The sequence below is a fragment of the Electrophorus electricus genome, chromosome 5 (assembly GCF_041902795.1).
Source record: "Electrophorus electricus isolate QZ-2024a chromosome 5, ASM4190279v1, whole genome shotgun sequence".
Lineage (NCBI taxonomy): Eukaryota > Metazoa > Chordata > Actinopteri > Gymnotiformes > Gymnotidae > Electrophorus > Electrophorus electricus.
In genome coordinates, this window is record NC_137501.1 from 38514172 (window position 1) to 38585311 (window position 71140).

Below are 71140 nucleotides of genomic sequence, written 5' to 3' on the forward strand. Positions count from 1 at the left end.
TAAATGTGGTGCGCGGCGTAGAAAAGACGCGCGTAGGACGTATTTGCGGCTTAATATCTTTGGGCTCCTTGGGAGTAGAAAGTCTGTTCATGGCTCTTTGGAAAGGGCTGCGTCTCCCCTGTAATCGCATTCGAGTGGCACGCGGATCGGAACCATCGTTATCACGCTACGATTTTTTTATGCCGCCAGGCACGGGCCGAAAGCGTGGCAGGTGGCGTTCGTTAGGGACAGTGATGGAGGTGATGCGCACCAAGTTGCAGGCCATTTGGACTTGGCCCGACCTAGATGTGAGCGTTCAAAGTCAGCGCGTTTGTTTAAACTTTCTCCTCCAATTCGTTGCAACTGCTCAAGCGTTTCTCGCTCATCCGACTGGAGCGTAACGATTTATCTGTTAATATCTCTGGTCTCCTTGGGAGTAGAAAGTCTGTTCATGGCTCTTTGGAAAGGGCTGCATCTCCCCTGTAATGGCCTTAAGCGGCACGCGGATCGGACCCACCGTTATCACGCTACGATTTTTTAAATGTGGTGCGCGGCGGAGAAAATGCGCGCGTCGGACGTCATTGCGGCTTAATATCTCTTGTCTCTTTGGGAGTAGGAAGTCTGTTCATGGCTCTTTGGAAAGGGCTGCATCTCCCCTGTAATCGCCTTCAAGCGGCACGCGGATCGAACCCACGGTTTTCACGCTATGATTTTTTTAAATGTGGTGCGCGGCTGAGAAAATGCGCGCGTCGGACGTCATTTCGGCTTAATATCTCTTGTCTCTTTGGGAGTAGAAAGTCTTTTCATGGCTCTTTGGAAAGGGTTGCATCTCCCCTGTAATCGCCTTTAAGCGGCACGCGGATCGTACCCACCGTTCTTACGCTACGATTTTTTAAATGTGGTGCGCGGCGTAGAAAAGACGCGCGTAGGACGTCATTGCGGCTTAATATCTCTTGTCTCCTTGGGAGTAGAAAGTTTGTTCATGGCTCTTTGGAAAGGGTTGCATCTCCCATGTAATCGCCTTTAAGCGGCACGCGGATCGGACCTTCCGTTCTTACGCTACGATTTTTTAATGCCGCCAGGGACGGGCCGAAAGCGTGGCAGGTGGCGTTCGTTAGGGACAGTCATGGAGGTTATGCGCACCGAGTTGCAGGCCATTTGGACTTGGCCAGAACTAGATGTGAGCGTTCAAAGTCAGCGCGTTTGTTTAAACTTTCTCCTCCAATTCGTTGCAACTGCTCAAGCGTTTCTCGCTCATCCGACTGGAGCGTAACGCTTTATCTGTTAATATCTCTGGTCTCCTTGGGAGTAGAAAGTCTGTTCATGGCTCTTTGGAAAGGGATGCATCTCCCCTGTAATCACCTTCGAGCGGCACGCGGATCGAACCCACGGTTTTCACGCTACGATTTTTTTAAATGTGTTGCGCTGCGGAGAAAAGACGCTCGCCGGACGTATTTGCGGCTTAATATCTCTTGTGTCATTGGTAGTAGAAAGTCTGTTCATGGCTCTTTGGAAAGGGCTGCATCTCCCCTGTAATCGCCTTTAAGCCCCACGCGGATCGGACCCACCGTTCTCACGCTACGATTTTTTAAACGTGGTGCGCGTCGGAGAAAATGCGCGCGTCGGACGTATTTGCGACTTAATATCTCTTGTCTCCTTGGGAGTAGAAAGTTTGTTCATGGCTCTTTGGAAAGGGTTGCATCTCCCATGTAATCACCTTTAAGCGGCACGCGGATCGGACCTTCCGTTCTTACGCTACGATTTTTTAATGCCGCCAGGGACGGGCCGAAAGCGTGGCAGGTGGCGTTCGTTAGGGACAGTCATGGAGGTTATGCGCACCGAGTTGCAGGCCATTTGGACTTGGCCAGAACTAGATGTGAGCGTTCAAAGTCAGCGCGTTTGTTTAAACTTTCTCCTCCAATTCGTTGCAACTGCTCAAGCGTTTCTCGCTCATCCGACTGGAGCGTAACGCTTTATATGTTAATATCTCTTGTCTCCTTGGGAGTAGAAAGTCTGTTCATGGCTCTTTGGAAAGGGCTGCATCTCCCCTGTAATCGCCTTTGAGCGGCACGCGGATCGGACCCACCGTTCTCACACTACGATTTTTTAAATGTGGTGCGCGGCGGAGAAAATGCACGCTTCGGACGTCATTGCGGCTTAATATTTCTTGTCTCCTTGGGAGTAGGAAGTCTGTTCATGGCTCTTTGGAAAGGGCTGCATCTCCCCTGTAATCGCCTTCGAGCGGCACGCGGATCGGAACCATCATTATCACGCTACGATTTTTTAATGCCGCCAGGGACGGGCCGAAAGCGTGGCAGGTGGCGTTCGTTAGGGACAATCATGGAGGTGATGCGCACCGAGTTGCAGGCCATTTGGACCTGGGCCGGCCTAGATGTGAGCGTTCAAAGTCAGCGCGTTTGTTTAAACTTTCTCCTCCAATTCGTTGCAATTGTACAAGCGTTTCTCGCTCATCCGACTGGAGCGTAACGCTTTATCTGTTAATATCTCTGGTCTCCTTGGGAGTAGAAAGTCTGTTCATGGCTCTTTGGAAAGGGATGCATCTCCCCTGTAATCACCTTCGAGCGGCACGCGGATCGAACCCACGGTTTTCACGCTACGATTTTTTTAAATGTGTTGCGCTGCGGAGAAAAGACGCTCGCCGGACGTATTTGCGGCTTAATATCTCTTGTCTCATTGGGAGTAGAAAGTCTGTTCATGGCTCTTTGGAAAGGGCTGCATCTCCCCTGTAATCGCCTTTAAGCGGCACGCGGATCGGACCCACCGTTCTCACGCTACGATTTTTTAAACGTGGTGCGCGTCGGAGAAAATGCGCGCGTCGGACGTATTTGCGGCTTAATATCTCTTGTCTCCTTGGGAGTAGAAAGTCTATTCATGCCTCTTTGGAAAGGGTTGCATCTCCCCTGTAATCGCATTTAAGCGGCACGCGGATCGGACCCACCGTTCTTACGCTACGATTTTTTATATGTGGTGCGCGGCGGAGAAAATGCGCGCGTCGGACGTCATTGCGGCTTAATATCTCTTGTCTCCTTGGGAGTAGAAAGTCTGTTCATGGCTCTTTGGAAAGTGCTGCATCTCCCCTTTAATCGCCTTCGAGCGGCATGCGGATCGAACCCACGGTTTTCACGCTATGATTTTTTTAAATGTGTTGCGCGGCGGAGTAAATGCGCGCGTCGGACGTCATTGCGGCTTAATATCTCTTGTCTCCTTGGGAGTAGGAAGTCTGTTCATGGCTCTTTGGAAAGGGCTGCATCTCCCCTGTAATCGCCTTCGAGTGGCACGCGGATCGGACCCACCGTTCTCACGCTACGATTTTTTAAATGTGGTGCGCGGCGGAGAAAATGCGCGCGTCGGACATCATTGCGGCTTAATATCTCTTGTCTCCTTGGGAGTAGAATGTCTGTTCATGGCTATTTGGAAAGGGCTGCATCTCCCCTGTAATCGCCTTCGAGCGGCACGCGGATCGGACCCACCGTTCTTACGCTACGATTTTTTAAATGTGGTGCGCGGCGTAGAAAAGACGCGCGTAGGACGTATTTGCGGCTTAATATCTTTGGGCTCCTTGAGAGTAGAAAGTCTGTTCATGGCTCTTTGGAAAGGGCTGCGTCTCCCCTGTAATCGCATTCGAGTGGCACGCGGATCGGAACCATCGTTATCACGCTACGATTTTTTTATGCCGCCAGGCACGGGCCGAAAGCGTGGCAGGTGGCGTTCGTTAGGGACAGTGATGGAGGTGATGCGCACCAAGTTGCAGGCCATTTGGACTTGGCCCGACCTAGATGTGAGCGTTCAAAGTCAGCGCGTTTGTTTAAACTTTCTCCTCCAATTCGTTGCAACTGCTCAAGCGTTTCTCGCTCATCCGACTGGAGCGTAACGATTTATCTGTTAATATCTCTGGTCTCCTTGGGAGTAGAAAGTCTGTTCATGGCTCTTTGGAAAGGGATGCATCTCCCCTGTAATCACCTTCGAGCGGCACGCGGATCGAACCCACGGTTTTCACGCTACGATTTTTTTAAATGTGTTGCGCTGCGGAGAAAAGACGCTCGCCGGACGTATTTGCGGCTTAATATCTCTTGTCTCATTGGTAGTAGAAAGTCTGTTCATGGCTCTTTGGAAAGGGCTGCATCTCCCCTGTAATCGCCTTTAAGCGGCACGCGGATCGGACCCACCGTTCTCACGCTACGATTTTTTAAACGTGGTGCGCGTCGGAGAAAATGCGCGCGTCGGACGTATTTGCGGCTTAATATCTCTTGTCTCCTTGGGAGTAGAAAGTTTGTTCATGGCTCTTTGGAAAGGGTTACATCTCCCATGTAATCACCTTTAAGCGGCACGCGGATCGGACCTTCCGTTCTTACGCTACGATTTTTTAATGCCGCCAGGGACGGGCCGAAAGCGTGGCAGGTGGCGTTCGTTAGGGACAGTCATGGAGGTTATGCGCACCGAGTTGCAGGCCATTTGGACTTGGCCAGAACTAGATGTGAGCGTTCAAAGTCAGCGCGTTTGTTTAAACTTTCTCCTCCAATTCGTTGCAACTGCTCAAGCGTTTCTCGCTCATCCGACTGGAGCGTAACGCTTTATATGTTAATATCTCTTGTCTCCTTGGGAGTAGAAAGTCTGTTCATGGCTCTTTGGAAAGGGCTGCATCTCCCCTGTAATCGCCTTTGAGCGGCACGCGGATCGGACCCACCCTTCTCACACTATGATTTTTTAAATGTGGTGCGCGGCGGAGAAAATGCGCGCTTCGGACGTCATTGCGGCTTAATATTTCTTGTCTCCTTGGGAGTAGGAAGTCTGTTCATGGCTCTTTGGAAAGGGCTGCATCTCCCCTGTAATCGCCTTCGAGCGGCACGCGGATCGGAACCATCATTATCACGCTACGATTTTTTAATGCCGCCAGGGACGGGCCGAAAGCGTGGCAGGTGGCGTTCGTTAGGGACAATCATGGAGGTGATGCGCACCGAGTTGCAGGCCATTTGGACCTGGGCCGGCCTAGATGTGAGCGTTCAAAGTCAGCGCGTTTGTTTAAACTTTCTCCTCCAATTCGTTGCAATTGTACAAGCGTTTCTCGCTCATCCGACTGGAGCGTAACGCTTTATCTGTTAATATCTCTGGTCTCCTTGGGAGTAGAAAGTCTGTTCATGGCTCTTTGGAAAGGGATGCATCTCCCCTGTAATCACCTTCGAGCGGCACGCGGATCGAACCCACGGTTTTCACGCTACGATTTTTTTAAATGTGTTGCGCTGCGGAGAAAAGACGCTCGCCGGACGTATTTGCGGCTTAATATCTCTTGTCTCATTGGGAGTAGAAAGTCTGTTCATGGCTCTTTGGAAAGGGCTGCATCTCCCCTGTAATCGCCTTTAAGCGGCACGCAGATCGGACCCACCGTTCTCACGCTACGATTTTTTAAACGTGGTGCGCGTCGGAGAAAATGCGCGCGTCGGACGTATTTGCGGCTTAATATCTCTTGTCTCCTTGGGAGTAGAAAGTCTGTTCATGCCTCTTTGGAAAGGGTTGCATCTCCCCTGTAATCGCCTTTAAGCGGCACGCGGATCGGACCCACCGTTCTTACGCTACGATTTTTTATATGTGGTGCGCGGCGGAGAAAATGCGCGCGTCGGACGTCATTGCGGCTTAATATCTCTTGTCTCCTTGGGAGTAGAAAGTCTGTTCATGGCTCTTTGGAAAGTGCTGCATCTCCCCTTTAATCGCCTTCGAGCGGCATGCGGATCGAACCCACGGTTTTCACGCTATGATTTTTTTAAATGTGTTGCGCGGCGGAGTAAATGCGCGCGTCGGACGTCATTGCGGCTTAATATCTCTTGTCTCCTTGGGAGTAGGAAGTCTGTTCATGGCTCTTTGGAAAGGGCTGCATCTCCCCTGTAATCGCCTTCGAGCGGCACGCGGATCGGACCCACCGTTCTCACGCTACGATTTTTTAAATGTGGTGCGCGGCGGAGAAAATGCGCGCGTCGGACATCATTGCGGCTTAATATCTCTTGTCTCCTTGGGAGTAGAATGTCTGTTCATGGCTATTTGGAAAGGGCTGCATCTCCCCTGTAATCGCCTTCGAGCGGCACGCGGATCGGACCCACCGTTCTTACGCTACGATTTTTTAAATGTGGTGCGCGGCGTAGAAAAGACGCGCGTAGGACGTATTTGCGGCTTAATATCTTTGGGCTCCTAGGGAGTAGAAAGTCTGTTCATGGCTCTTTGGAAAGGGCTGCGTCTCCCCTGTAATCGCATTCGAGTGGCACGCGGATCGGAACCATCGTTATCACGCTACGATTTTTTTATGCCGCCAGGCACGGGCCGAAAGCGTGGCAGGTGGCGTTCGTTAGGGACAGTGATGGAGGTGATGCGCACCAAGTTGCAGGCCATTTGGACTTGGCCCGACCTAGATGTGAGCGTTCAAAGTCAGCGCGTTTGTTTAAACTTTCTCCTCCAATTCGTTGCAACTGCTCAAGCGTTTCTCGCTCATCCGACTGGAGCGTAACGATTTATCTGTTAATATCTCTGGTCTCCTTGGGAGTAGAAAGTCTGTTCATGGCTCTTTGGAAAGGGCTGCATCTCCCCTGTAATGGCCTTAAGCGGCACGCGGATCGGACCCACCGTTATCACGCTACGATTTTTTAAATGTGGTGCGCGGCGGAGAAAATGCGCGCGTCGGACGTCATTGCGGCTTAATATCTCTTGTCTCTTTGGGAGTAGGAAGTCTGTTCATGGCTCTTTGGAAAGGGCTGCATCTCCCCTGTAATCGCCTTCAAGCGGCACGCGGATCGAACCCACGGTTTTCACGCTATGATTTTTTTAAATGTGGTGCGCGGCTGAGAAAATGCGCGCGTCGGACGTCATTTCGGCTTAATATCTCTTGTCTCTTTGGGAGTAGAAAGTCTTTTCATGGCTCTTTGGAAAGGGTTGCATCTCCCCTGTAATCGCCTTTAAGCGGCACGCGGATCGTACCCACCGTTCTTACGCTACGATTTTTTAAATGTGGTGCGCGGCGTAGAAAAGACGCGCGTAGGACGTCATTGCGGCTTAATATCTCTTGTCTCCTTGGGAGTAGAAAGTTTGTTCATGGCTCTTTGGAAAGGGATGCATCTCCCCTGTAATCACCTTCGAGCGGCACGCGGATCGAACCCACGGTTTTCACGCTACGATTTTTTTAAATGTGTTGCGCTGCGGAGAAAAGACGCTCGCCGGACGTATTTGCGGCTTAATATCTCTTGTCTCATTGGTAGTAGAAAGTCTGTTCATGGCTCTTTGGAAAGGGCTGCATCTCCCCTGTAATCGCCTTTAAGCGGCACGCGGATCGGACCCACCGTTCTCACGCTACGATTTTTTAAACGTGGTGCGCGTCGGAGAAAATGCGCGCGTCGGACGTATTTGCGGCTTAATATCTCTTGTCTCCTTGGGAGTAGAAAGTTTGTTCATGGCTCTTTGGAAAGGGTTGCATCTCCCATGTAATCACCTTTAAGCGGCACGCGGATCGGACCTTCCGTTCTTACGCTACGATTTTTTAATGCCGCCAGGGACGGGCCGAAAGCGTGGCAGGTGGCGTTCGTTAGGGACAGTCATGGAGGTTATGCGCACCGAGTTGCAGGCCATTTGGACTTGGCCAGAACTAGATGTGAGCGTTCAAAGTCAGCGCGTTTGTTTAAACTTTCTCCTCCAATTCGTTGCAACTGCTCAAGCGTTTCTCGCTCATCCGACTGGAGCGTAACGCTTTATATGTTAATATCTCTTGTCTCCTTGGGAGTAGAAAGTCTGTTCATGGCTCTTTGGAAAGGGCTGCATCTCCCCTGTAATCGCCTTTGAGCGGCACGCGGATCGGACCCACCGTTCTCACACTACGATTTTTTAAATGTGGTGCTCGGCGGAGAAAATGCGCGCTTCGGACGTCATTGCGGCTTAATATTTCTTGTCTCCTTGGGAGTAGGAAGTCTGTTCATGGCTCTTTGGAAAGGGCTGCATCTCCCCTGTAATCGCCTTCGAGCGGCATGCGGATCGGAACCATCATTATCACGCTACGATTTTTTAATGCCGCCAGGGACGGGCCGAAAGCGTGGCAGGTGGCGTTCGTTAGGGACAATCATGGAGGTGATGTGCACCGAGTTGCAGGCCATTTGGACCTGGGCCGGCCTAGATGTGAGCGTTCAAAGTCAGCGCGTTTGTTTAAACTTTCTCCTCCAATTCGTTGCAATTGTACAAGCGTTTCTCGCTCATCCGACTGGAGCGTAAAGCTTTATCTGTTAATATCTCTGGTCTCCTTGGGAGTAGAAAGTCTGTTCATGGCTCTTTGGAAAGGGATGCATCTCCCCTGTAATCACCTTCGAGCGGCACGCAGATCGAACCCACGGTTTTCACGCTACGATTTTTTTAAATGTGTTGCGCTGCGGAGAAAAGACGCTCGGCGGACGTATTTGCGGCTTAATATCTCTTGTCTCATTGGGAGTAGAAAGTCTGTTCATGGCTCTTTGGAAAGGGCTGCATCTCCCCTGTAATCGCCTTTAAGCGGCACGCGGATCGGACCCACCGTTCTCACGCTACGATTTTTTAAACGTGGTGCGCGTCGGAGAAAATGCGCGCGTCGGACGTATTTGCGGCTTAATATCTCTTGTCTCCTTGGGAGTAGAAAGTCTGTTCATGCCTCTATGGAAAGGGTTGCATCTCCCCTGTAATCGCCTTCGAGCGGCACGCGGATCGGACCCACCGTTCTCACGCTACGATTTTTTATATGTGGTGCGCGGCGGAGAAAATGCGCGCATCGGACGTCATTGCGGCTTAATATCTCTTGTCTCCTTGGGAGTAGAAAGTCTGTTCATGGCTCTTTGGAAAGGGCTGCATCTCCCCTTTAATCGCCTTCGAGCGGCATGCGGATCGAACCCACGGTTTTGACGCTATGATTTTTTTAAATATGTTGCGCGGCGGAGTAAATGCGCGCGTCGGACGTCATTGCGGCTTAATATCTCTTGTCTCCTTGGGAGTAGGAAGTCTGTTCATGGCTCTTTGGAAAGGGTTGCATCTCCCCTGTAATCGCCTTTAAGCGGCACGCGGATCGTACCCACCGTTCTTACGCTACGATTTTTTAAATGTGGTGCGCGGCGTAGAAAAGACGCGCGTAGGACGTATTTGCGGCTTAATATCTTTGGGCTCCTAGGGAGTAGAAAGTCTGTTCATGGCTCTTTGGAAAGGGCTGCGTCTCCCCTGTAATCGCATTCGAGTGGCACGCGGATCGGAACCATCGTTATCACGCTACGATTTTTTTATGCCGCCAGGCACGGGCCGAAAGCGTGGCAGGTGGCGTTCGTTAGGGACAGTGATGGAGGTGATGCGCACCAAGTTGCAGGCCATTTGGACTTGGCCCGACCTAGATGTGAGCGTTCAAAGTCAGCGCGTTTGTTTAAACTTTCTCCTCCAATTCGTTGCAACTGCTCAAGCGTTTCTCGCTCATCCGACTGGAGCGTAACGATTTATCTGTTAATATCTCTGGTCTCCTTGGGAGTAGAAAGTCTGTTCATGGCTCTTTGGAAAGGGCTGCATCTCCCCTGTAATGGCCTTAAGCGGCACGCGGATCGGACCCACCGTTATCACGCTACGATTTTTTAAATGTGGTGCGCGGCGGAGAAAATGCGCGCGTCGGACGTCATTGCGGCTTAATATCTCTTGTCTCTTTGGGAGTAGGAAGTCTGTTCATGGCTCTTTGGAAAGGGCTGCATCTCCCCTGTAATCGCCTTCAAGCGGCACGCGGATCGAACCCACGGTTTTCACGCTATGATTTTTTTAAATGTGGTGCGCGGCTGAGAAAATGCGCGCGTCGGACGTCATTTCGGCTTAATATCTCTTGTCTCTTTGGGAGTAGAAAGTCTTTTCATGGCTCTTTGGAAAGGGTTGCATCTCCCCTGTAATCGCCTTTAAGCGGCACGCGGATCGTACCCACCGTTCTTACGCTACGATTTTTTAAATGTGGTGCGCGGCGTAGAAAAGACGCGCGTAGGACGTCATTGCGGCTTAATATCTCTTGTCTCCTTGGGAGTAGAAAGTTTGTTCATGGCTCTTTGGAAAGGGATGCATCTCCCCTGTAATCACCTTCGAGCGGCACGCGGATCGAACCCACGGTTTTCACGCTACGATTTTTTTAAATGTGTTGCGCTGCGGAGAAAAGACGCTCGCCGGACGTATTTGCGGCTTAATATCTCTTGTCTCATTGGTAGTAGAAAGTCTGTTCATGGCTCTTTGGAAAGGGCTGCATCTCCCCTGTAATCGCCTTTAAGCGGCACGCGGATCGGACCCACCGTTCTCACGCTACGATTTTTTAAACGTGGTGCGCGTCGGAGAAAATGCGCGCGTCGGACGTATTTGCGGCTTAATATCTCTTGTCTCCTTGGGAGTAGAAAGTTTGTTCATGGCTCTTTGGAAAGGGTTGCATCTCCCATGTAATCACCTTTAAGCGGCACGCGGATCGGACCTTCCGTTCTTACGCTACGATTTTTTAATGCCGCCAGGGACGGGCCGAAAGCGTGGCAGGTGGCGTTCGTTAGGGACAGTCATGGAGGTTATGCGCACCGAGTTGCAGGCCATTTGGACTTGGCCAGAACTAGATGTGAGCGTTCAAAGTCAGCGCGTTTGTTTAAACTTTCTCCTCCAATTCGTTGCAACTGCTCAAGCGTTTCTCGCTCATCCGACTGGAGCGTAACGCTTTATATGTTAATATCTCTTGTCTCCTTGGGAGTAGAAAGTCTGTTCATGGCTCTTTGGAAAGGGCTGCATCTCCCCTGTAATCGCCTTTGAGCGGCACGCGGATCGGACCCACCGTTCTCACACTACGATTTTTTAAATGTGGTGCTCGGCGGAGAAAATGCGCGCTTCGGACGTCATTGCGGCTTAATATTTCTTGTCTCCTTGGGAGTAGGAAGTCTGTTCATGGCTCTTTGGAAAGGGCTGCATCTCCCCTGTAATCGCCTTCGAGCGGCATGCGGATCGGAACCATCATTATCACGCTACGATTTTTTAATGCCGCCAGGGACGGGCCGAAAGCGTGGCAGGTGGCGTTCGTTAGGGACAATCATGGAGGTGATGTGCACCGAGTTGCAGGCCATTTGGACCTGGGCCGGCCTAGATGTGAGCGTTCAAAGTCAGCGCGTTTGTTTAAACTTTCTCCTCCAATTCGTTGCAATTGTACAAGCGTTTCTCGCTCATCCGACTGGAGCGTAAAGCTTTATCTGTTAATATCTCTGGTCTCCTTGGGAGTAGAAAGTCTGTTCATGGCTCTTTGGAAAGGGATGCATCTCCCCTGTAATCACCTTCGAGCGGCACGCAGATCGAACCCACGGTTTTCACGCTACGATTTTTTTAAATGTGTTGCGCTGCGGAGAAAAGACGCTCGGCGGACGTATTTGCGGCTTAATATCTCTTGTCTCATTGGGAGTAGAAAGTCTGTTCATGGCTCTTTGGAAAGGGCTGCATCTCCCCTGTAATCGCCTTTAAGCGGCACGCGGATCGGACCCACCGTTCTCACGCTACGATTTTTTAAACGTGGTGCGCGTCGGAGAAAATGCGCGCGTCGGACGTATTTGCGGCTTAATATCTCTTGTCTCCTTGGGAGTAGAAAGTCTGTTCATGCCTCTATGGAAAGGGTTGCATCTCCCCTGTAATCGCCTTCGAGCGGCACGCGGATCGGACCCACCGTTCTCACGCTACGATTTTTTATATGTGGTGCGCGGCGGAGAAAATGCGCGCATCGGACGTCATTGCGGCTTAATATCTCTTGTCTCCTTGGGAGTAGAAAGTCTGTTCATGGCTCTTTGGAAAGGGCTGCATCTCCCCTTTAATCGCCTTCGAGCGGCATGCGGATCGAACCCACGGTTTTGACGCTATGATTTTTTTAAATATGTTGCGCGGCGGAGTAAATGCGCGCGTCGGACGTCATTGCGGCTTAATATCTCTTGTCTCCTTGGGAGTAGGAAGTCTGTTCATGGCTCTTTGGAAAGGGTTGCATCTCCCCTGTAATCGCCTTTAAGCGGCACGCGGATCGTACCCACCGTTCTTACGCTACGATTTTTTAAATGTGGTGCGCGGCGTAGAAAAGACGCGCGTAGGACGTCATTGCGGCTTAATATCTCTTGTCTCCTTGGGATTAGAAAGTTTGTTCATGGCTCTTTGGAAAGGGTTGCATCTCCCATGTAATCACCTTTAAGCGGCACGCGGATCGGACCTTCCGTTTTTACGCTACGATTTTTTAATGCCGCCAGGGACGGGCCGAAAGCGTGGCAGGTGGCGTTCGTTAGGGACAGTGATGGAGGTGATGCGCACCAAGTTGCAGGCCATTTGGACTTGGCCCGACCTAGATGTGAGCGTTCAAAGTCAGCGCGTTTGTTTAAACTTTCTCCTCCAATTCGTTGCAACTGCTCAAGCGTTTCTCGCTCATCCGACTGGAGCGTAACGATTTATCTGTTAATATCTCTGGTCTCCTTGGGAGTAGAAAGTCTGTTCATGGCTCTTTGGAAAGGGCTGCATCTCCCCTGTAATGGCCTTAAGCGGCACGCGGATGGGACCCACCGTTATCACGCTACGATTTTTTAAATGTGGTGCGCGGCGGAGAAAATGCGCGCGTCGGACGTCATTGCGGCTTAATATCTCTTGTCTCTTTGGGAGTAGGAAGTCTGTTCATGGCTCTTTGGAAAGGGCTGCATCTCCCCTGTAATCGCCTTCAAGCGGCACGCGGATCGAACCCACGGTTTTCACGCTATGATTTTTTTAAATGTGGTGCGCGGCTGAGAAAATGCGCGCGTCGGACGTCATTTCGGCTTAATATCTCTTGTCTCTTTGGGAGTAGAAAGTCTTTTCATGGCTCTTTGGAAAGGGTTGCATCTCCCCTGTAATCGCCTTTAAGCGGCACGCGGATCGTACCCACCGTTCTTACGCTACGATTTTTTAAATGTGGTGCGCGGCGTAGAAAAGACGCGCGTAGGACGTCATTGCGGCTTAATATCTCTTGTCTCCTTGGGAGTAGAAAGTTTGTTCATGGCTCTTTGGAAAGGGATGCATCTCCCCTGTAATCACCTTCGAGCGGCACGCGGATCGAACCCACGGTTTTCACGCTACGATTTTTTTAAATGTGTTGCGCTGCGGAGAAAAGACGCTCGCCGGACGTATTTGCGGCTTAATATCTCTTGTCTCATTGGTAGTAGAAAGTCTGTTCATGGCTCTTTGGAAAGGGCTGCATCTCCCCTGTAATCGCCTTTAAGCGGCACGCGGATCGGACCCACCGTTCTCACGCTACGATTTTTTAAACGTGGTGCGCGTCGGAGAAAATGCGCGCGTCGGACGTATTTGCGGCTTAATATCTCTTGTCTCCTTGGGAGTAGAAAGTTTGTTCATGGCTCTTTGGAAAGGGTTGCATCTCCCATGTAATCACCTTTAAGCGGCACGCGGATCGGACCTTCCGTTCTTACGCTACGATTTTTTAATGCCGCCAGGGACGGGCCGAAAGCGTGGCAGGTGGCGTTCGTTAGGGACAGTCATGGAGGTTATGCGCACCGAGTTGCAGGCCATTTGGACTTGGCCAGAACTAGATGTGAGCGTTCAAAGTCAGCGCGTTTGTTTAAACTTTCTCCTCCAATTCGTTGCAACTGCTCAAGCGTTTCTCGCTCATCCGACTGGAGCGTAACACTTTATATGTTAATATCTCTTGTCTCCTTGGGAGTAGAAAGTCTGTTCATGGCTCTTTGGAAAGGGCTGCATCTCCCCTGTAATCGCCTTTGAGCGGCACGCGGATCGGACCCACCGTTCTCACACTACGATTTTTTAAATGTGGTGCTCGGCGGAGAAAATGCGCGCTTCGGACGTCATTGCGGCTTAATATTTCTTGTCTCCTTGGGAGTAGGAAGTCTGTTCATGGCTCTTTGGAAAGGGCTGCATCTCCCCTGTAATCGCCTTCGAGCGGCATGCGGATCGGAACCATCATTATCACGCTACGATTTTTTAATGCCGCCAGGGACGGGCCGAAAGCGTGGCAGGTGGCGTTCGTTAGGGACAATCATGGAGGTGATGTGCACCGAGTTGCAGGCCATTTGGACCTGGGCCGGCCTAGATGTGAGCGTTCAAAGTCAGCGCGTTTGTTTAAACTTTCTCCTCCAATTCGTTGCAATTGTACAAGCGTTTCTCGCTCATCCGACTGGAGCGTAAAGCTTTATCTGTTAATATCTCTGGTCTCCTTGGGAGTAGAAAGTCTGTTCATGGCTCTTTGGAAAGGGATGCATCTCCCCTGTAATCACCTTCGAGCGGCACGCAGATCGAACCCACGGTTTTCACGCTACGATTTTTTTAAATGTGTTGCGCTGCGGAGAAAAGACGCTCGCCGGACGTATTTGCGGCTTAATATCTCTTGTCTCATTGGGAGTAGAAAGTCTGTTCATGGCTCTTTGGAAAGGGCTGCATCTCCCCTGTAATCGCCTTTAAGCGGCACGCGGATCGGACCCACCGTTCTTACGCTACGATTTTTTAAATGTGGTGCGCGGCGTAGAAAAGACGCGCGTAGGACGTATTTGCGGCTTAATATCTTTGCGCTCCTTGGGAGTAGAAAGTCTGTTCATGGCTCTTTGGAAAGGGCTGCGTCTCCCCTGTAATTTCATTCGAGTGGCACGCGGATCGGAACCATCGTTATCACGCTACGATTTTTTTATGCCGCCAGGCACGGGCCGAAAGCGTGGCAGGTGGCGTTCGTTAGGGACAGTGATGGAGGTGATGCGCACCAAGTTGCAGGCCATTTGGACTTGGCCCGACCTAGATGTGAGCGTTCAAAGTCAGCGCGTTTGTTTAAACTTTCTCCTCCAATTCGTTGCAACTGCTCAAGCGTTTCTCGCTCATCCGACTGGAGCTTAACGATTTATCTGTTAATATCTCTGGTCTCCTTGGGAGTAGAAAGTCTGTTCATGGCTCTTTGGAAAGGGCTGCATCTCCCCTGTAATGGCCTTAAGCGGCACGCGGATCGGACCCACCGTTATCACGCTACGATTTTTTAAATGTGGTGCGCGGCGGAGAAAATGCGCGCGTCGGACGTCATTGCGGCTTAATATCTCTTGTCTCTTTGGGAGTAGGAAGTCTGTTCATGGCTCTTTGGAAAGGGCTGCATCTCCCCTGTAATCGCCTTCAAGCGGCACGCGGATCGAACCCACGGTTTTCACGCTATGATTTTTTTAAATGTGGTGCGCGGCTGAGAAAATGCGCGCGTCGGACGTCATTTCGGCTTAATATCTCTTGTCTCTTTGGGAGTAGAAAGTCTTTTCATGGCTCTTTGGAAAGGGTTGCATCTCCCCTGTAATCGCCTTTAAGCGGCACGCGGATCGTACCCACCGTTCTTACGCTACGATTTTTTAAATGTGGTGCGCGGCGTAGAAAAGACGCGCGTAGGACGTCATTGCGGCTTAATATCTCTTGTCTCCTTGGGAGTAGAAAGTTTGTTCATGGCTCTTTGGAAAGGGTTGCATCTCCCATGTAATCGCCTTTAAGCGGCACGCGGATCGGACCTTCCGTTCTTACGCTACGATTTTTTAATGCCGCCAGGGACGGGCCGAAAGCGTGGCAGGTGGCGTTCGTTAGGGACAGTCATGGAGGTTATGCGCACCGAGTTGCAGGCCATTTGGACTTGGCCAGAACTAGATGTGAGCGTTCAAAGTCAGCGCGTTTGTTTAAACTTTCTCCTCCAATTCGTTGCAACTGCTCAAGCGTTTCTCGCTCATCCGACTGGAGCGTAACGCTTTATCTGTTAATATCTCTTGTCTCCTTGGGAGTAGAAAGTCTGTTCATGGCTCTTTGGAAAGTGCTGCATCTCCCCTTTAATCGCCTTCGAGCGGCATGCGGATCGAACCCACGGTTTTCACGCTATGATTTTTTTAAATGTGTTGCGCGGCGGAGTAAATGCGCGCGTCGGACGTCATTGCGGCTTAATATCTCTTGTCTCCTTGGGAGTAGGAAGTCTGTTCATGGCTCTTTGGAAAGGGCTGCATCTCCCCTGTAATCGCCTTTGAGCGGCACGCGGATCGGACCCACCGTTTTCACACTACGATTTTTTATATGTGGTGCGCGGCGGAGAAAATGCGCGCGTCGGACGTCATTGCGGCTTAATATCTCTTGTCTCCTTGGGAGTAGAAAGTCTGTTCATGGCTCTTTGGAAAGGGCTGCATCTCCCCTGTAATCGCCTTCGAGCGGCACGCGGATCGGACCCACCGTTCTTACGCTACGATTTTTTAAATGTGGTGCGCGGCGTAGAAAAGACGCGCGTAGGACGTATTTGCGGCTTAATATCTTTGCGCTCCTTGGGAGTAGAAAGTCTGTTCATGGCTCTTTGGAAAGGGCTGCGTCTCCCCTGTAATCTCATTCGAGTGGCACGCGGATCGGAACCATCGTTATCACGCTACGATTTTTTTATGCCGCCAGGCACGGGCCGAAAGCATGGCAGGTGGCGTTCGTTAGGGACAGTGATGGAGGTGATGCGCACCAAGTTGCAGGCCATTTGGACTTGGCCCGACCTAGATGTGAGCGTTCAAAGTCAGCGCGTTTGTTTAAACTTTCTCCTCCAATTCGTTGCAACTGCTCAAGCGTTTCTCGCTCATCCGACTGGAGCGTAACGATTTATCTGTTAATATCTCTGGTCTCCTTGGGAGTAGAAAGTCTGTTCATGGCTCTTTGGAAAGTGCTGCATCTCCCCTGTAATCGCCTTCAAGCGGCACGCGGATCGAACCCACGGTTTTCACGCTATGATTTTTTTAAATGTGGTGCGCGGCTTAGAAAATGCGCGCGTCGGACGTCATTTCGGCTTAATATCTCTTGTCTCTTTGGGAGTAGAAAGTCTTTTCATGGCTCTTTGGAAAGGGTTGCATCTCCCCTGTAATCGCCTTTAAGCGGCACGCGGATCGTACCCACCGTTCTTACGCTACGATTTTTTAAATGTGGTGCGCGGCGTAGAAAAGACGCGCGTAGGACGTCATTGCGGCTTAATATCTCTTGTCTCCTTGGGAGTAGAAAGTTTGTTCATGGCTCTTTGGAAAGGGTTGCATCTCCCATGTAATCGCCTTTAAGCGGCACGCGGATCGGACCTTCCGTTCTTACGCTACGATTTTTTAATGCCGCCAGGGACGGGCCGAAAGCGTGGCAGGTGGCGTTCGTTAGGGACAGTCATGGAGGTTATGCGCACCGAGTTGCAGGCCATTTGGACTTGGCCAGAACTAGATGTGAGCGTTCAAAGTCAGCGCGTTTGTTTAAACTTTCTCCTCCAATTCGTTGCAACTGCTCAAGCGTTTCTCGCTCATCCGACTGGAGCGTAACGCTTTATATGTTAATATCTCTTGTCTGCTTGGGAGTAGAAAGTCTGTTCATGGCTCTTTGGAAAGGGCTGCATCTCCCCTGTAATCGTCTTTGAGCGGCACGCGGATCGGACCCACCGTTCTCACACTACGATTTTTTAAATGTGGTGCGCGGCGGAGAAAATGCGCGCTTCGGACGTCATTGCGGCTTAATATTTCTTGTCTCCTTGGGAGTAGGAAGTCTGTTCATGGCTCTTTGGAAAGGGCTGCATCTCCCCTGTAATCGCCTTCGAGCGGCACGCGGATCGGAACCATCGTTATCACGCTACGATTTTTTAATGCCGCCAGGGACGGGCCGAAAGCGTGGCAGGTGGCGTTCGTTAGGGACAATCATGGAGGTGATGCGCATCGAGTTGCAGGCCATTTGGACCTGGGCCGGCCTAGATGTGAGCGTTCAAAGTCAGCGCGTTTGTTTAAACTTTCTACTCCAATTCGTTGCAATTGTACAAGCGTTTCTCGCTCATCCGACTGGAGCGTAACGCTTTATCTGTTAATATCTCTGGTCTCCTTGGGAGTAGAAAGTCTGTTCATGGCTCTTTGGAAAGGGATGCATCTCCCCTGTAATCACCTTCGAGCAGCACGCGGATCGAACCCACGGTTTTCACGCTACGATTTTTTTAAATGTGTTGCGCTGCGGAGAAAAGACGCTCGCCGGACGTATTTGCGGCTTAATATCTCTTGTCTCATTGGTAGTAGAAAGTCTGTTCATGGCTCTTTGGAAAGGGCTGCATCTCCCCTGTAATCGCCTTTAAGCGGCACGTGGATCGGACCCACCGTTCTTACGCTACGATTTTTTAAATGTGGTGCGCGGCGTAGAAAAGACGCGCGTCGGAAGTCATTGCGGCTTAATATCTCTTGTCTCCTTGGGAGTAGAAAGTCTATTCATGGCTCTTTGGAAAGGGCTGCATCTCCCCTGTAATCGCCGTTAAGCTGCACGCGGATCGGACCCACCGTTCTCACGCTACGATTTTTTATATGTGGTGCGCGGCGGAGAAAATGCGCGCGTCGGACGTCATTGCGGCTTAATATCTCTTGTCTCCTTGGGAGTAGAAAGTCTGTTCATGGCTCTTTGGAAAGGGCTGCATCTCCCCTGTAATTGCCTTCGAGCGGCACGCGGATCGGACCCACCGTTCTCACGCTACGATTTTTTAAATGTGGTGCGCGGCGGAGAAAATGCGCGCGTCGGACATCATTGCGGCTTAATATCTCTTGTCTCCTTGGGAGTAGAATGTCTGTTCATGGCTATTTGGAAAGGGCTGCATCTCCCCTGTAATCGCCTTCGAGCGGCACGCGGATCGGACCCACCGTTCTTACGCTACGATTTTTTAAATGTGGTGCGCGGCGTAGAAAAGACGCGCGTAGGACGTATTTGCGGCTTAATATCTTTGGGCTCCTTGGGAGTAGAAAGTCTGTTCATGGCTCTTTGGAAAGGGATGCATCTCCCCTGTAATGGCCTTAAGCGGCACGCGGATCGGACCCACCGTTATCACGCTACGATTTTTTAAATGTGGTTCGCGGCGGAGAAAATGCGCGCGTCGGACGTCATTGCGGCTTAATATCTCTTGTCTCTTTGGGAGTAGGAAGTCTGTTCATGGCTCTTTGGAAAGGGCTGCATCTCCCCTGTAATCGCCTTCAAGCGGCACGCGGATCGAACCCACGGTTTTCACGCTATGATTTTTTTAAATGTGGTGCGCGGCTGAGAAAAGACGCGCGTAGGACGTCATTGCGGCTTAATATCTCTTGTCTCCTTGGGAGTAGAAAGTTTGTTCATGGCTCTTTGGAAAGGGTTGCATCTCCCATGTAATCGCCTTTAAGCGGCACGCGGATCGGACCTTCCGTTCTTACGCTACGATTTTTTAATGCCGCCAGGGACGGGCCGAAAGCGTGGCAGGTGGCGTTCGTTAGGGACAGTCATGGAGGTTATGCGCACCGAGTTGCAGGCCATTTGGACTTGGCCAGAACTAGATGTGAGCGTTCAAAGTCAGCGCGTTTGTTTAAACTTTCTCCTCCAATTCGTTGCAACTGCTCAAGCGTTTCTCGCTCATCCGACTGGAGCGTAACGCTTTATATGGTAATATCTCTTGTCTCCTTGGGAGTAGAAAGTCTGTTCATGGCTCTTTGGAAAGGGCTGCATCTCCCCTGTAATCGTCTTTGAGCGGCACGCGGATCGGACCCACCGTTCTCACACTACGATTTTTTAAATGTGGTGCGCGGCGGAGAAAATGCGCGCTTCGGACGTCATTGCGGCTTAATATTTCTTGTCTCCTTGGGAGTAGGAAGTCTGTTCATGGCTCTTTGGAAAGGGCTGCATCTCCCCTGTAATCGCCTTCGAGCGGCACGCGGATCGGAACCATCGTTATCACGCTACGATTTTTTAATGCCGCCAGGGACGGGCCGAAAGCGTGGCAGGTGGCGTTCGTTAGGGACAATCATGGAGGTGATGCGCATCGAGTTGCAGGCCATTTGGACCTGGGCCGGCCTAGATGTGAGCGTTCAAAGTCAGCGCGTTTGTTTAAACTTTCTCCTCCAATTCGTTGCAATTGTACAAGCGTTTCTCGCTCATCCGACTGGAGCGTAACGCTTTATCTGTTAATATCTCTGGTCTCCTTGGGAGTAGAAAGTCTGTTCATGGCTCTTTGGAAAGGGATGCATCTCCCCTGTAATCACCTTCGAGCGGCACGCGGATCGAACCCACGGTTTTCACGCTACGATTTTTTTAAATGTGTTGCGCTGCGGAGAAAAGACGCTCGCCGGACGTATTTGCGGCTTAATATCTCTTGTCTCATTGGTAGTAGAAAGTCTGTTCATGGCTCTTTGGAAAGGGCTGCATCTCCCCTGTAATCGCCTTTCAGCGGCACGCGGATCGGACCCACCGTTCTCACGCTACGATTTTTTAAACGTGGTGCGCGTCGGAGAAAATGCGCGCGTCGGACGTATTTGCGGCTTAATATCTCTTGTCTCCTTGGGAGTAGAAAGTCTGTTCATGCCTCTTTGGAAAGGGTTGCATCTCCCCTGTAATCGCCTTTAAGCGGCACGCGGATCGGACCCACCGTTCTTACGCTACGATTTTTTAAATGTGGTGCGCAGCTAAGAAAATGCGCGCTTCGGACGTCATTGCGGCTTAATATTTCTTGTCTCCTTGGGAGTAGGAAGTCTGTTCATGGCTCTTTGGAAAGGGCTGCATCTCCCCTGTAATCGCCTTCGAGCGGCACGCGGATCGGAACCATCGTTATCACGCTACGATTTTTTAATGCCGCCAGGGACGGGCCGAAAGCGTGGCAGGTGGCGTTCGTTAGGGACAATCATGGAGGTGATGCGCATCGAGTTGCAGGCCATTTGGACCTGGCCCGGCCTAGATGTGAGCGTTCAAAGTCAGCGCGTTTGTTTAAACTTTCTCCTCCAATTCGTTGCAATTGTACAAGCGTTTCTCGCTCATCCGACTGGAGCGTAACGCTTTATCTGTTAATATCTCTGGTCTCCTTGGGAGTAGAAAGTCTGTTCATGGCTCTTTGGAAAGGGATGCATCTCCCCTGTAATCACCTTCGAGCGGCACGCGGATCGAACCCACGGTTTTCACGCTACGATTTTTTTAAATGTGTTGCGCTGCGGAGAAAAGACGCTCGCCGGACGTATTTGCGGCTTAATATCTCTTGTCTCATTGGTAGTAGAAAGTCTGTTCATGGCTCTTTGGAAAGGGCTGCATCTCCCCTGTAATCGCCTTTCAGCGGCACGCGGATCGGACCCACCGTTCTCACGCTACGATTTTTTAAACGTGGTGCGCGTCGGAGAAAATGCGCGCGTCGGACGTATTTGCGGCTTAATATCTCTTGTCTCCTTGGGAGTAGAAAGTCTGTTCATGCCTCTTTGGAAAGGGTTGCATCTCCCCTGTAATCGCCTTTAAGCGGCACGCGGATCGGACCCACCGTTCTTACGCTACGATTTTTTAAATGTGGTGCGCGGCGTAGAAAAGACGCGTGTCGGAAGTCATTGCGGCTTAATATCTCTTGTCTCCTTGGGAGTAGAAAGTCTGTTCATGGCTCTTTGGAAAGGGCTGCATCTCCCCTGTAATCGCCGTTAAGCTGCACGCGGATCGGACCCACCGTTCTCACGCTACGATTTTTTATATGTGGTGCGCGGCGGAGAAAATGCGCGCGTCGGACGTCATTGCGGCTTAATATCTCTTGTCTCCTTAGGAGTAGAAAGTCTGTTCATGGCTCTTTGGAAAGTGCTGCATCTCCCCTTTAATCGCCTTCGAGCGGCATGCGGATCGAACCCACGGTTTTCACGCTATGATTTTTTTAAATGTGTTGCGCGGCGGAGTAAATGCGCGCGTCGGACGTCATTGCGGCTTAATATCTCTTGTCTCCTTGGGAGTAGGAAGTCTGTTCATGGCTCTTTGGAAAGGGCTGCATCTCCCCTGTAATCGCCTTCGAGCGGCACGCGGATCGGACCCACCGTTCTCACGCTACGATTTTTTAAATGTGGTGCGCGGCGGAGAAAATGCGCGCGTCGGACATCATTGCGGCTTAATATCTCTTGTCTCCTTGGGAGTAGAATGTCTGTTCATGGCTATTTGGAAAGGGCTGCATCTCCCCTGTAATCGCCTTCGAGCGGCACGCGGATCGGACCCACCGTTCTTACGCTACGATTTTTTAAATGTGGTGCGCGGCGTAGAAAAGACGCGCGTAGGACGTATTTGCGGCTTAATATCTTTGGGCTCCTTGGGAGTAGAAAGTCTGTTCATGGCTCTTTGGAAAGGGCTGCGTCTCCCCTGTAATCGCATTCGAGTGGCACGCGGATCGGAACCATCGTTATCACGCTACGATTTTTTTATGCCGCCAGGCACGGGCCGAAAGCGTGGCAGGTGGCGTTCGTTAGGGACAGTCATGGAGGTTATGCGCACCGAGTTGCAGGCCATTTGGACTTGGCCAGAACTAGATGTGAGCGTTCAAAGTCAGCGCGTTTGTTTAAACTTTCTCCTCCAATTCGTTGCAACTGCTCAAGCGTTTCTCGCTCATCCGACTGGAGCGTAACGATTTATCTGTTAATATCTCTGGTCTCCTTGGGAGTAGAAAGTCTGTTCATGGCTCTTTGGAAAGGGATGCATCTCCCCTGTAATGGCCTTAAGCGGCACGCGGATCGGACCCACCGTTATCACGCTACGATTTTTTAAATGTGGTGCGCGGCGGAGAAAATGCGCGCGTCGGACGTCATTGCGGCTTAATATCTCTTGTCTCTTTGGGAGTAGGAAGTCTGTTCATGGCTCTTTGGAAAGGGCTGCATCTCCCCTGTAATCGCCTTCAAGCGGCACGCAGATCGAACCCACGGTTTTCACGCTATGATTTTTTTAAATGTGGTGCGCGGCTGAGAAAAGACGCGCGTAGGACGTCATTGCGGCTTAATATCTCTTGTCTCCTTGGGAGTAGAAAGTCTTTTCATGGCTCTTTGGAAAGGGTTGCATCTCCCCTGTAATCGCCTTTAAGCGGCACGCGGATCGTACCCACCGTTCTTACGCTACGATTTTTTAAATGTGGTGCGCGGCGTAGAAAAGACGCGCGTAGGACATCATTGCGGCTTAATATCTCTTGTCTCCTTGGGAGTAGAAAGTTTGTTCATGGCTCTTTGGAAAGGGTTGCATCTCCCATGTAATCGCCTTTAAGCGGCACGCGGATCGGACCTTCCGTTCTTACGCTACGATTTTTTAATGCCGCCAGGGACGGGCCGAAAGCGTGGCAGGTGGCGTTCGTTAGGGACAGTCATGGAGGTTATGCGCACCGAGTTGCAGGCCATTTGGACTTGGCCAGAACTAGATGTGAGCGTTCAAAGTCAGCGCGTTTGTTTAAACTTTCTCCTCCAATTCGTTGCAACTGCTCAAGCGTTTCTCGCTCATCCGACTGGAGCGTAACGCTTTATATGTTAATATCTCTTGTCTGCTTGGGAGTAGAAAGTCTGTTCATGGCTCTTTGGAAAGGGCTGCATCTCCCCTGTAATCGTCTTTGAGCGGCACGCGGATCGGACCCACCGTTCTCACACTACGATTTTTTAAATGTGGTGCGCGGCGGAGAAAATGCGCGCTTCGGACGTCATTGCGGCTTAATATTTCTTGTCTCCTTGGGAGTAGGAAGTCTGTTCATGGCTCTTTGGAAAGGGCTGCATCTCCCCTGTAATCGCCTTCGAGCGGCACGCGGATCGGAACCATCGTTATCACGCTACGATTTTTTAATGCCGCCAGGGACGGGCCGAAAGCGTGGCAGGTGGCGTTCGTTAGGGACAATCATGGAGGTGATGCGCATCGAGTTGCAGGCCATTTGGACCTGGGCCGGCCTAGATGTGAGCGTTCAAAGTCAGCGCGTTTGTTTAAACTTTCTACTCCAATTCGTTGCAATTGTACAAGCGTTTCTCGCTCATCCGACTGGAGCGTAACGCTTTATCTGTTAATATCTCTGGTCTCCTTGGGAGTAGAAAGTCTGTTCATGGCTCTTTGGAAAGGGATGCATCTCCCCTGTAATCACCTTCGAGCAGCACGCGGATCGAACCCACGGTTTTCACGCTACGATTTTTTTAAATGTGTTGCGCTGCGGAGAAAAGACGCTCGCCGGACGTATTTGCGGCTTAATATCTCTTGTCTCATTGGTAGTAGAAAGTCTGTTCATGGCTCTTTGGAAAGGGCTGCATCTCCCCTGTAATCGCCTTTAAGCGGCACGTGGATCGGACCCACCGTTCTTACGCTACGATTTTTTAAATGTGGTGCGCGGCGTAGAAAAGACGCGCGTCGGAAGTCATTGCGGCTTAATATCTCTTGTCTCCTTGGGAGTAGAAAGTCTATTCATGGCTCTTTGGAAAGGGCTGCATCTCCCCTGTAATCGCCGTTAAGCTGCACGCGGATCGGACCCACCGTTCTCACGCTACGATTTTTTATATGTGGTGCGCGGCGGAGAAAATGCGCGCGTCGGACGTCATTGCGGCTTAATATCTCTTGTCTCCTTGGGAGTAGAAAGTCTGTTCATGGCTCTTTGGAAAGGGCTGCATCTCCCCTGTAATCGCCTTCGAGCGGCACGCGGATCGGACCCACCGTTCTCACGCTACGATTTTTTAAATGTGGTGCGCGGCGGAGAAAATGCGCGCGTCGGACATCATTGCGGCTTAATATCTCTTGTCTCCTTGGGAGTAGAATGTCTGTTCATGGCTATTTGGAAAGGGCTGCATCTCCCCTGTAATCGCCTTCGAGCGGCACGCGGATCGGACCCACCGTTCTTACGCTACGATTTTTTAAATGTGGTGCGCGGCGTAGAAAAGACGCGCGTAGGACGTATTTGCGGCTTAATATCTTTGGGCTCCTTGGGAGTAGAAAGTCTGTTCATGGCTCTTTGGAAAGGGATGCATCTCCCCTGTAATGGCCTTAAGCGGCACGCGGATCGGACCCACCGTTATCACGCTACGATTTTTTAAATGTGGTTCGCGGCGGAGAAAATGCGCGCGTCGGACGTCATTGCGGCTTAATATCTCTTGTCTCTTTGGGAGTAGGAAGTCTGTTCATGGCTCTTTGGAAAGGGCTGCATCTCCCCTGTAATCGCCTTCAAGCGGCACGCGGATCGAACCCACGGTTTTCACGCTATGATTTTTTTAAATGTGGTGCGCGGCTGAGAAAAGACGCGCGTAGGACGTCATTGCGGCTTAATATCTCTTGTCTCCTTGGGAGTAGAAAGTTTGTTCATGGCTCTTTGGAAAGGGTTGCATCTCCCATGTAATCGCCTTTAAGCGGCACGCGGATCGGACCTTCCGTTCTTACGCTACGATTTTTTAATGCCGCCAGGGACGGGCCGAAAGCGTGGCAGGTGGCGTTCGTTAGGGACAGTCATGGAGGTTATGCGCACCGAGTTGCAGGCCATTTGGACTTGGCCAGAACTAGATGTGAGCGTTCAAAGTCAGCGCGTTTGTTTAAACTTTCTCCTCCAATTCGTTGCAACTGCTCAAGCGTTTCTCGCTCATCCGACTGGAGCGTAACGCTTTATATGGTAATATCTCTTGTCTCCTTGGGAGTAGAAAGTCTGTTCATGGCTCTTTGGAAAGGGCTGCATCTCCCCTGTAATCGTCTTTGAGCGGCACGCGGATCGGACCCACCGTTCTCACACTACGATTTTTTAAATGTGGTGCGCGGCGGAGAAAATGCGCGCTTCGGACGTCATTGCGGCTTAATATTTCTTGTCTCCTTGGGAGTAGGAAGTCTGTTCATGGCTCTTTGGAAAGGGCTGCATCTCCCCTGTAATCGCCTTCGAGCGGCACGCGGATCGGAACCATCGTTATCACGCTACGATTTTTTAATGCCGCCAGGGACGGGCCGAAAGCGTGGCAGGTGGCGTTCGTTAGGGACAATCATGGAGGTGATGCGCATCGAGTTGCAGGCCATTTGGACCTGGGCCGGCCTAGATGTGAGCGTTCAAAGTCAGCGCGTTTGTTTAAACTTTCTCCTCCAATTCGTTGCAATTGTACAAGCGTTTCTCGCTCATCCGACTGGAGCGTAACGCTTTATCTGTTAATATCTCTGGTCTCCTTGGGAGTAGAAAGTCTGTTCATGGCTCTTTGGAAAGGGATGCATCTCCCCTGTAATCACCTTCGAGCGGCACGCGGATCGAACCCACGGTTTTCACGCTACGATTTTTTTAAATGTGTTGCGCTGCGGAGAAAAGACGCTCGCCGGACGTATTTGCGGCTTAATATCTCTTGTCTCATTGGTAGTAGAAAGTCTGTTCATGGCTCTTTGGAAAGGGCTGCATCTCCCCTGTAATCGCCTTTCAGCGGCACGCGGATCGGACCCACCGTTCTCACGCTACGATTTTTTAAACGTGGTGCGCGTCGGAGAAAATGCGCGCGTCGGACGTATTTGCGGCTTAATATCTCTTGTCTCCTTGGGAGTAGAAAGTCTGTTCATGCCTCTTTGGAAAGGGTTGCATCTCCCCTGTAATCGCCTTTAAGCGGCACGCGGATCGGACCCACCGTTCTTACGCTACGATTTTTTAAATGTGGTGCGCAGCTAAGAAAATGCGCGCTTCGGACGTCATTGCGGCTTAATATTTCTTGTCTCCTTGGGAGTAGGAAGTCTGTTCATGGCTCTTTGGAAAGGGCTGCATCTCCCCTGTAATCGCCTTCGAGCGGCACGCGGATCGGAACCATCGTTATCACGCTACGATTTTTTAATGCCGCCAGGGACGGGCCGAAAGCGTGGCAGGTGGCGTTCGTTAGGGACAATCATGGAGGTGATGCGCATCGAGTTGCAGGCCATTTGGACCTGGCCCGGCCTAGATGTGAGCGTTCAAAGTCAGCGCGTTTGTTTAAACTTTCTCCTCCAATTCGTTGCAATTGTACAAGCGTTTCTCGCTCATCCGACTGGAGCGTAACGCTTTATCTGTTAATATCTCTGGTCTCCTTGGGAGTAGAAAGTCTGTTCATGGCTCTTTGGAAAGGGATGCATCTCCCCTGTAATCACCTTCGAGCGGCACGCGGATCGAACCCACGGTTTTCACGCTACGATTTTTTTAAATGTGTTGCGCTGCGGAGAAAAGACGCTCGCCGGACGTATTTGCGGCTTAATATCTCTTGTCTCATTGGTAGTAGAAAGTCTGTTCATGGCTCTTTGGAAAGGGCTGCATCTCCCCTGTAATCGCCTTTCAGCGGCACGCGGATCGGACCCACCGTTCTCACGCTACGATTTTTTAAACGTGGTGCGCGTCGGAGAAAATGCGCGCGTCGGACGTATTTGCGGCTTAATATCTCTTGTCTCCTTGGGAGTAGAAAGTCTGTTCATGCCTCTTTGGAAAGGGTTGCATCTCCCCTGTAATCGCCTTTAAGCGGCACGCGGATCGGACCCACCGTTCTTACGCTACGATTTTTTAAATGTGGTGCGCGGCGTAGAAAAGACGCGTGTCGGAAGTCATTGCGGCTTAATATCTCTTGTCTCCTTGGGAGTAGAAAGTCTGTTCATGGCTCTTTGGAAAGGGCTGCATCTCCCCTGTAATCGCCGTTAAGCTGCACGCGGATCGGACCCACCGTTCTCACGCTACGATTTTTTATATGTGGTGCGCGGCGGAGAAAATGCGCGCGTCGGACGTCATTGCGGCTTAATATCTCTTGTCTCCTTAGGAGTAGAAAGTCTGTTCATGGCTCTTTGGAAAGTGCTGCATCTCCCCTTTAATCGCCTTCGAGCGGCATGCGGATCGAACCCACGGTTTTCACGCTATGATTTTTTTAAATGTGTTGCGCGGCGGAGTAAATGCGCGCGTCGGACGTCATTGCGGCTTAATATCTCTTGTCTCCTTGGGAGTAGGAAGTCTGTTCATGGCTCTTTGGAAAGGGCTGCATCTCCCCTGTAATCGCCTTCGAGCGGCACGCGGATCGGACCCACCGTTCTCACGCTACGATTTTTTAAATGTGGTGCGCGGCGGAGAAAATGCGCGCGTCGGACGTATTTGCGGCTTAATATCTCTTGTCTCCTTGGGAGTAGAAAGTCTGTTCATGCCTCTTTGGAAAGGGTTGCATCTCCCCTGTAATCGCCTTTAAGCGGCACGCGGATCGGACCCACCGTTCTTACGCTACGATTTTTTAAATGTGGTGCGCGGCGTAGAAAAGACGCGCGTCGGAAGTCATTGCGGCTTAATATCTCTTGTCTCCTTGGGAGTAGAAAGTCTGTTCATGGCTCTTTGGAAAGGGCTGCATCTCCCCTGTAATCGCCGTTAAGCTGCACGCGGATCGGACCCACCGTTCTCACGCTACGATTTTTTATATGTGGTGCGCGGCGGAGAAAATGCCCGCGTCGGACGTCATTGCGGCTTAATATCTCTTGTCTCCTTGGGAGTAGAAAGTCTGTTCATGGCTCTTTGGAAAGGGCTGCATCTCCCCTTAATCGCCTTCGAGCGGCATGCGGATCGAACCCACGGTTTTCACGCTATGATTTTTTTAAATGTGTTGCGCGGCGGAGTAAATGCGCGCGTCGGACGTCATTGCGGCTTAATATCTCTTGTCTCCTTGGGAGTAGGAAGTCTGTTCATGGCTCTTTGGAAAGGGCTGCATCTCCCCTGTAATCGACTTCGAGCGGCACGCGGATCGGACCCACCGTTCTCACGCTACGATTTTTTAAATGTGGTGCGCGGCGGAGAAAATGCGCGCGTCGGACATCATTGCGGCTTAATATCTCTTGTCTCCTTGGGAGTAGAATGTCTGTTCATGGCTATTTGGAAAGGGCTGCATCTCCCCTGTAATCGCATTCGAGCGGCACGCGGATCGGACCCACCGTTCTTACGCTACGATTTTTTAAATGTGGTGCGCGGCGTAGAAAAGACGCGCGTAGGACGTATTTGCGGCTTAATATCTTTGGGCTCCTTGGGAGTAGAAAGTCTGTTCATGGCTCTTTGGAAAGGGCTGCGTCTCCCCTGTAATCGCATTCGAGTGGCACGCGGATCGGAACCATCGTTATCACGCTATGATTTTTTTATGCCGCCAGGCACGGGCCGAAAGCGTGGCAGGTGGCGTTCGTTAGGGACAGTGATGGAGGTGATGCGCACCAAGTTGCAGGCCATTTGGACTTGGCCCGACCTAGATGTGAGCGTTCAAAGTCAGCGCGTTTGTTTAAACTTTCTCCTCCAATTCGTTGCAACTGCTCAAGCGTTTCTCGCTCATCCGACTGGAGCGTAACGATTTATCTGTTAATATCTCTGGTCTGCTTGGGAGTAGAAAGTCTGTTCATGGCTCTTTGGAAAGGGCTGCATCTCCCCTGTAATGGCCTTAAGCGGCACGCGGATCGGACCCACCGTTATCACGCTACGATTTTTTAAATGTGGTGCGCGGCGGAGAAAATGCGCGCGTCGGAGGTCATTGCGGCTTAATATCTCTTGTCTCTTTGGGAGTAGGAAGTCTGTTCATGGCTCTTTGGAAAGGGCTGCATCTCCCCTGTAATCGCCTTCAAGCGGCACGCGGATCGAACCCACGGTTTTCACGCTATGATTTTTTTAAATGTGGTGCGCGGCTGAGAAAATGCGCGCGTCGGACGTCATTTCGGCTTAATATCTCTTGTCTCTTTGGGAGTAGAAAGTCTTTTCATGGCTCTTTGGAAAGGGTTGCATCTCCCCTGTAATCGCCTTTAAGCGGCATGCGGATCGTACCCACCGTTCTTACGCTACGATTTTTTAAATGTGGTGCGCGGCGTAGAAAAGACGCGCGTAGGACGTCATTGCGGCTTAATATCTCTTGTCTCCTTGGGAGTAGAAAGTTTGTTCATGGCTCTTTGGAAAGGGTTGCATCTCCCATGTAATCGCCTTTAAGCGGCACGCGGATCGGACCTTCCGTTCTTACGCTACGATTTTTTAATGCCGCCAGGGACGGGCCGAAAGCGTGGCAGGTGGCGTTCGTTAGGGACAGTCATGGAGGTTATGCGCACCGAGTTGCAGGCCATTTGGACTTGGCCAGAACTAGATGTGAGCGTTCAAAGTCAGCGCGTTTGTTTAAACTTTCTCCTCCAATTCGTTGCAACTGCTCAAGCGTTTCTCGCTCATCCGACTGGAGCGTAACGCTTTATATGTTAATATCTCTTGTCTCCTTGGGAGTAGAAAGTCTGTTCATGGCTCTTTGGAAAGGGCTGCATCTCCCCTGTAATCGTCTTTGAGCGGCACGCGGATCGGACCCACCGTTCTCACACTACGATTTTTTAAATGTGGTGCGCGGCGGAGAAAATGCGCGCTTCGGACGTCATTGCGGCTTAATATTTCTTGTCTCCTTGGGAGTAGGAAGTCTGTTCATGGCTCTTTGGAAAGGGCTGCATCTCCCCTGTAATCGCCTTCGAGCGGCACGCGGATCGGAACCATCGTTATCACGCTACGATTTTTTAATGCCGCCAGGGACGGGCCGAAAGCGTGGCAGGTGGCGTTCGTTAGGGACAATCATGGAGGTGATGCGCATCGAGTTGCAGGCCATTTGGACCTGGGCCGGCCTAGATGTGAGCGTTCAAAGTCAGCGCGTTTGTTTAAACTTTCTCCTCCAATTCGTTGCAATTGTACAAGCGTTTCTCGCTCATCCGACTGGAGCGTAACGCTTTATCTGTTAATATCTCTGGTCTCCTTGGGAGTAGAAAGTCTGTTCATGGCTCTTTGGAAAGGGATGCATCTCCCCTGTAATCACCTTTGAGCGGCACGCGGATCGAACCCACGGTTTTCACGCTACGATTTTTTTAAATGTGTTGCGCTGCGGAGAAAAGACGCTCGCCGGACGTATTTGCGGCTTAATATCTCTTGTCTCATTGGTAGTAGAAAGTCTGTTCATGGCTCTTTGGAAAGGGCTGCATCTCCCCTGTAATCGCCTTTAAGCGGCACGCGGATCGGACCCACCGTTCTCACGCTACGATTTTTTAAACGTGGTGCGCGTCGGAGAAAATGCGCGCGTCGGACGTATTTGCGGCTTAATATCTCTTGTCTCCTTGGGAGTAGAAAGTCTGTTCATGCCTCTTTGGAAAGGGTTGCATCTCCCCTGTAATCGCCTTTAAGCGGCACGCGGATCGGACCCACCGTTCTTACGCTACGATTTTTTAAATGTGGTGCGCGGCGTAGAAAAGACGCGCGTCGGAAGTCATTGCGGCTTAATATCTCTTGTCTCCTTGGGAGTAGAAAGTCTGTTCATGGCTCTTTGGAAAGGGCTGCATCTCCCCTGTAATCGCAGTTAAGCTGCACGCGGATCGGACCCACCGTTCTCACGCTACGATTTTTTATATGTGGTGCGCGGCGGAGAAAATGCGCGCGTCGGACGTCATTGCGGCTTAATATCTCTTGTCTCCTTGGGAGTAGAAAGTCTGTTCATGGCTCTTTGGAAAGGGCTGCATCTCCCCTTTAATCGCCTTCGAGCGGCATGCGGATCGAACCCACGGTTTTCACGCTATGATTTTTTTAAATGTGTTGCGCGGCGGAGTAAATGCGCGCGTCGGACGTCATTGCGGCTTAATATCTCTTGTCTCCTTGGGAGTAGGAAGTCTGTTCATGGCTCTTTGGAAAGGGCTGCATCTCCCCTGTAATCGCCTTCGAGCGGCACGCGGATCGGACCCACCGTTCTCACGCTACGATTTTTTAAATGTGGTGCGCGGCGGAGAAAATGCGCGCGTCGGACATCATTGCGGCTTAATATCTCTTGTCTCCTTGGGAGTAGAATGTCTGTTCATGGCTATTTGGAAAGGGCTGCATCTCCCCTGTAATCGCCTTCGAGCGGCACGCGGATCGGACCCACCGTTCTTACGCTACGATTTTTTAAATGTGGTGCGCGGCGTAGAAAAGACGCGCGTAGGACGTATTTGCGGCTTAATATCTTTGGGCTCCTTGGGAGTAGAAAGTCTGTTCATGGCTCTTTGGAAAGGGCTGCGTCTCCCCTGTAATCGCATTCGAGTGGCACGCGGATCGGAACCATCGTTATCACGCTACGATTTTTTTATGCCGCCAGGCACGGGCCGAAAGCGTGGCAGGTGGCGTTCGTTAGGGACAGTGATGGAGGTGATGCGCACCAAGTTGCAGGCCATTTGGACTTGGCCCGACCTAGATGTGAGCGTTCAAAGTCAGCGCGTTTGTTTAAACTTTCTCCTCCAATTCGTTGCAACTGCTCAAGCGTTTCTCGCTCATCCGACTGGAGCGTAACGATTTATCTGTTAATATCTCTGGTCTCCTTGGGAGTAGAAAGTCTGTTCATGGCTCTTTGGAAAGGGCTGCATCTCCCCTGTAATGGCCTTAAGCGGCACGCGGATCGGACCCACCGTTATCACGCTACGATTTTTTAAATGTGGTGCGCGGCGGAGAAAATGCGCGCGTCGGACGTCATTGCGGCTTAATATCTCTTGTCTCTTTGGGAGTAGGAAGTCTGTTCATGGCTCTTTGGAAAGGGCTGCATCTCCCCTGTAATCGCCTTCAAGCGGCACGCGGATCGAACCCACGGTTTTCACGCTATGATTTTTTTAAATGTGGTGCGCGGCTGAGAAAATGCGCGCGTCGGACGTCATTTCGGCTTAATATCTCTTGTCTCTTTGGGAGTAGAAAGTCTTTTCATGGCTCTTTGGAAAGGGTTGCATCTCCCCTGTAATCGCCTTTAAGCGGCACGCGGATCGTACCCACCGTTCTTACGCTACGATTTTTTAAATGTGGTGCGCGGCGTAGAAAAGACGCGCGTAGGACGTCATTGCGGCTTAATATCTCTTGTCTCCTTGGGAGTAGAAAGTTTGTTCATGGCTCTTTGGAAAGGGTTGCATCTCCCATGTAATCGCCTTTAAGCGGCACGCGGATCGGACCTTCCGTTCTTACGCTACGATTTTTTAATGCCGCCAGGGACGGGCCGAAAGCGTGGCAGGTGGCGTTCGTTAGGGACAGTCATGGAGGTTATGCGCACCGAGTTGCAGGCCATTTGGACTTGGCCAGAACTAGATGTGAGCGTTCAAAGTCAGCGCGTTTGTTTAAACTTTCTCCTCCAATTCGTTGCAACTGCTCAAGCGTTTCTCGCTCATCCGACTGGAGCGTAACGCTTTATATGTTAATATCTCTTGTCTCCTTGGGAGTAGAAAGTCTGTTCATGGCTCTTTGGAAAGGGCTGCAACTCCCCTGTAATCGCCTTTGAGCGGCACGCGGATCGGACCCACCGTTCTCACACTACGATTTTTTAAATGTGGTGCGCGGCGGAGAAAATGCGCGCTTCGGACGTCATTGCGGCTTAATATTTCTTGTCTCCTTGGGAGTAGGAAGTCTTTTCATGGCTCTTTGGAAAGGGATGCATCTCACCTCTAATCGCCTTTAAGCGGCACGCGGATCGGACCCACCGTTATCACGCTACGATTTTTTAAATGTGGTGCGCGGCGGAGAAAATGCGCGCGTCGGACGTCATTGCGGCTTAATATTTCTTGTCTCCTTGGGAGTAGGAAGTCTGTTCATGGCTCTTTGGAAAGGGCTGCATCTCCCCTGTAATCGCCTTCGAGCGGCACGCGGATCGGAACCATCGTTATCACGCTACGATTTTTTAATGCCGCCAGGGACGGGCCGAAAGCGTGGCAGGTGGCGTTCGTTAGGGACAATCATGGAGGTGATGCGCACCGAGTTGCAGGCCATTTGGACCTGGGCCGGCCTAGATGTGAGCGTTCAAAGTCAGCGCGTTTGTTTAAACTTTCTCCTCCTATTCGTTGCAATTGTACTAGTGTTTCTCGCTCATCCGACTGGAGCGTAACGCTTTATCTGATAATATCTCTGGTCTCCTTGGGAGTAGAAAGTCTGTTCATGGCTCTTTGGAAAGGGCTGCATCTCCCCTCTAATCGCCTTCGAGCGGCACGCGGATCGGACCCACCATTCTCACGCTACGATTTTTTTAAAGCCGCCAGGGACGGGCCGAAAGCGTGGCAGGTGGCGTTCGTTAGGGACAGTCATGGAGGTTATGCGCACCGAGTTGCAGGCCATTTGGACTTGGCCAGAACTAGATGTGAGCGTTCAAAGTCAGCGCGTTTGTTTAAATTTTCTCCTCCAATTCGTTGCAACTGCTCAAGCGTTTCTCGCTCATCCGACTTGAGCGTAACGCTTTATATGTTAATATCTCTTGTCTCCTTGGGAGTAGAAAGTCTGTTCATGGCTCTTTGGAAAGGGCTGCATCTCCCCTGTAATCGTCTTTGAGCGGCACGCGGATCGGACCCACCGTTCTCACACTACGATTTTTTAAATGTGGTGCGCGGCGGAGAAAATGCGCGCTTCGGACGTCATTGCGGCTTAATATTTCTTGTCTCCTTGGGAGTAGGAAGTCTGTTCATGGCTCTTTGGAAAGGGCTGCATCTCCCCTGTAATCGCCTTCGAGCGGCACGCGGATCGGAACCATCGTTATCACGCTACGATTTTTTAATGCCGCCAGGGACGGGCCGAAAGCGTGGCAGGTGGCGTTCGTTAGGGACAATCATGGAGGTGATGCGCATCGAGTTGCAGGCCATTTGGACCTGGGCCGGCCTAGATGTGAGCGTTCAAAGTCAGCGCGTTTGTTTAAACTTTCTCCTCCAATTCGTTGCAATTGTACAAGCGTTTCTCGCTCATCCGACTGGAGCGTAACGCTTTATCTGTTAATATCTCTGGTCTCCTTGGGAGTAGAAAGTCTGTTCATGGCTCTTTGGAAAGGGATGCATCTCCCCTGTAATCACCTTCGAGCGGCACGCGGATCGAACCCACGGTTTTAACGCTACGATTTTTTTAAATGTGTTGCGCTGCGGAGAAAAGACGCTCGCCGGACGTATTTGCGGCTTAATATCTCTTGTCTCATTGGTAGTAGAAAGTCTGTTCATGGCTCTTTGGAAAGGGCTGCATCTCCCCTGTAATCGCCTTTAAGCGGCACGCGGATCGGACCCACCGTTCTCACGCTACGATTTTTTAAACGTGGTGCGCGTCGGAGAAAATGCGCGCGTCGGACGTATTTGCGGCTTAATATCTCTTGTCTCCTTGGGAGTAGAAAGTCTGTTCATGCCTCTTTGGAAAGGGTTGCATCTCCCCTGTAATCGCCTTTAAGCAGCACGCGGATCGGACCCACCGTTCTTACGCTACGATTTTTTTAAATGTGGTGCGCGGCGTAGAAAAGACGCGCGTCGGAAGTCATTGCGGCTTAATATCTCTTGTCTCCTTGGGAGTAGAAAGTCTGTTCATGGCTCTTTGGAAAGGGCTGCATCTCCCCTGTAATCGCCGTTAAGCTGCACGCGGATCGGACCCACCGTTCTCACGCTACGATTTTTTATATGTGGTGCGCGGCGGAGAAAATGCGCGCGTCGGACGTCATTGCGGCTTAATATCTCTTGTCTCCTTGGGAGTAGAAAGTCTGTTCATGGCTCTTTGGAAAGGGCTGCATCTCCCCTTTAATCGCCTTCGAGCGGCATGCGGATCGAACCCACGGTTTTCACGCTATGATTTTTTTAAATGTGTTGCGCGGCGGAGTAAATGCGCGCGTCGGACTTCATTGCGGCTTAATATCTCTTGTCTCCTTGGGAGTAGGAAGTCTGTTCATGGCTCTTTGGAAAGGGCTGCATCTCCCCTGTAATCGCCTTCGAGCGGCACACGGATCGGACCCACCGTTCTCACGCTACGATTTTTTAAATGTGGTGCGCGGCGGAGAAAATGCGCGCGTCGGACATCATTGCGGCTTAATATCTCTTGTCTCCTTGGGAGTAGAATGTCTGTTCATGGCTATTTGGAAAGGGCTGCATCTCCCCTGTAATCGCCTTCGAGCGGCACGCGGATCGGACCCACCGTTCTTACGCTACGATTTTTTAAATGTGGTGCGCGGCGTAGAAAAGACGCGCGTAGGACGTATTTGCGGCTTAATATCTTTGGGCTCCTTGGGAGTAGAAAGTCTGTTCATGGCTCTTTGGAAAGGGCTGCGTCTCCCCTGTAATCGCCTTCGAGCGGCACGCGGATCGGAACCATCGTTATCACGCTACGATTTTTTAATGCCGCCAGGGACGGGCCGAAAGCGTGGCAGGTGGCGTTCGTTAGGGACAATCATGGAGGTGATGCGCACCGAGTTGCAGGCCATTTGGACCTGGGCCGGCCTAGATGTGAGCGTTCAAAGTCAGCGCGTTTGTTTAAACTTTCTCCTCCTATTCGTTGCAATTGTACTAGCGTTTCTCGCTCATCCGACTGGAGCGTAACGCTTTATCTGATAATATCTCTGGTCTCCTTGGGAGTAGAAAGTCTGTTCATGGCTCTTTGGAAAGGGCTGCATCTCCCCTCTAATCGCCTTCGAGCGGCACGGGGATCGGACCCACCATTCTCACGCTACGATTTTTTTAAAGCCGCCAGGGACGGGCCGAAAGCGTGGCAGGTGGCGTTCGTTAGGGACAGTGATGGAGGTGATGCGCACCAAGTTGCAGGCCATTTGGACTTGGCCCGACCTAGATGTGAGCGTTCAAAGTCAGCGCGTTTGTTTAAACTTTCTCCTCCAATTCGTTGCAACTGCTCAAGCGTTTCTCGCTCATCCGACTGGAGCGTAACGATTTATCTGTTAATATCTCTGGTCTCCTTGGGAGTAGAAAGTCTGTTCATGGCTCTTTGGAAAGGGATGCATCTCCCCTGTAATGGCCTTAAGCGGCACGCGGATCGGACCCACCGTTATCACGCTACGATTTTTTAAATGTGGTGCGCGGCGGAGAAAATGCGCGCGTCGGACGTCATTGCGGCTTAATATCTCTTGTCTCTTTGGGAGTAGGAAGTTTGTTCATGGCTCTTTGGAAAGGGCTGCATCTCCCCTGTAATCGCCTTCAAGCGGCACGCGGATCGAACCCACGGTTTTCACGCTATGATTTTTTTAAATGTGGTGCGCGGCTGAGAAAAGACGCGCGTAGGACGTCATTGCGGCTTAATATCTCTTGTCTCCTTGGGAGTAGAAAGTTTGTTCATGGCTCTTTGGAAAGGGTTGCATCTCCCATGTAATCGCCTTTAAGCGGCACGCGGATCGGACCTTCCGTTCTTACGCTACGATTTTTTAATGCCGCCAGGGACGGGCCGAAAGCGTGGCAGGTGGCGTTCGTTAGGGACAGTCATGGAGGTTATGCGCACCGAGTTGCAGGCCATTTGGACTTGGCCAGAACTAGATGTGAGCGTTCAAAGTCAGCGCGTTTGTTTAAACTTTCTCCTCCAATTCGTTGCAACTGCTCAAGCGTTTCTCGCTCATCCGACTGGAGCGTAACGCTTTATCTGTTAATATCTCTGGTCTCCTTGGGAGTAGAAAGTCTGTTCATGGCTCTTTGGAAAGGGATGCATCTCCCCTGTAATCACCTTCGAGCGGCACGCGGATCGAACCCACGGTTTTCACGCTACGATTTTTTTAAATGTGTTGCGCTGCGGAGAAAAGACGCTCGCCGGACGTATTTGCGGCTTAATATCTCTTGTCTCATTGGTAGTAGAAAGTCTGTTCATGGCTCTTTGGAAAGGGCTGCATCTCCCCTGTAATCGCCTTTAAGCGGCACGCGGATCGGACCCACCGTTCTCACGCTACGATTTTTTAAACGTGGTGCGCGTCGGAGAAAATGCGCGCGTCGGACGTATTTGCGACTTAATATCTCTTGTCTCCTTGGGAGTAGAAAGTTTGTTCATGGCTCTTTGGAAAGGGTTGCATCTCCCATGTAATCACCTTTAAGCGGCACGCGGATCGGACCTTCCGTTCTTACGCTACGATTTTTTAATGCCGCCAGGGACGGGCCGAAAGCGTGGCAGGTGGCGTTCGTTAGGGACAGTCATGGAGGTTATGCGCACCGAGTTGCAGGCCATTTGGACTTGGCCAGAACTAGATGTGAGCGTTCAAAGTCAGCGCGTTTGTTTAAACTTTCTCCTCCAATTCGTTGCAACTGCTCAAGCGTTTCTCGCTCATCCGACTGGAGCGTAACGCTTTATATGTTAATATCTCTTGTCTCCTTGGGAGTAGAAAGTCTGTTCATGGCTCTTTGGAAAGGGCTGCATCTCCCCTGTAATCGCCTTTGAGCGGCACGCGGATCGGACCCACCGTTCTCACACTACGATTTTTTAAATGTGGTGCGCGGCGGAGAAAATGCACGCTTCGGACGTCATTGCGGCTTAATATTTCTTGTCTCCTTGGGAGTAGGAAGTCTGTTCATGGCTCTTTGGAAAGGGCTGCATCTCCCCTGTAATCGCCTTCGAGCGGCACGCGGATCGGAACCATCATTATCACGCTACGATTTTTTAATGCCGCCAGGGACGGGCCGAAAGCGTGGCAGGTGGCGTTCGTTAGGGACAATCATGGAGGTGATGCGCACCGAGTTGCAGGCCATTTGGACCTGGGCCGGCCTAGATGTGAGCGTTCAAAGTCAGCGCGTTTGTTTAAACTTTCTCCTCCAATTCGTTGCAATTGTACAAGCGTTTCTCGCTCATCCGACTGGAGCGTAACGCTTTATCTGTTAATATCTCTTGTCTCATTGGGAGTAGAAAGTCTGTTCATGGCTCTTTGGAAAGGGCTGCATCTCCCCTGTAATCGCCTTTAAGCGGCACGCGGATCGAACCCACGGTTTTCACGCTACGATTTTTTTAAATGTGTTGCGCTGCGGAGAAAAGACGCTCGCCGGACGTATTTGCGGCTTAATATCTCTTGTCTCATTGGTAGTAGAAAGTCTGTTCATGGCTCTTTGGAAAGGGCTGCATCTCCCCTGTAATCGCCTTTAAGCGGCACGCGGATCGGACCCACCGTTCTCACGCTACGATTTTTTAAACGTGGTGCGCGTCGGAGAAAATGCGCGCGTCGGACGTATTTGCGGCTTAATATCTCTTGTCTCCTTGGGAGTAGAAAGTTTGTTCATGGCTCTTTGGAAAGGGTTACATCTCCCATGTAATCACCTTTAAGCGGCACGCGGATCGGACCTTCCGTTCTTACGCTACGATTTTTTAATGCCGCCAGGGACGGGCCGAAAGCGTGGCAGGTGGCGTTCGTTAGGGACAGTCATGGAGGTTATGCGCACCGAGTTGCAGGCCATTTGGACTTGGCCAGAACTAGATGTGAGCGTTCAAAGTCAGCGCGTTTGTTTAAACTTTCTCCTCCAATTCGTTGCAACTGCTCAAGCGTTTCTCGCTCATCCGACTGGAGCGTAACGCTTTATATGTTAATATCTCTTGTCTCCTTGGGAGTAGAAAGTCTGTTCATGGCTCTTTGGAAAGGGCTGCATCTCCCCTGTAATCGCCTTTAAGCGGCACGCGGATCGGACCCACCGTTCTCACGCTACGATTTTTTAAACGTGGTGCGCGTCGGAGAAAATGCGCGCGTCGGACGTATTTGCGGCTTAATATCTCTTGTCTCCTTGGGAGTAGAAAGTCTATTCATGCCTCTTTGGAAAGGGTTGCATCTCCCCTGTAATCGCATTTAAGCGGCACGCGGATCGGACCCACCGTTCTTACGCTACGATTTTTTATATGTGGTGCGCGGCGGAGAAAATGCGCGCGTCGGACGTCATTGCGGCTTAATATCTCTTGTCTCCTTGGGAGTAGAAAGTCTGTTCATGGCTCTTTGGAAAGTGCTGCATCTCCCCTTTAATCGCCTTCGAGCGGCATGCGGATCGAACCCACGGTTTTCACGCTATGATTTTTTTAAATGTGTTGCGCGGCGGAGTAAATGCGCGCGTCGGACGTCATTGCGGCTTAATATCTCTTGTCTCCTTGGGAGTAGGAAGTCTGTTCATGGCTCTTTGGAAAGGGCTGCATCTCCCCTGTAATCGCCTTCGAGCGGCACGCGGATCGGACCCACCGTTCTCACGCTACGATTTTTTAAATGTGGTGCGCGGCGGAGAAAATGCGCGCGTCGGACATCATTGCGGCTTAATATCTCTTGTCTCCTTGGGAGTAGAATGTCTGTTCATGGCTATTTGGAAAGGGCTGCATCTCCCCTGTAATCGCCTTCGAGCGGCACGCGGATCGGACCCACCGTTCTTACGCTACGATTTTTTAAATGTGGTGCGCGGCGTAGAAAAGACGCGCGTAGGACGTATTTGCGGCTTAATATCTTTGGGCTCCTTGAGAGTAGAAAGTCTGTTCATGGCTCTTTGGAAAGGGCTGCGTCTCCCCTGTAATCGCATTCGAGTGGCACGCGGATCGGAACCATCGTTATCACGCTACGATTTTTTTATGCCGCCAGGCACGGGCCGAAAGCGTGGCAGGTGGCGTTCGTTAGGGACAGTGATGGAGGTGATGCGCACCAAGTTGCAGGCCATTTGGACTTGGCCCGACCTAGATGTGAGCGTTCAAAGTCAGCGCGTTTGTTTAAACTTTCTCCTCCAATTCGTTGCAACTGCTCAAGCGTTTCTCGCTCATCCGACTGGAGCGTAACGATTTATCTGTTAATATCTCTGGTCTCCTTGGGAGTAGAAAGTCTGTTCATGGCTCTTTGGAAAGGGATGCATCTCCCCTGTAATCACCTTCGAGCGGCACGCGGATCGAACCCACGGTTTTCACGCTACGATTTTTTTAAATGTGTTGCGCTGCGGAGAAAAGACGCTCGCCGGACGTATTTGCGGCTTAATATCTCTTGTCTCATTGGTAGTAGAAAGTCTGTTCATGGCTCTTTGGAAAGGGCTGCATCTCCCCTGTAATCGCCTTTAAGCGGCACGCGGATCGGACCCACCGTTCTCACGCTACGATTTTTTAAACGTGGTGCGCGTCGGAGAAAATGCGCGCGTCGGACGTATTTGCGGCTTAATATCTCTTGTCTCCTTGGGAGTAGAAAGTTTGTTCATGGCTCTTTGGAAAGGGTTACATCTCCCATGTAATCACCTTTAAGCGGCACGCGGATCGGACCTTCCGTTCTTACGCTACGATTTTTTAATGCCGCCAGGGACGGGCCGAAAGCGTGGCAGGTGGCGTTCGTTAGGGACAGTCATGGAGGTTATGCGCACCGAGTTGCAGGCCATTTGGACTTGGCCAGAACTAGATGTGAGCGTTCAAAGTCAGCGCGTTTGTTTAAACTTTCTCCTCCAATTCGTTGCAACTGCTCAAGCGTTTCTCGCTCATCCGACTGGAGCGTAACGCTTTATATGTTAATATCTCTTGTCTCCTTGGGAGTAGAAAGTCTGTTCATGGCTCTTTGGAAAGGGCTGCATCTCCCCTGTAATCGCCTTTGAGCGGCACGCGGATCGGACCCACCCTTCTCACACTATGATTTTTTAAATGTGGTGCGCGGCGGAGAAAATGCGCACTTCGGACGTCATTGCGGCTTAATATTTCTTGTCTCCTTGGGAGTAGGAAGTCTGTTCATGGCTCTTTGGAAAGGGCTGCATCTCCCCTGTAATCGCCTTCGAGCGGCACGCGGATCGGAACCATCATTATCACGCTACGATTTTTTAATGCCGCCAGGGACGGGCCGAAAGCGTGGCAGGTGGCGTTCGTTAGGGACAATCATGGAGGTGATGCGCACCGAGTTGCAGGCCATTTGGACCTGGGCCGGCCTAGATGTGAGCGTTCAAAGTCAGCGCGTTTGTTTAAACTTTCTCCTCCAATTCGTTGCAATTGTACAAGCGTTTCTCGCTCATCCGACTGGAGCGTAACGCTTTATCTGTTAATATCTCTGGTCTCCTTGGGAGTAGAAAGTCTGTTCATGGCTCTTTGGAAAGGGATGCATCTCCCCTGTAATCACCTTCGAGCGGCACGCGGATCGAACCCACGGTTTTTACGCTACGATTTTTTTAAATGTGTTGCGCTGCGGAGAAAAGACGCTCGCCGGACGTATTTGCGGCTTAATATCTCTTGTCTCATTGGGAGTAGAAAGTCTGTTCATGGCTCTTTGGAAAGGGCTGCATCTCCCCTGTAATCGCCTTTAAGCGGCACGCAGATCGGACCCACCGTTCTCACGCTACGATTTTTTAAACGTGGTGCGCGTCGGAGAAAATGCGCGCGTCGGACGTATTTGCGGCTTAATATCTCTTGTCTCCTTGGGAGTAGAAAGTCTGTTCATGCCTCTTTGGAAAGGGTTGCATCTCCCCTGTAATCGCCTTTAAGCGGCACGCGGATCGGACCCACCGTTCTTACGCTACGATTTTTTATATGTGGTGCGCGGCGGAGAAAATGCGCGCGTCGGACGTCATTGCGGCTTAATATCTCTTGTCTCCTTGGGAGTAGAAAGTCTGTTCATGGCTCTTTGGAAAGTGCTGCATCTCCCCTTTAATCGCCTTCGAGCGGCATGCGGATCGAACCCACGGTTTTCACGCTATGATTTTTTTAAATGTGTTGCGCGGCGGAGTAAATGCGCGCGTCGGACGTCATTGCGGCTTAATATCTCTTGTCTCCTTGGGAGTAGGAAGTCTGTTCATGGCTCTTTGGAAAGGGCTGCATCTCCCCTGTAATCGCCTTCGAGCGGCACGCGGATCGGACCCACCGTTCTCACGCTACGATTTTTTAAATGTGGTGCGCGGCGGAGAAAATGCGCGCGTCGGACATCATTGCGGCTTAATATCTCTTGTCTCCTTGGGAGTAGAATGTCTGTTCATGGCTATTTGGAAAGGGCTGCATCTCCCCTGTAATCGCCTTCGAGCGGCACGCGGATCGGACCCACCGTTCTTACGCTACGATTTTTTAAATGTGGTGCGCGGCGTAGAAAAGACGCGCGTAGGACGTATTTGCGGCTTAATATCTTTGGGCTCCTAGGGAGTAGAAAGTCTGTTCATGGCTCTTTGGAAAGGGCTGCGTCTCCCCTGTAATCGCATTCGAGTGGCACGCGGATCGGAACCATCGTTATCACGCTACGATTTTTTTATGCCGCCAGGCACGGACCGAAAGCGTGGCAGGTGGCGTTCGTTAGGGACAGTGATGGAGGTGATGCGCACCAAGTTGCAGGCCATTTGGACTTGGCCCGACCTAGATGTGAGCGTTCAAAGTCAGCGCGTTTGTTTAAACTTTCTCCTCCAATTCGTTGCAACTGCTCAAGCGTTTCTCGCTCATCCGACTGGAGCGTAACGATTTATCTGTTAATATCTCTGGTCTCCTTGGGAGTAGAAAGTCTGTTCATGGCTCTTTGGAAAGGGCTGCATCTCCCCTGTAATGGCCTTAAGCGGCACGCGGATCGGACCCACCGTTATCACGCTACGATTTTTTAAATGTGGTGCGCGGCGGAGAAAATGCGCGCGTCGGACGTCATTGCGGCTTAATATCTCTTGTCTCTTTGGGAGTAGGAAGTCTGTTCATGGCTCTTTGGAAAGGGCTGCATCTCCCCTGTAATCGCCTTCAAGCGGCACGCGGATCGAACCCACGGTTTTCACGCTATGATTTTTTTAAATGTGGTGCGCGGCTGAGAAAATGCGCGCGTCGGACGTCATTTCGGCTTAATATCTCTTGTCTCTTTGGGAGTAGAAAGTCTTTTCATGGCTCTTTGGAAAGGGTTGCATCTCCCCTGTAATCGCCTTTAAGCGGCACGCGGATCGTACCCACCGTTCTTACGCTACGATTTTTTAAATGTGGTGCGCGGCGTAGAAAAGACGCGCGTAGGACGTCATTGCGGCTTAATATCTCTTGTCTCCTTGGGAGTAGAAAGTTTGTTCATGGCTCTTTGGAAAGGGTTGCATCTCCCATGTAATCGCCTTTAAGCGGCACGCGGATCGGACCTTCCGTTCTTACGCTACGATTTTTTAATGCCGCCAGGGACGGGCCGAAAGCGTGGCAGGTGGCGTTCGTTAGGGACAGTCATGGAGGTTATGCGCACCGAGTTGCAGGCCATTTGGACTTGGCCAGAACTAGATGTGAGCGTTCAAAGTCAGCGCGTTTGTTTAAACTTTCTCCTCCAATTCGTTGCAACTGCTCAAGCGTTTCTCGCTCATCCGACTGGAGCGTAACGCTTTATCTGTTAATATCTCTGGTCTCCTTGGGAGTAGAAAGTCTGTTCATGGCTCTTTGGAAAGGGATGCATCTCCCCTGTAATCACCTTCGAGCGGCACGCGGATCGAACCCACGGTTTTCACGCTACGATTTTTTTAAATGTGTTGCGCTGCGGAGAAAAGACGCTCGCCGGACGTATTTGCGGCTTAATATCTCTTGTCTCATTGGTAGTAGAAAGTCTGTTCATGGCTCTTTGGAAAGGGCTGCATCTCCCCTGTAATCGCCTTTAAGCGGCACGCGGATCGGACCCACCGTTCTCACGCTACGATTTTTTAAACGTGGTGCGCGTCGGAGAAAATGCGCGCGTCGGACGTATTTGCGGCTTAATATCTCTTGTCTCCTTGGGAGTAGAAAGTTTGTTCATGGCTCTTTGGAAAGGGTTGCATCTCCCATGTAATCACCTTTAAGCGGCACGCGGATCGGACCTTCCGTTCTTACGCTACGATTTTTTAATGCCGCCAGGGACGGGCCGAAAGCGTGGCAGGTGGCGTTCGTTAGGGACAGTCATGGAGGTTATGCGCACCGAGTTGCAGGCCATTTGGACTTGGCCAGAACTAGATGTGAGCGTTCAAAGTCAGCGCGTTTGTTTAAACTTTCTCCTCCAATTCGTTGCAACTGCTCAAGCGTTTCTCGCTCATCCGACTGGAGCGTAACGCTTTATATGTTAATATCTCTTGTCTCCTTGGGAGTAGAAAGTCTGTTCATGGCTCTTTGGAAAGGGCTGCATCTCCCCTGTAATCGCCTTTGAGCGGCACGCGGATCGGACCCACCGTTCTCACACTACGATTTTTTAAATGTGGTGCTCGGCGGAGAAAATGCGCGCTTCGGACGTCATTGCGGCTTAATATTTCTTGTCTCCTTGGGAGTAGGAAGTCTGTTCATGGCTCTTTGGAAAGGGCTGCATCTCCCCTGTAATCGCCTTCGAGCGGCATGCGGATCGGAACCATCATTATCACGCTACGATTTTTTAATGCCGCCAGGGACGGGCCGAAAGCGTGGCAGGTGGCGTTCGTTAGGGACAATCATGGAGGTGATGCGCACCGAGTTGCAGGCCATTTGGACCTGGGCCGGCCTAGATGTGAGCGTTCAAAGTCAGCGCGTTTGTTTAAACTTTCTCCTCCAATTCGTTGCAATTGTACAAGCGTTTCTCGCTCATCCGACTGGAGCGTAAAGCTTTATCTGTTAATATCTCTGGTCTCCTTGGGAGTAGAAAGTCTGTTCATGGCTCTTTGGAAAGGGATGCATCTCCCCTGTAATCACCTTCGAGCGGCACGCAGATCGAACCCACGGTTTTCACGCTACGATTTTTTTAAATGTGTTGCGCTGCGGAGAAAAGACGCTCGCCGGACGTATTTGCGGCTTAATATCTCTTGTCTCATTGGGAGTAGAAAGTCTGTTCATGGCTCTTTGGAAAGGGCTGCATCTCCCCTGTAATCGCCTTTAAGCGGCACGCGGATCGGACCCACCGTTCTCACGCTACGATTTTTTAAACGTGGTGCGCGTCGGAGAAAATGCGCGCGTCGGACGTATTTGCGGCTTAATATCTCTTGTCTCCTTGGGAGTAGAAAGTCTGTTCATGCCTCTATGGAAAGGGTTGCATCTCCCCTGTAATCGCCTTTAAGCGGCACGCGGATCGGACCCACCGTTCTTACGCTACGATTTTTTATATGTGGTGCGCGGCGGAGAAAATGCGCGCGTCGGACGTCATTGCGGCTTAATATCTCTTGTCTCCTTGGGAGTAGAAAGTCTGTTCATGGCTCTTTGGAAAGTGCTGCATCTCCCCTTTAATCGCCTTCGAGCGGCATGCGGATCGAACCCACGTTTTTCACGCTATGATTTTTTTAAATGTGTTGCGCGGCGGAGTAAATGCGCGCGTCGGACGTCATTGCGGCTTAATATCTCTTGTCTCCTTGGGAGTAGGAAGTCTGTTCATGGCTCTTTGGAAAGGGCTGCATCTCCCCTGTAATCGCCTTCGAGCGGCACGCGGATCGGACCCACCGTTCTCACGCTACGATTTTTTAAATGTGGTGCGCGGCGGAGAAAATGCGCTCGTCGGACATCATTGCGGCTTAATATCTCTTGTCTCCTTGGGAGTAGAATGTCTGTTCATGGCTATTTGGAAAGGGCTGCATCTCCCCTGTAATTGCCTTCGAGCGGCACGCGGATCGGACCCACCGTTCTCACGCTACGATTTTTTATATGTGGTGCGCGGCGGAGAAAATGCGCGCATCGGACGTCATTGCGGCTTAATATCTCTTGTCTCCTTGGGAGTAGAAAGTCTGTTCATGGCTCTTTGGAAAGGGCTGCATCTCCCCTTTAATCGCCTTCGAGCGGCATGCGGATCGAACCCACGGTTTTGACGCTATGATTTTTTTAAATATGTTGCGCGGCGGAGTAAATGCGCGCGTCGGACGTCATTGCGGCTTAATATCTCTTGTCTCCTTGGGAGTAGGAAGTCTGTTCATGGCTCTTTGGAAAGGGTTGCATCTCCCCTGTAATCGCCTTTAAGCGGCACGCGGATCGTACCCACCGTTCTTACGCTACGATTTTTTAAATGTGGTGCGCGGCGTAGAAAAGACGCGCGTAGGACGTCATTGCGGCTTAATATCTCTTGTCTCCTTGGGATTAGAAAGTTTGTTCATGGCTCTTTGGAAAGGGTTGCATCTCCCATGTAATCACCTTTAAGCGGCACGCGGATCGGACCTTCCGTTTTTACGCTACGATTTTTTAATGCCGCCAGGGACGGGCCGAAAGCGTGGCAGGTGGCGTTCGTTAGGGACAGTCATGGAGGTTATGCGCACCGAGTTGCAGGCCATTTGGACTTGGCCAGAACTAGATGTGAGCGTTCAAAGTCAGCGCGTTTGTTTAAACTTTCTCCTCCAATTCGTTGCAACTGCTCAAGCGTTTCTCGCTCATCCGACTGGAGCGTAACGCTTTATATGTTAATATCTCTTGTCTCCTTGGGAGTAGAAAGTCTGTTCATGGCTCTTTGGAAAGGGCTGCATCTCCCCTGTAATCGCCTTTGAGCGGCACGCGGATCGGACCCACCGTTTTCACACTACGATTTTTTATATGTGGTGCGCGGCGGAGAAAATGCGCGCGTCGGACGTCATTGCGGCTTAATATCTCTTCTCTCCTTGGGAGTAGAAAGTCTGTTCATGGCTCTTTGGAAAGGGCTGCATCTCCCCTGTAATCGCCTTCGAGCGGCACGCGGATCGGACCCACCGTTCTTACGCTACGATTTTTTAAATGTGGTGCGCGGCGTAGAAAAGACGCGCGTAGGACGTATTTGCGGCTTAATATCTTTGCGCTCCTTGGGAGTAGAAAGTCTGTTCATGGCTCTTTGGAAAGGGCTGCGTCTCCCCTGTAATTTCATTCGAGTGGCACGCGGATCGGAACCATCGTTATCACGCTACGATTTTTTTATGCCGCCAGGCACGGGCCGAAAGCGTGGCAGGTGGCGTTCGTTAGGGACAGTGATGGAGGTGATGCGCACCAAGTTGCAGGCCATTTGGACTTGGCCCGACCTAGATGTGAGCGTTCAAAGTCAGCGCGTTTGTTTAAACTTTCTCCTCCAATTCGTTGCAACTGCTCAAGCGTTTCTCGCTCATCCGACTGGAGCGTAACGATTTATCTGTTAATATCTCTGGTCTCCTTGGGAGTAGAAAGTCTGTTCATGGCTCTTTGGAAAGGGCTGCATCTCCCCTGTAATGGCCTTAAGCGGCACGCGGATCGGACCCACCGTTATCACGCTACGATTTTTTAAATGTGGTGCGCGGCGGAGAAAATGCGCGCGTCGGACGTCATTGCGGCTTAATATCTCTTGTCTCTTTGGGAGTAGGAAGTCTGTTCATGGCTCTTTGGAAAGGGCTGCATCTCCCCTGTAATCGCCTTCAAGCGGCACGCGGATCGAACCCACGGTTTTCACGCTATGATTTTTTTAAATGTGGTGCGCGGCTGAGAAAATGCGCGCGTCGGACGTCATTTCGGCTTAATATCTCTTGTCTCTTTGGGAGTAGAAAGTCTTTTCATGGCTCTTTGGAAAGGGTTGCATCTCCCCTGTAATCACCTTTAAGCGGCACGCGGATCGGACCTTCCGTTCTTACGCTACGATTTTTTAATGCCGCCAGGGACGGGCCGAAAGCGTGGCAGGTGGCGTTCGTTAGGGACAGTCATGGAGGTTATGCGCACCGAGTTGCAGGCCATTTGGACTTGGCCAGAACTAGATGTGAGCGTTCAAAGTCAGCGCGTTTGTTTAAACTTTCTCCTCCAATTCGTTGCAACTGCTCAAGCGTTTCTCGCTCATCCGACTGGAGCGTAACGCTTTATATGTTAATATCTCTTGTCTCCTTGGGAGTAGAAAGTCTGTTCATGGCTCTTTGGAAAGGGCTGCATCTCCCCTGTAATCGCCTTTGAGCGGCACGCGGATCGGACCCACCGTTTTCACACTACGATTTTTTATATGTGGTGCGCGGCGGAGAAAATGCGCGCGTCGGACGTCATTGCGGCTTAATATCTCTTGTCTCCTTGGGAGTAGAAAGTCTGTTCATGGCTCTTTGGAAAGGGCTGCATCTCCCCTGTAATTGCCTTCGAGCGGCACGCGGATCGGACCCACCGTTCTTACGCTACGATTTTTTAAATGTGGTGCGCGTCGTAGAAAAGACGCGCGTAGGACGTATTTGCGGCTTAATATCTTTGCGCTCCTTGGGAGTAGAAAGTCTGTTCATGGCTCTTTGGAAAGGGCTGCGTCTCCCCTGTAATTTCATTCGAGTGGCACGCGGATCGGAACCATCGTTATCACGCTACGATTTTTTTATGCCGCCAGGCACGGGCCGAAAGCGTGGCAGGTGGCGTTCGTTAGGGACAGTGATGGAGGTGATGCGCACCAAGTTGCAGGCCATTTGGACTTGGCCCGACCTAGATGTGAGCGTTCAAAGTCAGCGCGTTTGTTTAAACTTTCTCCTCCAATTCGTTGCAACTGCTCAAGCGTTTCTCGCTCATCCGACTGGAGCGTAACGATTTATCTGTTAATATCTCTGGTCTCCTTGGGAGTAGAAAGTCTGTTCATGGCTCTTTGGAAAGGGCTGCATCTCCCCTGTAATGGCCTTAAGCGGCACGCGGATCGGACCCACCGTTATCACGCTACGATTTTTTAAATGTGGTGCGCGGCGGAGAAAATGCGCGCGTCGGACGTCATTGCGGCTTAATATCTCTTGTCTCTTTGGGAGTAGGAAGTCTGTTCATGGCTCTTTGGAAAGGGCTGCATCTCCCCTGTAATCGCCTTCAAGCGGCACGCGGATCCAACCCACGGTTTTCACGCTATGATTTTTTTAAATGTGGTGCGCGGCTGAGAAAATGCGCGCGTCGGACGTCATTTCGGCTTAATATCTCTTGTCTCTTTGGGAGCAGAAAGTCTTTTCATGGCTCTTTGGAAAGGGTTGCATCTCCCCTGTAATCGCCTTTAAGCGGCACGCGGATCGTACCCACCGTTCTTACGCTACGATTTTTTAAATGTGGTGCGCGGCGTAGAAAAGACGCGCGTAGGACGTCATTGCGGCTTAATATCTCTTGTCTCCTTGGGAGTAGAAAGTTTGTTCATGGCTCTTTGGAAAGGGTTGCATCTCCCATGTAATCGCCTTTAAGCGGCACGCGGATCGGACCTTCCGTTCTTACGCTACGATTTTTTAATGCCGCCAGGGACGGGCCGAAAGCGTGGCAGGTGGCGTTCGTTAGGGACAGTCATGGAGGTTATGCGCACCGAGTTGCAGGCCATTTGGACTTGGCCAGAACTAGATGTGAGCGTTCAAAGTCAGCGCGTTTGTTTAAACTTTCTCCTCCAATTCGTTGCAACTGCTCAAGCGTTTCTCGCTCATCCGACTGGAGCGTAACGCTTTATCTGTTAATATCTCTTGTCTCCTTGGGAGTAGAAAGTCTGTTCATGGCTCTTTGGAAAGTGCTGCATCTCCCCTTTAATCGCCTTCGAGCGGCATGCGGATCGAACCCACGGTTTTCACGCTATGATTTTTTTAAATGTGTTGCGCGGCGGAGTAAATGCGCGCGTCGGACGTCATTGCGGCTTAATATCTCTTGTCTCCTTGGGAGTAGGAAGTCTGTTCATGGCTCTTTGGAAAGGGCTGCATCTCCCCTGTAATCGCCTTTGAGCGGCACGCGGATCGGACCCACCGTTTTCACACTACGATTTTTTATATGTGGTGCGCGGCGGAGAAAATGCGCGCGTCGGACGTCATTGCGGCTTAATATCTCTTGTCTCCTTGGGAGTAGAAAGTCTGTTCATGGCTCTTTGGAAAGGGCTGCATCTCCCCTGTAATCGCCTTCGAGCGGCACGCGGATCGGACCCACCGTTCTTACGCTACGATTTTTTAAATGTGGTGCGCGGCGTAGAAAAGACGCGCGTAGGACGTATTTGCGGCTTAATATCTTTGCGCTCCTTGGGAGTAGAAAGTCTGTTCATGGCTCTTTGGAAAGGGCTGCGTCTCCCCTGTAATCTCATTCGAGTGGCACGCGGATCGGAACCATCGTTATCACGCTACGATTTTTTTATGCCGCCAGGCACGGGCCGAAAGCATGGCAGGTGGCGTTCGTTAGGGACAGTGATGGAGGTGATGCGCACCAAGTTGCAGGCCATTTGGACTTGGCCCGACCTAGATGTGAGCGTTCAAAGTCAGCGCGTTTGTTTAAACTTTCTCCTCCAATTCGTTGCAACTGCTCAAGCGTTTCTCGCTCATCCGACTGGAGCGTAACGATTTATCTGTTAATATCTCTGGTCTCCTTGGGAGTAGAAAGTCTGTTCATGGCTCTTTGGAAAGTGCTGCATCTCCCCTGTAATCGCCTTCAAGCGGCACGCGGATCGAACCCACGGTTTTCACGCTATGATTTTTTTAAATGTGGTGCGCGGCTTAGAAAATGCGCGCGTCGGACGTCATTTCGGCTTAATATCTCTTGTCTCTTTGGGAGTAGAAAGTCTTTTCATGGCTCTTTGGAAAGGGTTGCATCTCCCCTGTAATCGCCTTTAAGCGGCACGCGGATCGTACCCACCGTTCTTACGCTACGATTTTTTAAATGTGGTGCGCGGCGTAGAAAAGACGCGCGTAGGACGTCATTGCGGCTTAATATCTCTTGTCTCCTTGGGAGTAGAAAGTTTGTTCATGGCTCTTTGGAAAGGGTTGCATCTCCCATGTAATCGCCTTTAAGCGGCACGCGGATCGGACCTTCCGTTCTTACGCTACGATTTTTTAATGCCGCCAGGGACGGGCCGAAAGCGTGGCAGGTGGCGTTCGTTAGGGACAGTCATGGAGGTTATGCGCACCGAGTTGCAGGCCATTTGGACTTGGCCAGAACTAGATGTGAGCGTTCAAAGTCAGCGCGTTTGTTTAAACTTTCTCCTCCAATTCGTTGCAACTGCTCAAGCGTTTCTCGCTCATCCGACTGGAGCGTAACGCTTTATATGTTAATATCTCTTGTCTGCTTGGGAGTAGAAAGTCTGTTCATGGCTCTTTGGAAAGGGCTGCATCTCCCCTGTAATCGTCTTTGAGCGGCACGCGGATCGGACCCACCGTTCTCACACTACGATTTTTTAAATGTGGTGCGCGGCGGAGAAAATGCGCGCTTCGGACGTCATTGCGGCTTAATATTTCTTGTCTCCTTGGGAGTAGGAAGTCTGTTCATGGCTCTTTGGAAAGGGCTGCATCTCCCCTGTAATCGCCTTCGAGCGGCACGCGGATCGGAACCATCGTTATCACGCTACGATTTTTTAATGCCGCCAGGGACGGGCCGAAAGCGTGGCAGGTGGCGTTCGTTAGGGACAATCATGGAGGTGATGCGCATCGAGTTGCAGGCCATTTGGACCTGGGCCGGCCTAGATGTGAGCGTTCAAAGTCAGCGCGTTTGTTTAAACTTTCTCCTCCAATTCGTTGCAATTGTACAAGCGTTTCTCGCTCATCCGACTGGAGCGTAACGCTTTATCTGTTAATATCTCTGGTCTCCTTGGGAGTAGAAAGTCTGTTCATGGCTCTTTGGAAAGGGATGCATCTCCCCTGTAATCACCTTCGAGCAGCACGCGGATCGAACCCACGGTTTTCACGCTACGATTTTTTTAAATGTGTTGCGCTGCGGAGAAAAGACGCTCGCCGGACGTATTTGCGGCTTAATATCTCTTGTCTCATTGGTAGTAGAAAGTCTGTTCATGGCTCTTTGGAAAGGGCTGCATCTCCCCTGTAATCGCCTTTAAGCGGCACGCGGATGGGACCCACCGTTCTCACGCTACGATTTTTTAAACGTGGTGCGCGTCGGAGAAAATGCGCGCGTCGGACGTATTTGCGGCTTAATATCTCTTGTCTCCTTGGGAGTAGAAAGTCTGTTCATGCCTCTTTGGAAAGGGTTGCATCTCCCCTGTAATCGACTTTAAGCGGCACGTGGATCGGACCCACCGTTCTTACGCTACGATTTTTTAAATGTGGTGCGCGGCGTAGAAAAGACGCGCGTCGGAAGTCATTGCGGCTTAATATCTCTTGTCTCCTTGGGAGTAGAAAGTCTATTCATGGCTCTTTGGAAAGGGCTGCATCTCCCCTGTAATCGCCGTTAAGCTGCACGCGGATCGGACCCACCGTTCTCACGCTACGATTTTTTATATGTGGTGCGCGGCGGAGAAAATGCGCGCGTCGGACGTCATTGCGGCTTAATATCTCTTGTCTCCTTGGGAGTAGAAAGTCTGTTCATGGCTCTTTGGAAAGGGCTGCATCTCCCCTGTAATCGCCTTCGAGCGGCACGCGGATCGGACCCACCGTTCTCACGCTACGATTTTTTAAATGTGGTGCGCGGCGGAGAAAATGCGCGCGTCGGACATCATTGCGGCTTAATATCTCTTGTCTCCTTGGGAGTAGAATGTCTGTTCATGGCTATTTGGAAAGGGCTGCATCTCCCCTGTAATCGCCTTCGAGCGGCACGCGGATCGGACCCACCGTTCTTACGCTACGATTTTTTAAATGTGGTGCGCGGCGTAGAAAAGACGCGCGTAGGACGTATTTGCGGCTTAATATCTTTGGGCTCCTTGGGAGTAGAAAGTCTGTTCATGGCTCTTTGGAAAGGGATGCATCTCCCCTGTAATGGCCTTAAGCGGCACGCGGATCGGACCCACCGTTATCACGCTACGATTTTTTAAATGTGGTTCGCGGCGGAGAAAATGCGCGCGTCGGACGTCATTGCGGCTTAATATCTCTTGTCTCTTTGGGAGTAGGAAGTCTGTTCATGGCTCTTTGGAAAGGGCTGCATCTCCCCTGTAATCGCCTTCAAGCGGCACGCGGATCGAACCCACGGTTTTCACGCTATGATTTTTTTAAATGTGGTGCGCGGCTGAGAAAAGACGCGCGTAGGACGTCATTGCGGCTTAATATCTCTTGTCTCCTTGGGAGTAGAAAGTTTGTTCATGGCTCTTTGGAAAGGGTTGCATCTCCCATGTAATCGCCTTTAAGCGGCACGCGGATCGGACCTTCCGTTCTTACGCTACGATTTTTTAATGCCGCCAGGGACGGGCCGAAAGCGTGGCAGGTGGCGTTCGTTAGGGACAGTCATGGAGGTTATGCGCACCGAGTTGCAGGCCATTTGGACTTGGCCAGAACTAGATGTGAGCGTTCAAAGTCAGCGCGTTTGTTTAAACTTTCTCCTCCAATTCGTTGCAACTGCTCAAGCGTTTCTCGCTCATCCGACTGGAGCGTAACGCTTTATATGTTAATATCTCTTGTCTGCTTGGGAGTAGAAAGTCTGTTCATGGCTCTTTGGAAAGGGCTGCATCTCCCCTGTAATCGTCTTTGAGCGGCACGCGGATCGGACCCACCGTTCTCACACTACGATTTTTTAAATGTGGTGCGCGGCGGAGAAAATGCGCGCTTCGGACGTCATTGCGGCTTAATATTTCTTGTCTCCTTGGGAGTAGGAAGTCTGTTCATGGCTCTTTGGAAAGGGCTGCATCTCCCCTGTAATCGCCTTCGAGCGGCACGCGGATCGGAACCATCGTTATCACGCTACGATTTTTTAATGCCGCCAGGGACGGGCCGAAAGCGTGGCAGGTGGCGTTCGTTAGGGACAATCATGGAGGTGATGCGCATCGAGTTGCAGGCCATTTGGACCTGGGCCGGCCTAGATGTGAGCGTTCAAAGTCAGCGCGTTTGTTTAAACTTTCTCCTCCAATTCGTTGCAATTGTACAAGCGTTTCTCGCTCATCCGACTGGAGCGTAACGCTTTATCTGTTAATATCTCTGGTCTCCTTGGGAGTAGAAAGTCTGTTCATGGCTCTTTGGAAAGGGATGCATCTCCCCTGTAATCACCTTCGAGCAGCACGCGGATCGAACCCACGGTTTTCACGCTACGATTTTTTTAAATGTGTTGCGCTGCGGAGAAAAGACGCTCGCCGGACGTATTTGCGGCTTAATATCTCTTGTCTCATTGGTAGTAGAAAGTCTGTTCATGGCTCTTTGGAAAGGGCTGCATCTCCCCTGTAATCGCCTTTAAGCGGCACGCGGATGGGACCCACCGTTCTCACGCTACGATTTTTTAAACGTGGTGCGCGTCGGAGAAAATGCGCGCGTCGGACGTATTTGCGGCTTAATATCTCTTGTCTCCTTGGGAGTAGAAAGTCTGTTCATGCCTCTTTGGAAAGGGTTGCATCTCCCCTGTAATCGACTTTAAGCGGCACGTGGATCGGACCCACCGTTCTTACGCTACGATTTTTTAAATGTGGTGCGCGGCGTAGAAAAGACGCGCGTCGGAAGTCATTGCGGCTTAATATCTCTTGTCTCCTTGGGAGTAGAAAGTCTATTCATGGCTCTTTGGAAAGGGCTGCATCTCCCCTGTAATCGCCGTTAAGCTGCACGCGGATCGGACCCACCGTTCTCACGCTACGATTTTTTATATGTGGTGCGCGGCGGAGAAAATGCGCGCGTCGGACGTCATTGCGGCTTAATATCTCTTGTCTCCTTGGGAGTAGAAAGTCTGTTCATGGCTCTTTGGAAAGGGCTGCATCTCCCCTGTAATCGCCTTCGAGCGGCACGCGGATCGGACCCACCGTTCTCACGCTACGATTTTTTAAATGTGGTGCGCGGCGGAGAAAATGCGCGCGTCGGACATCATTGCGGCTTAATATCTCTTGTCTCCTTGGGAGTAGAATGTCTGTTCATGGCTATTTGGAAAGGGCTGCATCTCCCCTGTAATCGCCTTCGAGCGGCACGCGGATCGGACCCACCGTTCTTACGCTACGATTTTTTAAATGTGGTGCGCGGCGTAGAAAAGACGCGCGTAGGACGTATTTGCGGCTTAATATCTTTGGGCTCCTTGGGAGTAGAAAGTCTGTTCATGGCTCTTTGGAAAGGGATGCATCTCCCCTGTAATGGCCTTAAGCGGCACGCGGATCGGACCCACCGTTATCACGCTACGATTTTTTAAATGTGGTTCGCGGCGGAGAAAATGCGCGCGTCGGACGTCATTGCGGCTTAATATCTCTTGTCTCTTTGGGAGTAGGAAGTCTGTTCATGGCTCTTTGGAAAGGGCTGCATCTCCCCTGTAATCGCCTTCAAGCGGCACGCGGATCGAACCCACGGTTTTCACGCTATGATTTTTTTAAATGTGGTGCGCGGCTGAGAAAAGACGCGCGTAGGACGTCATTGCGGCTTAATATCTCTTGTCTCCTTGGGAGTAGAAAGTTTGTTCATGGCTCTTTGGAAAGGGTTGCATCTCCCATGTAATCGCCTTTAAGCGGCACGCGGATCGGACCTTCCGTTCTTACGCTACGATTTTTTAATGCCGCCAGGGACGGGCCGAAAGCGTGGCAGGTGGCGTTCGTTAGGGACAGTCATGGAGGTTATGCGCACCGAGTTGCAGGCCATTTGGACTTGGCCAGAACTAGATGTGAGCGTTCAAAGTCAGCGCGTTTGTTTAAACTTTCTCCTCCAATTCGTTGCAACTGCTCAAGCGTTTCTCGCTCATCCGACTGGAGCGTAACGCTTTATATGGTAATATCTCTTGTCTCCTTGGGAGTAGAAAGTCTGTTCATGGCTCTTTGGAAAGGGCTGCATCTCCCCTGTAATCGTCTTTGAGCGGCACGCGGATCGGACCCACCGTTCTCACACTACGATTTTTTAAATGTGGTGCGCGGCGGAGAAAATGCGCGCTTCGGACGTCATTGCGGCTTAATATTTCTTGTCTCCTTGGGAGTAGGAAGTCTGTTCATGGCTCTTTGGAAAGGGCTGCATCTCCCCTGTAATCGCCTTCGAGCGGCACGCGGATCGGAACCATCGTTATCACGCTACGATTTTTTAATGCCGCCAGGGACGGGCCGAAAGCGTGGCAGGTGGCGTTCGTTAGGGACAATCATGGAGGTGATGCGCATCGAGTTGCAGGCCATTTGGACCTGGGCCGGCCTAGATGTGAGCGTTCAAAGTCAGCGCGTTTGTTTAAACTTTCTCCTCCAATTCGTTGCAATTGTACAAGCGTTTCTCGCTCATCCGACTGGAGCGTAACGCTTTATCTGTTAATATCTCTGGTCTCCTTGGGAGTAGAAAGTCTGTTCATGGCTCTTTGGAAAGGGATGCATCTCCCCTGTAATCACCTTCGAGCGGCACGCGGATCGAACCCACGGTTTTCACGCTACGATTTTTTTAAATGTGTTGCGCTGCGGAGAAAAGACGCTCGCCGGACGTATTTGCGGCTTAATATCTCTTGTCTCATTGGTAGTAGAAAGTCTGTTCATGGCTCTTTGGAAAGGGCTGCATCTCCCCTGTAATCGCCTTTCAGCGGCACGCGGATCGGACCCACCGTTCTCACGCTACGATTTTTTAAACGTGGTGCGCGTCGGAGAAAATGCGCGCGTCGGACGTATTTGCGGCTTAATATCTCTTGTCTCCTTGGGAGTAGAAAGTCTGTTCATGCCTCTTTGGAAAGGGTTGCATCTCCCCTGTAATCGCCTTTAAGCGGCACGCGGATCGGACCCACCGTTCTTACGCTACGATTTTTTAAATGTGGTGCGCAGCTAAGAAAATGCGCGCTTCGGACGTCATTGCGGCTTAATATTTCTTGTCTCCTTGGGAGTAGGAAGTCTGTTCATGGCTCTTTGGAAAGGGCTGCATCTCCCCTGTAATCGCCTTCGAGCGGCACGCGGATCGGAACCATCGTTATCACGCTACGATTTTTTAATGCCGCCAGGGACGGGCCGAAAGCGTGGCAGGTGGCGTTCGTTAGGGACAATCATGGAGGTGATGCGCATCGAGTTGCAGGCCATTTGGACCTGGCCCGGCCTAGATGTGAGCGTTCAAAGTCAGCGCGTTTGTTTAAACTTTCTCCTCCAATTCGTTGCAATTGTACAAGCGTTTCTCGCTCATCCGACTGGAGCGTAACGCTTTATCTGTTAATATCTCTGGTCTCCTTGGGAGTAGAAAGTCTGTTCATGGCTCTTTGGAAAGGGATGCATCTCCCCTGTAATCACCTTCGAGCGGCACGCGGATCGAACCCACGGTTTTCACGCTACGATTTTTTTAAATGTGTTGCGCTGCGGAGAAAAGACGCTCGCCGGACGTATTTGCGGCTTAATATCTCTTGTCTCATTGGTAGTAGAAAGTCTGTTCATGGCTCTTTGGAAAGGGCTGCATCTCCCCTGTAATCGCCTTTCAGCGGCACGCGGATCGGACCCACCGTTCTCACGCTACGATTTTTTAAACGTGGTGCGCGTCGGAGAAAATGCGCGCGTCGGACGTATTTGCGGCTTAATATCTCTTGTCTCCTTGGGAGTAGAAAGTCTGTTCATGCCTCTTTGGAAAGGGTTGCATCTCCCCTGTAATCGCCTTTAAGCGGCACGCGGATCGGACCCACCGTTCTTACGCTACGATTTTTTAAATGTGGTGCGCGGCGTAGAAAAGACGCGTGTCGGAAGTCATTGCGGCTTAATATCTCTTGTCTCCTTGGGAGTAGAAAGTCTGTTCATGGCTCTTTGGAAAGGGCTGCATCTCCCCTGTAATCGCCGTTAAGCTGCACGCGGATCGGACCCACCGTTCTCACGCTACGATTTTTTATATGTGGTGCGCGGCGGAGAAAATGCGCGCGTCGGACGTCATTGCGGCTTAATATCTCTTGTCTCCTTAGGAGTAGAAAGTCTGTTCATGGCTCTTTGGAAAGTGCTGCATCTCCCCTTTAATCGCCTTCGAGCGGCATGCGGATCGAACCCACGGTTTTCACGCTATGATTTTTTTAAATGTGTTGCGCGGCGGAGTAAATGCGCGCGTCGGACGTCATTGCGGCTTAATATCTCTTGTCTCCTTGGGAGTAGGAAGTCTGTTCATGGCTCTTTGGAAAGGGCTGCATCTCCCCTGTAATCGCCTTCGAGCGGCACGCGGATCGGACCCACCGTTCTCACGCTACGATTTTTTAAATGTGGTGCGCGGCGGAGAAAATGCGCGCGTCGGACATCATTGCGGCTTAATATCTCTTGTCTCCTTGGGAGTAGAATGTCTGTTCATGGCTATTTGGAAAGGGCTGCATCTCCCCTGTAATCGCCTTCGAGCGGCACGCGGATCGGACCCACCGTTCTTACGCTACGATTTTTTAAATGTGGTGCGCGGCGTAGAAAAGACGCGCGTAGGACGTATTTGCGGCTTAATATCTTTGGGCTCCTTGGGAGTAGAAAGTCTGTTCATGGCTCTTTGGAAAGGGCTGCGTCTCCCCTGTAATCGCATTCGAGTGGCACGCGGATCGGAACCATCGTTATCACGCTACGATTTTTTTATGCCGCCAGGCACGGGCCGAAAGCGTGGCAGGTGGCGTTCGTTAGGGACAGTCATGGAGGTTATGCGCACCGAGTTGCAGGCCATTTGGACTTGGCCAGAACTAGATGTGAGCGTTCAAAGTCAGCGCGTTTGTTTAAACTTTCTCCTCCAATTCGTTGCAACTGCTCAAGCGTTTCTCGCTCATCCGACTGGAGCGTAACGATTTATCTGTTAATATCTCTGGTCTCCTTGGGAGTAGAAAGTCTGTTCATGGCTCTTTGGAAAGGGATGCATCTCCCCTGTAATGGCCTTAAGCGGCACGCGGATCGGACCCACCGTTATCACGCTACGATTTTTTAAATGTGGTGCGCGGCGGAGAAAATGCGCGCGTCGGACGTCATTGCGGCTTAATATCTCTTGTCTCTTTGGGAGTAGGAAGTCTGTTCATGGCTCTTTGGAAAGGGCTCCATCTCCCCTGTAATCGCCTTCAAGCGGCACGCAGATCGAACCCACGGTTTTCACGCTATGATTTTTTTAAATGTGGTGCGCGGCTGAGAAAAGACGCGCGTAGGACGTCATTGCGGCTTAATATCTCTTGTCTCCTTGGGAGTAGAAAGTCTTTTCATGGCTCTTTGGAAAGGGTTGCATCTCCCCTGTAATCGCCTTTAAGCGGCACGCGGATCGTACCCACCGTTCTTACGCTACGATTTTTTAAATGTGGTGCGCGGCGTAGAAAAGACGCGCGTAGGACATCATTGCGGCTTAATATCTCTTGTCTCCTTGGGAGTAGAAAGTTTGTTCATGGCTCTTTGGAAAGGGTTGCATCTCCCATGTAATCGCCTTTAAGCGGCACGCGGATCGGACCTTCCGTTCTTACGCTACGATTTTTTAATGCCGCCAGGGACGGGCCGAAAGCGTGGCAGGTGGCGTTCGTTAGGGACAGTCATGGAGGTTATGCGCACCGAGTTGCAGGCCATTTGGACTTGGCCAGAACTAGATGTGAGCGTTCAAAGTCAGCGCGTTTGTTTAAATTTTCTCCTCCAATTCGTTGCAACTGCTCAAGCGTTTCTCGCTCATCCGACTGGAGCGTAACGCTTTATATGTTAATATCTCTTGTCTCCTTGGGAGTAGAAAGTCTGTTCATGGCTCTTTGGAAAGGGCTGCATCTCCCCTGTAATCGTCTTTGAGCGGCACGCGGATCGGACCCACCGTTCTCACACTACGATTTTTTAAATGTGGTGCGCGGCGGAGAAAATGCGCGCTTCGGACGTCATTGCGGCTTAATATTTCTTGTCTCCTTGGGAGTAGGAAGTCTGTTCATGGCTCTTTGGAAAGGGCTGCATCTCCCCTGTAATCGCCTTCGAGCGGCACGCGGATCGGAACCATCGTTATCACGCTACGATTTTTTAATGCCGCCAGGGACGGGCCGAAAGCGTGGCAGGTGGCGTTCGTTAGGGACAATCATGGAGGTGATGCGCATCGAGTTGCAGGCCATTTGGACCTGGGCCGGCCTAGATGTGAGCGTTCAAAGTCAGCGCGTTTGTTTAAACTTTCTCCTCCAATTCGTTGCAATTGTACAAGCGTTTCTCGCTCATCCGACTGGAGCGTAACGCTTTATCTGTTAATATCTCTGGTCTCCTTGGGAGTAGAAAGTCTGTTCATGGCTCTTTGGAAAGGGATGCATCTCCCCTGTAATCACCTTCGAGCGGCACGCGGATCGAACCCACGGTTTTCACGCTACGATTTTTTTAAATGTGTTGCGCTGCGGAGAAAAGACGCTCGCCGGACGTATTTGCGGCTTAATATCTCTTGTCTCATTGGTAGTAGAAAGTCTGTTCATGGCTCTTTGGAAAGGGCTGCATCTCCCCTGTAATCGCCTTTAAGCGGCACGCGGATCGGACCCATCGTTCTCACGCTACGATTTTTTAAACGTGGTGCGCGTCGGAGAAAATGCGCGCGTCGGACGTATTTGCGGCTTAATATCTCTTGTCTCCTTGGGAGTAGAAAGTCTGTTCATGCCTCTTTGGAAAGGGTTGCATCTCCCCTGTAATCGCCTTTAAGCGGCACGCGGATCGGACCCACCGTTCTTACGCTACGATTTTTTAAATGTGGTGCGCGGCGTAGAAAAGACGCGCGTCGGAAGTCATTGCGGCTTAATATCTCTTGTCTCCTTGGGAGTAGAAAGTCTGTTCATGGCTCTTTGGAAAGGGCTGCATCTCCCCTGAAATCGCCGTTAAGCTGCACGCGGATCGGACCCACCGTTCTCACGCTACGATTTTTTATATGTGGTGCGCGGCGGAGAAAATGCGCGCGTCGGACGTCATTGCGGCTTAATATCTCTTGTCTCCTTGGGAGTAGAAAGTCTGTTCATGGCTCTTTGGAAAGGGCTGCATCTCCCCTTTAATCGCCTTCGAGCGGCATGCGGATCGAACCCATGGTTTTCACGCTATGATTTTTTTAAATGTGTTGCGCGGCGGAGTAAATGCGCGCGTCGGACGTCATTGCGGCTTAATATCTCTTGTCTCCTTGGGAGTAGGAAGTCTGTTCATGGCTCTTTGGAAAGGGCTGCATCTCCCCTGTAATCGCCTTCGAGCGGCACGCGGATCGGACCCACCGTTCTCACGCTACGATTTTTTAAATGTGGTGCGCGGCGGAGAAAATGCGCGCGTCGGACATCATTGCGGCTTAATATCTCTTGTCTCCTTGGGAGTAGAATGTCTGTTCATGGCTATTTGGAAAGGGCTGCATCTCCCCTGTAATCGCCTTCGAGCGGCACGCGGATCGGACCCACCGTTCTTACGCTACGATTTTTTAAATGTGGTGCGCGGCGTAGAAAAGACGCGCGTAGGACGTATTTGCGGCTTAATATCTTTGGGCTCCTTGGGAGTAGAAAGTCTGTTCATGGCTCTTTGGAAAGGGCTGCGTCTCCCCTGTAATCGCATTCGAGTGGCACGCGGATCGGAACCATCGTTATCACGCTACGATTTCTTTATGCCGCCAGGCACGGGCCGAAAGCGTGGCAGGTGGCGTTCGTTAGGGACAGTGATGGAGGTGATGCGCACCAAGTTGCAGGCCATTTGGACTTGGCCCGACCTAGATGTGAGCGTTCAAAGTCAGCGCGTTTGTTTAAACTTTGTCCTCCAATTCGTTGCAACTGCTCAAGCGTTTCTCGCTCATCCGACTGGAGCGTAACGATTTATCTGTTAATATCTCTGGTCTCCTTGGGAGTAGAAAGTCTGTTCATGGCTCTTTGGAAAGGGCTGCATCTCCCCTGTAATGGCCTTAAGCGGCACGCGGATCGGACCCACCGTTATCACGCTACGATTTTTTAAATGTGGTGCGCGGCGGAGAAAATGCGCGCGTCGGACGTCATTGCGGCTTAATATCTCTTGTCTCTTTGGGAGTAGGAAGTCTGTTCATGGCTCTTTGGAAAGGGCTGCATCTCCCCTGTAATCGCCTTCAAGCAGCACGCGGATCGAACCCACGGTTTTCACGCTATGATTTTTTTAAATGTGGTGCGCGGCTGAGAAAATGCACGCGTCGGACGTCATTTCGGCTTAATATCTCTTGTCTCTTTGGGAGTAGAAAGTCTTTTCATGGCTCTTTGGAAAGGGTTGCATCTCCCCTGTAATCGCCTTTAAGCGGCACGCGGATCGTACCCACCGTTCTTACGCTACGATTTTTTAAATGTGGTGCGCGGCGTAGAAAAGACGCGCGTAGGACGTCATTGCGGCTTAATATCTCTTGTCTCCTTGGGAGTAGAAAGTTTGTTCATGGCTCTTTGGAAAGGGTTGCATCTCCCATGTAATCGCCTTTAAGCGGCACGCGGATCGGACCTTCCGTTCTTACGCTACGATTTTTTAATGCCGCCAGGGACGGGCCGAAAGCGTGGCAGGTGGCGTTCGTTAGGGACAGTCATGGAGGTTATGCGCACCGAGTTGCAGGCCATTTGGACTTGGCCAGAACTAGATGTGAGCGTTCAAAGTCAGCGCGTTTGTTTAAACTTTCTCCTCCAATTCGTTGCAACTGCTCAAGCGTTTCTCGCTCATCCGACTGGAGCGTAACGCTTTATATGTTAATATCTCTTGTCTCCTTGGGAGTAGAAAGTCTGTTCATGGCTCTTTGGAAAGGGCTGCATCTCCCCTGTAATCGTCTTTGAGCGGCACGCGGATCGGACCCACCGTTCTCACACTACGATTTTTTAAATGTGGTGCGCGGCGGAGAAAATGCGCGCTTCGGACGTCATTGCGGCTTAATATTTCTTGTCTCCTTGGGAGTAGGAAGTCTGTTCATGGCTCTTTGGAAAGGGCTGCATCTCCCCTGTAATCGCCTTCGAGCGGCACGCGGATCGGAACCATCGTTATCACGCTACGATTTTTTAATGCCGCCAGGGACGGGCCGAAAGCGTGGCAGGTGGCGTTCGTTAGGGACAATCATGGAGGTGATGCGCATCGAGTTGCAGGCCATTTGGACCTGGGCCGGCCTAGATGTGAGCGTTCAAAGTCAGCGCGTTTGTTTAAACTTTCTCCTCCAATTCGTTGCAATTGTACAAGCGTTTCTCGCTCATCCGACTGGAGCGTAACGCTTTATCTGTTAATATCTCTGGTCTCCTTGGGAGTAGAAAGTCTGTTCATGGCTCTTTGGAAAGGGATGCATCTCCCCTGTAATCACCTTCGAGCGGCACGCGGATCGAACCCACGGTTTTCACGCTACGATTTTTTTAAATGTGTTGCGCTGCGGAGAAAAGACGCTCGCCGGACGTATTTGCGGCTTAATATCTCTTGTCTCATTGGTAGTAGAAAGTCTGTTCATGGCTCTTTGGAAAGGGCTGCATCTCCCCTGTAATCGCCTTTAAGCGGCACGCGGATCGGACCCACCGTTCTCACGCTACGATTTTTTAAACGTGGTGCGCGTCGGAGAAAATGCGCGCGTCGGACGTATTTGCGGCTTAATATCTCTTGTCTCCTTGGGAGTAGAAAGTCTGTTCATGCCTCTTTGGAAAGGGTTGCATCTCCCCTGTAATCGCCTTTAAGCGGCACGCGGATCGGACCCACCGTTCTTACGCTACGATTTTTTAAATGTGGTGCGCGGCGTAGAAAAGACGCGCGTCGGAAGTCATTGCGGCTTAATATCTCTTGTCTCCTTGGGAGTAGAAAGTCTGTTCATGGCTCTTTGGAAAGGGCTGCATCTCCCCTGTAATCGCCGTTAAGCTGCACGCGGATCGGACCCACCGTTCTCACGCTACGATTTTTTATATGTGGTGCGCGGCGGAGAAAATGCCCGCGTCGGACGTCATTGCGGCTTAATATCTCTTGTCTCCTTGGGAGTAGAAAGTCTGTTCATGGCTCTTTGGAAAGGGCTGCATCTCCCCTTTAATCGCCTTCGAGCGGCATGCGGATCGAACCCACGGTTTTCACGCTATGATTTTTTTAAATGTGTTGCGCGGCGGAGTAAATGCGCGCGTCGGACGTCATTGCGGCTTAATATCTCTTGTCTCCTTGGGAGTAGGAAGTCTGTTCATGGCTCTTTGGAAAGGGCTGCATCTCCCCTGTAATCGCCTTCGAGCGGCACGCGGATCGGACCCACCGTTCTCACGCTACGATTTTTTAAATGTGGTGCGCGGCGGAGAAAATGCGCGCGTCGGACATCATTGCGGCTTAATATCTCTTGTCTCCTTGGGAGTAGAATGTCTGTTCATGGCTATTTGGAAAGGGCTGCATCTCCCCTGTAATCGCATTCGAGCGGCACGCGGATCGGACCCACCGTTCTTACGCTACGATTTTTTAAATGTGGTGCGCGGCGTAGAAAAGACGCGCGTAGGACGTATTTGCGGCTTAATATCTTTGGGCTCCTTGGGAGTAGAAAGTCTGTTCATGGCTCTTTGGAAAGGGCTGCGTCTCCCCTGTAATCGCATTCGAGTGGCACGCGGATCGGAACCATCGTTATCACGCTATGATTTTTTTATGCCGCCAGGCACGGGCCGAAAGCGTGGCAGGTGGCGTTCGTTAGGGACAGTGATGGAGGTGATGCGCACCAAGTTGCAGGCCATTTGGACTTGGCCCGACCTAGATGTGAGCGTTCAAAGTCAGCGCGTTTGTTTAAACTTTCTCCTCCAATTCGTTGCAACTGCTCAAGCGTTTCTCGCTCATCCGACTGGAGCGTAACGATTTATCTGTTAATATCTCTGGTCTGCTTGGGAGTAGAAAGTCTGTTCATGGCTCTTTGGAAAGGGCTGCATCTCCCCTGTAATGGCCTTAAGCGGCACGCGGATCGGACCCACCGTTATCACGCTACGATTTTTTAAATGTGGTGCGCGGCGGAGAAAATGCGCGCGTCGGAGGTCATTGCGGCTTAATATCTCTTGTCTCTTTGGGAGTAGGAAGTCTGTTCATGGCTCTTTGGAAAGGGCTGCATCTCCCCTGTAATCGCCTTCAAGCGGCACGCGGATCGAACCCACGGTTTTCACGCTATGATTTTTTTAAATGTGGTGCGCGGCTGAGAAAATGCGCGCGTCGGACGTCATTTCGGCTTAATATCTCTTGTCTCTTTGGGAGTAGAAAGTCTTTTCATGGCTCTTTGGAAAGGGTTGCATCTCCCCTGTAATCGCCTTTAAGCGGCATGCGGATCGTACCCACCGTTCTTACGCTACGATTTTTTAAATGTGGTGCGCGGCGTAGAAAAGACGCGCGTAGGACGTCATTGCGGCTTAATATCTCTTGTCTCCTTGGGAGTAGAAAGTTTGTTCATGGCTCTTTGGAAAGGGTTGCATCTCCCATGTAATCGCCTTTAAGCGGCACGCGGATCGGACCTTCCGTTCTTACGCTACGATTTTTTAATGCCGCCAGGGACGGGCCGAAAGCGTGGCAGGTGGCGTTCGTTAGGGACAGTCATGGAGGTTATGCGCACCGAGTTGCAGGCCATTTGGACTTGGCCAGAACTAGATGTGAGCGTTCAAAGTCAGCGCGTTTGTTTAAACTTTCTCCTCCAATTCGTTGCAACTGCTCAAGCGTTTCTCGCTCATCCGACTGGAGCGTAACGCTTTATATGTTAATATCTCTTGTCTCCTTGGGAGTAGAAAGTCTGTTCATGGCTCTTTGGAAAGGGCTGCATCTCCCCTGTAATCGTCTTTGAGCGGCACGCGGATCGGATCCACCGTTCTCACACTACGATTTTTTAAATGTGGTGCGCGGCGGAGAAAATGCGCGCTTCGGACGTCATTGCGGCTTAATATTTCTTGTCTCCTTGGGAGTAGGAAGTCTGTTCATGGCTCTTTGGAAAGGGCTGCATCTCCCCTGTAATCGCCTTCGAGCGGCACGCGGATCGGAACCATCGTTATCACGCTACGATTTTTTAATGCCGCCAGGGACGGGCCGAAAGCGTGGCAGGTGGCGTTCGTTAGGGACAATCATGGAGGTGATGCGCATCGAGTTGCAGGCCATTTGGACCTGGGCCGGCCTAGATGTGAGCGTTCAAAGTCAGCGCGTTTGTTTAAACTTTCTCCTCCAATTCGTTGCAATTGTACAAGCGTTTCTCGCTCATCCGACTGGAGCGTAACGCTTTATCTGTTAATATCTCTGGTCTCCTTGGGAGTAGAAAGTCTGTTCATGGCTCTTTGGAAAGGGATGCATCTCCCCTGTAATCACCTTTGAGCGGCACGCGGATCGAACCCACGGTTTTCACGCTACGATTTTTTTAAATGTGTTGCGCTGCGGAGAAAAGACGCTCGCCGGACGTATTTGCGGCTTAATATCTCTTGTCTCATTGGTAGTAGAAAGTCTGTTCATGGCTCTTTGGAAAGGGCTGCATCTCCCCTGTAATCGCCTTTAAGCGGCACGCGGATCGGACCCACCGTTCTCACGCTACGATTTTTTAAACGTGGTGCGCGTCGGAGAAAATGCGCGCGTCGGACGTATTTGCGGCTTAATATCTCTTGTCTCCTTGGGAGTAGAAAGTCTGTTCATGCCTCTTTGGAAAGGGTTGCATCTCCCCTGTAATCGCCTTTAAGCGGCACGCGGATCGGACCCACCGTTCTTACGCTACGATTTTTTAAATGTGGTGCGCGGCGTAGAAAAGACGCGCGTCGGAAGTCATTGCGGCTTAATATCTCTTGTCTCCTTGGGAGTAGAAAGTCTGTTCATGGCTCTTTGGAAAGGGCTGCATCTCCCCTGTAATCGCAGTTAAGCTGCACGCGGATCGGACCCACCGTTCTCACGCTACGATTTTTTATATGTGGTGCGCGGCGGAGAAAATGCGCGCGTCGGACGTCATTGCGGCTTAATATCTCTTGTCTCCTTGGGAGTAGAAAGTCTGTTCATGGCTCTTTGGAAAGGGCTGCATCTCCCCTTTAATCGCCTTCGAGCGGCATGCGGATCGAACCCACGGTTTTCACGCTATGATTTTTTTAAATGTGTTGCGCGGCGGAGTAAATGCGCGCGTCGGACGTCATTGCGGCTTAATATCTCTTGTCTCCTTGGGAGTAGGAAGTCTGTTCATGGCTCTTTGGAAAGGGCTGCATCTCCCCTGTAATCGCCTTCGAGCGGCACACGGATCGGACCCACCGTTCTCACGCTACGATTTTTTAAATGTGGTGCGCGGCGGAGAAAATGCGCGCGTCGGACATCATTGCGGCTTAATATCTCTTGTCTCCTTGGGAGTAGAATGTCTGTTCATGGCTATTTGGAAAGGGCTGCATCTCCCCTGTAATCGCCTTCGAGCGGCACGCGGATCGGACCCACCGCTCTTACGCTACGATTTTTTAAATGTGGTGCGCGGCGTAGAAAAGACGCGCGTAGGACGTATTTGCGGCTTAATATCTTTGGGCTCCTTGGGAGTAGAAAGTCTGTTCATGGCTCTTTGGAAAGGGCTGCGTCTCCCCTGTAATCGCATTCGAGTGGCACGCGGATCGGAACCATCGTTATCACGCTACGATTTTTTTATGCCGCCAGGCACGGGCCGAAAGCGTGGCAGGTGGCGTTCGTTAGGGACAGTGATGGAGGTGATGCGCACCAAGTTGCAGGCCATTTGGACTTGGCCCGACCTAGATGTGAGCGTTCAAAGTCAGCGCGTTTGTTTAAACTTTCTCCTCCAATTCGTTGCAACTGCTCAAGCGTTTCTCGCTCATCCGACTGGAGCGTAACGATTTATCTGTTAATATCTCTGGTCTCCTTGGGAGTAGAAAGTCTGTTCATGGCTCTTTGGAAAGGGCTGCATCTCCCCTGTAATGGCCTTAAGCGGCACGCGGATCGGACCCACCGTTATCACGCTACGATTTTTTAAATGTGGTGCGCGGCGGAGAAAATGCGCGCGTCGGACGTCATTGCGGCTTAATATCTCTTGTCTCTTTGGGAGTAGGAAGTCTGTTCATGGCTCTTTGGAAAGGGTTGCATCTCCCCTGTAATGGCCTTTAAGCGGCACGCGGATCGGACCCACCGTTCTTACGCTACGATTTTTTAAATGTGGTGCGCGGCGTAGAAAAGACGCGCGTCGGAAGTCATTGCGGCTTAATATCTCTTGTCTCCTTGGGAGTAGAAAGTCTGTTCATGGCTCTTTGGAAAGGGCTGCATCTCCCCTGTAATCGCCGTTAAGCTGCACGCGGATCGGACCCACCATTCTCACGCTACGATTTTTTATATGTGGTGCGCGGCGGAGAAAATGTGCGCATCGGACGTCATTGCGGCTTAATATCTCTTGTCTCCTTGGGAGTAGAAAGTCTGTTCATGGCTCTTTGGAAAGGGCTGCAACTCCCCTTTAATCGCCTTCGAGCGGCATGCGGATCGAACCCACGGTTTTCACGCTATGATTTTTTTAAATGTGGTGCGCGGCTGAGAAAATGCGCGCGTCGGACGTCATTTCGGCTTAATATCTCTTGTCTCTTTGGGAGTAGAAAGTCTTTTCATGGCTCTTTGGAAAGGGTTGCATCTCCCCTGTAATCGCCTTTAAGCGGCACGCGGATCGTACCCACCGTTCTTACGCTACGATTTTTTAAATGTGGTGCGCGGCGTAGAAAAGACGCGCGTAGGACGTCATTGCGGCTTAATATCTCTTGTCTCCTTGGGAGTAGAAAGTTTGTTCATGGCTCTTTGGAAAGGGTTGCATCTCCCATGTAATCGCCTTTAAGCGGCACGCGGATCGGACCTTCCGTTCTTACGCTACGATTTTTTAATGCCGCCAGGGACGGGCCGAAAGCGTGGCAGGTGGCGTTCGTTAGGGACAGTCATGGAGGTTATGCGCACCGAGTTGCAGGCCATTTGGACTTGGCCAGAACTAGATGTGAGCGTTCAAAGTCAGCGCGTTTGTTTAAATTTTCTCCTCCAATTCGTTGCAACTGCTCAAGCGTTTCTCGCTCATCCGACTGGAGCGTAACGCTTTATATGTTAATATCTCTTGTCTCCTTGGGAGTAGAAAGTCTGTTCATGGCTCTTTGGAAAGGGCTGCATCTCCCCTGTAATCGTCTTTGAGCGGCACGCGGATCGGACCCACCGTTCTCACACTACGATTTTTTAAATGTGGTGCGCGGCGGAGAAAATGCGCGCTTCGGACGTCATTGCGGCTTAATATTTCTTGTCTCCTTGGGAGTAGGAAGTCTGTTCATGGCTCTTTGGAAAGGGCTGCATCTCCCCTGTAATCGCCTTCGAGCGGCACGCGGATCGGAACCATCGTTATCACGTTACGATTTTTTAATGCCGCCAGGGACGGGCCGAAAGCGTGGCAGGTGGCGTTCGTTAGGGACAATCATGGAGGTGATGCGCACCGAGTTGCAGGCCATTTGGACCTGGGCCGGCCTAGATGTGAGCGTTCAAAGTCAGCGCGTTTGTTTAAACTTTCTCCTCCAATTCGTTGCAATTGTACAAGCGTTTCTCGCTCATCCGACTGGAGCGTAACGCTTTATCTGTTAATATCTCTGGTCTCCTTGGGAGTAGAAAGTCTGTTCATGGCTCTTTGGAAAGGGATGCATCTCCCCTGTAATCACCTTCGAGCGGCACGCGGATCGAACCCACGGTTTTCACGCTACGATTTTTTTAAATGTGTTGCGCTGCGGAGAAAAGACGCTCGCCGGACGTATTTGCGGCTTAATATCTCTTGTCTCATTGGGAGTAGAAAGTCTGTTCATGGCTCTTTGGAAAGGGCTGCATCTCCCCTGTAATCGCCTTTAAGCGGCACGCGGATCGGACCCACCGTTCTCACGCTACGATTTTTTAAACGTGGTGCGCGTCGGAGAAAATGCGCGCGTCGGACGTATTTGCGGCTTAATATCTCTTGTCTCCATGGGAGTAGAAAGTCTGTTCATGCCTCTTTGGAAAGGGTTGCATCTCCCCTGTAATCGCCTTTAAGCGGCACGCGGATCGGACCCACCGTTCTTACGCTACGATTTTTTAAATGTGGTGCGCGGCGTAGAAAAGACGCGCGTCGGAAGTCATTGCGGCTTAATATCTCTTGTCTCCTTGGGAGTAGAAAGTCTGTTCATGGCTCTTTGGAAAGGGCTGCATCTCCCCTGTAATCGCCGTTAAGCTGCACGCGGATCGGACCCACCGTTCTCACGCTATGATTTTTTTAAATGTGTTGCGCGGCGGAGTAAATGCGCGCGTCGGACGTCATTGCGGCTTAATATCTCTTGTCTCCTTGGGAGTAGGAAGTCTGTTCATGGCTCATTGGAAAGGGCTGCATCTCCCCTCTAATCGCCTTCGAGCGGCACGCGGATCGGACCCACCGTTCTCACGCTACGATTTTTTAAATGTGGTGCGCGGCGGAGAAAATGCGCGCGTCGGACATCATTGCGGCTTAATATCTCTTGTCTCCTTGGGAGTAGAATGTCTGTTCATGGCTGTTTGGAAAGGGCTGCATCTCCCCTGTAATCGCCTTCGAGCGGCACGCGGATCGGACCCACCGTTCTTACGCTACGATTTTTTAAATGTGGTGCGCGGCGTAGAAAAGACGCGCGTAGGACGTATTTGCGGCTTAATATCTTTGGGCTCCTTGGGAGTAGAAAGTCTGTTCATGGCTCTTTGGAAAGGGCTGCGTCTCCCCTGTAATCGCATTCGAGTCGCACGCGGATCGGAACCATCGTTATCACGCTACGATTTTTTTATGCCGCCAGGCACGGGCCGAAAGCGTGGCAGGTGGCGTTCGTTAGGGACAGTGATGGAGGTGATGCGCACCAAGTTGCAGGCCATTTGGACTTGGCCCGACCTAGATGTGAGCGTTCAAAGTCAGCGCGTTTGTTTAAACTTTCTCCTCCAATTCGTTGCAACTGCTCAAGCGTTTCTCGCTCATCCGACTGGAGCGTAACGATTTATCTGTTAATATCTCTGGTCTCCTTGGGAGTAGAAAGTCTGTTCATGGCTCTTTGGAAAGGGCTGCATCTCCCCTGTAATGGCCTTAAGCGGCACGCGGATCGGACCCACCGTTATCACGCTACGATTTTTTAAATGTGGTGCGCGGCGGAGAAAATGCGCGCGTCGGACGTCATTGCGGCTTAATATCTCTTGTCTCTTTGGGAGTAGGAAGTCTGTTCATGGCTCTTTGGAAAGGGCTGCATCTCCCCTGTAATCGCCTTCAAGCGGCACGCGGATCGAACCCACGGTTTTCACGCTATGATTTTTTTAAATGTGGTGCGCGGCTGAGAAAAGACGCGCGTAGGACGTCATTG